General features: G+C 45.5%; 1 protein-coding gene across 2 annotated transcripts; it reads left to right on the top strand.

Moving 5' to 3' along the window:
* The first annotated feature begins 24621 nt into the window (after window positions 1-24621).
* On the top strand, window positions 24622-57982 carry NCBP3 (nuclear cap binding subunit 3). 2 transcript variants are annotated; one of them, XM_040423581.1, is made up of 14 exons: window positions 24622-24910; window positions 35408-35473; window positions 37251-37356; window positions 37761-37886; window positions 39361-39480; window positions 40797-40900; window positions 43098-43145; window positions 45724-45832; window positions 47399-47498; window positions 48523-48620; window positions 49436-49688; window positions 50076-50218; window positions 51466-51636; window positions 57463-57982. In XM_040423581.1, exons 1-14 carry the CDS (start codon window positions 24782-24784, stop codon window positions 57696-57698), a joined length of 1809 nt encoding a protein of 602 aa, XP_040279515.1. In that variant the 5' UTR covers window positions 24622-24781; the 3' UTR covers window positions 57699-57982. The 2 variants fall into 2 exon arrangements, with proteins under 2 accessions (XP_040279515.1, XP_040279514.1); XM_040423580.1 differs by having other exon boundaries at window positions 49418-49688.
* The last annotated feature ends 14107 nt before the right edge of the window (window positions 57983-72089 follow it).

The raw sequence follows: 72089 nt of genomic DNA, 5'->3' as shown, positions 1-72089 counted from the left end.
GGATAGGCATAAGGCCATCCTTCATATAAGATAGGGCCAGGGGCTATTCATAGTATTCAGTATATTAGGCAGACTATTAGGCAGACTACCAAATGGTTCTTATCTGCCGACACATTCTATGTCTCTATGTATCTGACGTATGAGTATTTCCACCTTCAGGAACTGCTCATACTGGCTGGAGTTAGGGAGAGGCCCCTAGGGATTGCTAGGAGGTCACCATCCCTCTTCCTTCATTTTAGAGGCCTAGATTGTTGTCCTTACGTTGTTGTGTGTATTTGGTGTTTTCCCCTCCCCATTACCTGTGACATTATCAACCACCCAAAAAAACGTTATCCTTTGTTTTATCAGTGCAGCTATGGATACTTTTTCTGCACTGATCGATCGTATGCAGGGGCTGTCTTTGGAGGTGGCCGTTGCACAGTTTCAGAGACCACAGGCGGAGGTTTCCGGCAGTGGGAACCAGGCCTGCCCTGAACCGAAGGTTGCTCTCCCAGATAGGTTTTTCAGGAGAAGTGACAGCTTTGTTCGGTTCATGGAGTTGTGCAAATTATATTTCAGGCTACGTCCTAGCTTTTCTGGGGACGAGAATCAGAGAGTAGGGATTATTATTTCGTTGTTGAAAGGTGACGTTCAGTCTTGGGCTTTCTCTTTGCCAACCGTTTCACAAACCCTACGGTCGGTAGATTAATTTGTCAGTGCTCTGTGACTTATCTACGATGACCCAGATCGGGTTTCCCTGGCCGAATTTAAGTTGTGTGGCTTGCGGCAGGGAGAGCCTTCTGCTGAGTCCTATTGCTCTGAATTTAGGAGGTGGGCAACTGATATGATGTGGAATGACCCAGCTCTCCGTAGTCAATTTTGTCAAGGACTGTCTGAAAACCTGGAGGACGCCTTGGCATTTCACGCAAAGCCAGATTAATTGGAGGCAGCCAGGTCTCTTGCGGTGCGTATTGATATACGCCTGAGGGAGACATCTAAAGTTCCTCTCGCTCGGGACATATTATCATACAAGGAAGTTGTCTCTTCTGACACTCTGGGTAAAGAGACATTCAAGCTCGTGTCTAGTGATGAGCCAATGCAATTGGGTCAGGTCACACCTGGACCAGGTGATAAAAACTTTAGGGTTAAGAAAAGACTTTGCTTTTTCTGTGGTAAAGGAGGACATTTTGTTAACGTATGTCCTTATGTTAAATATCAAGGTGAAAAGGAAAAAAAAAATCCTAATGTGTCTAGTCCTCTTCTCACTCTGTGGATGGGGAAGTTGAGAATGTACTTTTGTCTTTTACCGGTAGTACCCGATTTCTCCTGCCTGCCAAGGTGGCGCTAGATTCCAAAACTGTGGAAATAGAAGTATTTATTGACAGTGGGGCAGGGGTTAACCTAGTGGATGGCCAGTTTGTCCGTATGCATGGTTTGACAACAAGCGCATTAGACAAAAATATTTCTGTGTTTGAGATTGATTCCGCCCCTCTCTCTCAAAAGTGTCTGTCTCAAATGGTGCAGGACATTCGCCTAAAGGTGAGAGATTCTCATACTGAATCCATTTCATGTTTTGTTATGGATGGTTTGCCTGCTCCTCTGGTGTTAGGGTTATGTTTGGTTAACCATGGTAACCCTACTATCGATTGGCAAGCGAGAAGGATTCTCGATTGGAGTGATTTATGCCTTGACAACTGTCTTAGCAAGTCGCTTTCTGTTGTAACTACTAAAATGTTACCCCCTTTTCTTTCAGATTTTTCTGATGTATTCTCTAAGGGTGGAGACCAGGAGTTGCCTCCTTATTGGGAGTATGATTGCCAGGTCAATCTTATTCCCGAAGCTAGATAGCCAAAGTCTCAGTTGAATAATCTTTCTGAACCCGAAAGGGTAGCCATGCGAGAGTATATCACCGAGAGTTTGGCTAAAGGTCATATTAGACCATCCAAATCACCAATGGCAGTGGGGTTCTTCTTTGCTAAATAAAAGGAGGGAACTCTTAGGCCATGTTTGGACTTTCGTGAGCTTAATCGCATCACTATCCGTGATCCCTATCTCCTTCCTTTGATCCCAGATTTATTCAATCAGATTGTCGGCGCCAAGGTGTTCTCTAAGTTGGATATGAGGGGGGCATATAATTTGATGAGAAGGGGACGAATGGAAAACGGCCTTTAATACTCCTGAGGGTCGTTTGAGAATCTGGTCATGCCTTTTGGTTTGTCCAATGCTCCTGCGGTTTTTCAACACTTCATAAATTACATCTTTCATCATCTGGTGGGCACTGTTTGTGGTGGTTTATCTGGATGATATTTTAATTTATTTTCCTGATACAGAGTCGCATAAGGATCACGTGATACAGGTCTTACAGATTCTAAAAGAGAATAAATTGTATGATAAAATGGAGAAGTGTGAATTTGCGGTTCCAGAAGTCTAATTCCTGGGGTACCTACTCTCATCTTCGGGTTTTCGTATGGATCCGGAAAAAGTCCATGCTGTGCTGGACTGGGATCGACCCGAAGTTCTGAAGGCACTCATGCGATTTTTGGGGTTCACCAACTACTACCGTAAATTTATCTTGAATTACTCAACTCTTGTTAAACCATTAACTGACATGACTAAGAAAGGCGCGGATTTCTCAGTCTGGTCTGAAGAAGCATTGCATGCTTTTTCAGCAACAAAGGAATGTTTTGCTTCTGCTCCAATTCTGGTGCAACCAGATGTATCACAACCATTTATTGTGGAAGTTAACGCATCAGAGGTAGGGGTTGGAGCAGTCTTGTCGCAGGGTTCTTCTCCTAGCAAATGACGCCCTTGTGCTTTTTTCTCTAAAAAACTCTTTTCTGCCGAAAGAAATTATGATGTAGGTAATAGAGAGTTGTTGGCCATTAAATTGGCTTTTTAAGAGTGGCGTCATTAGTTTGAAGGAGCGATTCATCCCGTTACGGTAATTACTGATCACAAAAATCTGGCCTACCTGCAGTCGGCTAAACGTCTGAACCCAAGACAGGCCAGATGGCCGTTTTTTACTAGATTTAATTTCATTGTCACTTATCGTCCTGGGATTAAAAACGTCAAGGTGGATGCCTTGTCGCGTAGCTTCCCGGAATGGGGGGGAGGTGGTTCGAAGAATCCTGCTCCGATATTGGCTGATGGGGTGGTTGTATCCGCCCTTTATCCTGAACTCTGAATTTGAGGCAGGTGTTGGAGGCCCAGGGAGAGACACCCGATTCCTGTCCTCCAGGGAAGCTGTTTGTCCCTTCGGAACTACGACACAAGGTGTTTAAGGAACATTACGATACTGTTCTTACAGGACACCCTGGGAGCAGATCCACTGTGGATCTCATTTCTCGAAGATTCTGGTGGCCAGGGTTGCGTAAATGTGTTGAGGCTATGTGGCAGCTTGTGAGACTTGTGCGCGCACTAAGGTGGCTCTTACTCAGCCTTCAGGATCTCTACTTCCCTTGTCTATCCCATCCCGACCCTGGACTAATTTGTCCATGGACTTTATCACAGATTTGCTTAATTCTTCTGGGAAAACTGTGATTCTGGTGGTTGTTGACCGCTTCAGCAAGATGGCGCACTTTATACCATTATCAGGTTTACCTAATGCCAAAACTCTCGCTCAAGTGTTTGTCGATAACATGGTGAAACTACACGGCATTTCCTCTGATGTTGTGTCTGATAGAGGGACTCAATTTGTTTCCAGATTCTGGAGGGCGTTCTGTACTCGTCTGGGGGTCCAATTGTCCTTCTCTTCGGCCTTTCATCCTTAGTCGAACGGGTAGACTGAGCGCACCAATCAGAATCTGGAGACTTATTTGAGATGTTTTGTCTCTGAGAATCAAGAGGAGTGGTCTTCCATTTTGTCGTTGGCCGAGTTTTCCATAAATAACCGTAGACAGGAGTACACTGATAAGTCGCAGTTTTTTGGTGCATATGGCTTCCATCCGCAGTTTGGCACATTTTCTGGTACTGAGACGTCTGGTATACCTGAAGAGCAAAGATTCTCCTCTTCGTTGTCATCTATTTGGCGGAAGATTCAAAACAATTTAAATAAAATGGGCAAAAAGTATAAACGTATGGCTGACAAGAGACGTGTGAGTGGTCCGGACCTGAGAGTGGGTGATTATGTGTGGCTGTCTACAAGAAACATTAAAGGGAGTCTGTCACCACTATATGACCATATACAGCACTTACATGGCGCTGTAGCACACCTATACATGATTCTAATGGTACCTTTGTTATTTTCTTTAGACATCCAGAAGCAGGAAAAACTACGTTTATTTCATATCAAATGAGCACTCGCAAGTGCCCAGGGGCGGTGTTCAGTGTGTAAGTGCCCAGGCTGCTCTGCCTTTTTAACCGTTACTCCTCCCCCAGCCTCTTCCTTTGCCCGCCCTCCTATTCCCTTGTATCATCCCTAGGTCCTGCGCACTGCTTCGCCGGGCCGGGGCATGCACACTGCAATGCCCATTTTGGGTACGGCATCAATTCAACTAGTGCGCATGCGCCAGACAGCGAAGCAGTGCGCAGGCGCGCGATCTTGGCCGGACCTAGGGATGATACAAGGGAATAGGAGGGCAGGCAAATGAAGAGGCTGGGCACCTGGATGTCTAAAGAAAATAACAAAGGTACCATTAGAATCATGTATAGGTGTGCTACAGTGCCATGTAAGTGCTGTATATGGTCATATGGTGGTGACAGACTCCCTTTAAGTTGAAGGTACCCTCTTGGAAGTTGGGACCAAGGTTTATTGGGCCATACAAGATCTCTGCCATTATTAATCCGGTTGCTTTTCGTCTTGAGCTTCCACAGGCTTTGAAGATTCATACCGTGTTTCACAAGTCATTGTTGAAAAGATATGTTGAACCTGCTGAATCCTCCTCCCTGCCACCACCTTCTATCATGGTGGATGGTAATCTTGAGTTTTTTAGATTGCCAGGATTATGAACTCACGTATTCTTCGTGGATCTCTTCAGTACCTCATGCACTGGAGGGGTTACAGTCCAGAGGAAAGAATGTGGGTTCCTGCGACCGACGTGAATGCCAGTCGCCTTGTGAGGGCCTTTCACAGGGCGCATCCTGTAGAAGGGGGGGGGTACTGTCACGGTCCCACCTGTGAGAGAGGTGAGAAGATCGGATAGACTTGCTGCACGTGAGGCTATCTGACAGGTCTCTCTGTTTTACTCTATGTATGTTGTTGTTTGACAGGATCTCACCTCTCCTCAGGTGCCGCTCGTTATCAGTGATGAGGCTCTATTTAGGTCCGCCTCACACTGCTAACCATGCGGTTGATACTTTCTGCTTGGACTTGCTAGAGCTTGGTTGTATTGGATCTCCTGCTTCTCCATACTTCTCTAAGCTATGTACTTGTTGCCTTCACTGTTTGTTATTCTCTGTTGTGTGTTGTTTCTAGGCCTCAGGGAGACACGAGTTCCTTCATCTGGGGAGGAACCAGCAGTCTCGTCTCCTGCTCCCTATTCTAGGGATCGTCACAGTTTTAGCAGGGCTTTAGGTATCCGGCATGTGAGTATTTCCACCTTCAGGATCTGCTCATACTGGCAGGAGTTAGGGAGAGGCCTAGGGATTGCTAGGAGGTCACCATCCCTTGTCCTTAGTTTTAGAGGCCTAGATTGTTGTCTGTACGTTTCTGTGTGTATTTGGTGTTTTCCCCTCCCCATTACCCGAGACAGAGCATGAATAGAAATGAATGAAATACAAGTTATACAAAATTTTTCCTCATAAAACTATATTTCAATCTGCTCAGCTCCTCCTGCTCTATAACCTGCTGCCTGCAGCTCAGACACCATCTTCACTGTGACATGTTCCCTTTAATAACCACGTATCACTGTGCTTGATTAACCAGCAAACAAGAGAATGTATGGGGTATTGTGAAGAGGAACATGAGAGACACCAGACCCAACAATGCAGACGAGCTGAAGGCTGTTATCAAAGCAACCCAGGCTTTAATAACACCTCAGCAGTGCCACAGGCTGATCTCCTCCATGCCACACAGCAATGATGCAGTATTTCATGCAGAAAGTGCTCCAATCAAGTACTGAGTGCATATATTGTACATACTTTTCAGTAGGCCAATATTTCTTTATTAAAAATAAATTTTTTAATTGGTCTTATATAATATTCTAATTTTCGAACATACTGACTTTTGGGTTTTCATTAGCTGTAAGCCATATTCATCATCATTAAAATAAATGAACGCATGAAATAGATCGCTGTGTGTAATGAATCTATATAATATTAATATGATATAATTCACTTTTTGAATTGAATTACTGAAATAAATTCCCTTTTTTTTATGATATTCAATTTCTAATTTTTTGAGATACAGCAATACTTGCGCCCTTAGGGTACTTTCACACTTGCAGCAGAGGATTCCGGCAGACAGTTCCGTCAAAACGCATGCAAACTGATGGCATTTGTCCGAGGGATCTGATGGCATTGAAATGCCTGATCCGTCTCTCCGGTGTCATCCAGAAAAACGGATCCGGCATTTATTTTTTTCTAATTTTTTTGCGGTCTGAGCATGCGCAGACCGCAATGCTGGATCCGTTTTGCCAGAACACTCGGGCCGGATCCGACATTAATGCATGTCAATGTGAAAAAATGCCGGCATTCTGGCAAGTGTTCCGGAATTTGGGATGGAGATAAAAACTACTATGCGGTATGGTGTAGATGACTATCTCTCAGCGTCCATGCAAAAAATCGAGTAGTGCTAAGCCTAGATAAATAGCTGAATGTTATCAACAGTAAGTGAAAAAAAGGGAAAACAAGGCGGCACTCACCGAATCTTCGTTAAATCGTGGTTTTATTCGGTCTAAAACATAGCGGGTGCGGGTCACATAAAGCGGAAAGAAAGGCAACAGCCGTTTCGCGCTACAACAGCGCTTTGTCGAGCCAACGCGCTGTTGTAGCGCGAAACGGCTGTTGCCTTTCTTTCTGCTTTATGTGACCTGCGCCCGCTATGTTTTAGACCGAATAAAACCACGATTTAACGAAGATTCGGTGAGTGCCCTCTTGTTTTCCCTTTTTTTCTTCTACCGTTGATGACATGCTGCGGTATTATCTCCGTCCTTAAAAAATGTCAAAAAGACTGAACTGAAGACATCCTGCTGCATCCTGAAAGGATTGCTCTCCATTCAGAATGCATTAGGATAAAACTGATCAGTTATTTTCCTGTATAGAGCCCCAGGACGAAACTCAATGCCAGAAAAGAATAACGCTAGTGTGAAAGTACCCTTACTCTCTCTGCGCTCCCATAAGGTGCCACAGCACCACCTAGTGGACTTCAGAAGTAGGACAATGAGACTTTAAAGGGAATCTGTCACCTACTTTTAGCATTTTAAGCTGTCACCATCGCTATGTTCACTAAAGTACCTTATTTCCAGCAGTCTTCTTTTTACTTGATTTTGTTTTGTCCTTGTGATATAAAAGCGTTTTTTATGATATGCTAAGGAGGGTCCAAGGTGCCCAGAGGGGCGTTTTTTTTCCTCTCCGGTGCCCAGTGACGCCCCCCTGCAGTGCCCAAGAACGCCTCCTGATTCTGAACTAACCTCCCACAGCCCGGCAAACGGTTCCGCCCACTCCCCACGTCATAGTCTACCTTCTAGAAATGCCCTGTCCTTCTTCCTGTTGGCGGCCAGAAAACTTGCGCAGGCGCAGTACCGACTGCGGCCTGCGCGATCATCAACCTCCTCAGGGCATGCCCAGTGAGACTTTTGAGGCTGTTGCCCTCAGGAGGTTGATGATCGCGCAGGCGCAGGCCGCAGGCGGTACTGCGCCTGCGCGAGTTTTCTGGCATCAGAGTAGGTCGACGAAACGTCATCAATGATAGACAGGTGACGCATCTAGTGAACGCCGGAACTGAACGAGGATTGGACCAAAGGTCTATCACACATAGAAACCGCGTTTGATGATTGGAGGAGATAAGCCCACCCACGGGAACCGAAGGCATATAATCTAGGGACTGCCCCCTCACGCCATAACCTGCACGCCATCCCCTGAATATTACGGCGAAACATGTCGGGATGCAGGCATAGCTTTTAGATTCGGACTTAGAGAGGTAGGGCCCCCACAGTGGGAAATGATACACAGCTAAATATACAGTCTGTGTTTAGATACTGGATAGCTGACAATAGACAAGGGGGATTGACCTGAGAAAATATCAGGCACCCCAGAGATCTCAAAGTGTATTCCTTAAAGGGATACACAGGATATTAAACAATATACAGTCTCACCTCTCTAATTCTGAGGAATTTTAATCCTTTGAGTTAGAGTCCCAGTGATTTTAAAGTGAATTAAATAAAAGTATATGTTTTATAAAATAAAAAATAAAAAAACAGTCAGAGAGGTGTATCAAACCATGCTTTGGTCCTAGAGACCTCTGAACCTCACACATGCAGCATAATTTGTCATTATCATTAGGTCTACTTTGCGGTACATATGACTTTTTGATCGCTTTTTATTTTGCTTTTTGGGAAGCAGGGTAAGGATTAGGTACTAATTTTATATAGTCTTTTTTTAGGGTACTTTCACACTTGCGTTAAAGTTTTCCGCTATTGAGTTCCATCACAGGGGCTCAATACCGGAAAAAAACGCTTTAATTTTATCCTAATGTATTCTGAATGGAAAGCATTCCGTTCAGTATGCATCAGGATGTCTTCAGTTCAGTCACTCTTACGGAAATTGGCCTGGGAAAAAACCGCAGCATGCTGCGTTTTTTTATCCGTCGAAAATTCTGGAACACTTGTTGGAATGCCGGATTCGGCATTAATTTCTATTGAAATGTATTAATGCCGGATCCGGTTTCCCGATTTGCGCATGTGTAGACCTTTAAATAACCAGATCCGTTTTTCCGGATGACACCAGAGAGACGGATCCAGTGTTTCAATGTATTTGTCAGCCGCATCCACATCCGGAAACAAATGCTAGCCATTTGCATACGGATTTCTGGATCCGGCAGGCAGTTCCGGCAACGGAACTGCCTGCCGGAATCCAACAACAAAGTACCCTTAGTTTTGTAACTTTCCTACCATAAAAGCATTTTTGAAAAAAAATAATAATAATTCGTGTCGCCAATTTCTGAGAGCCATATTGTTTTTAATTTTTATTATTCTGGTGATGGTCTTGTGTGGGAGCTCATTTTTACGGGACGAGTTGATGTTTTCACTGGTACGATTTTGAGGTACATAAGGCTATGTTAATCGTTTGATATTATGTTTCTTTTGGGAAGTAAGGTGAATAAATGGCTGTTCTGGTTGAAAAAAGAGAGGGGGAGTGAGCACTCACAACACTTGGATCATAGGGTATAAGGATATATTTATTATGATAGGACCTACTACGTCCAATGGATGAATCAAAATACAGTCACTCCCAATTCATAAATCACACAATATAAAATACAATAAAAGATACAATTGGTACCAATATCTAAAAATATATACTGATAACGGGGTGGAAATCCTAATTGCCGCAGTCTTTGAGTTATTGATGTTCAAGAAATCTCTTTTGCGCAACTGATTTATTGCAGCGTGTGGTCTCAATACCGCAAACCGCAAGACAATGAGAGCGTCCTAAAAGTTCCTATGATAAGTCACTTGTGGCAGTGACTTGTCTCCGGTGTATACAGATAGTGGACAGTTCTGATACTGTAATACAAAAGTCACTCCAAAGTTGTCTTACCTCTCCCGGCTGTTTAATGGAGCCGCCCAGGCAAATGAATATTTCAAACACTCCGTATCCAGAATGACAATTCAGGTTCCTACCTGATTACTAATATCACGTCCCGCTGTGTCGAGTCTTACGGTCCTTCCACGAGGCGAGCGGTGCCGGCTGCTTCGGCGTCCCGCGTCGTACGTCTCAGGCCGATGATGTCACAGTATTGCGGGATTCAACAGGCAGGGATAATGCCTTATCGGCGGCGTCCGTTGTTGTACGCTGGATCAATAATTTTTAGCTGGAGGTTTTTATCGCATGGCCATGCAATATTTTAATGGAGGTCCAGTAGGTTAGGTGGGCGCTTTTTCCTTTCTTTCACCAGACGCGTTTTGGGGCGTCTACACCCCTTCCTCAGTGGTCAAAGCGCCAGTCATCCCTCTCCACCTTTTATAGTCCATCTGGTAATCCAGAAATTCTTGATTAATTAATTATAATTCCTTCAGTGCGGTCTGATTGCGGTTTCTTCAACTTTGTTGCGTTTTTTCTAAAAATACACTTAACACATTGCGGGATTATCCCATACTAAATACTTAAGTTAAAAATAACACTTTAATGAGTATAAAAATATAAAATATGTAAAAAATTTATAAAATGTAAAAATCACAATATGCACATACCAAAAATAAAAATGAATAGATAAACATATATCTTTTCCATACTTTCATATCCACCCATTTGAAATTCCTTATAATCCGTAGGCTGAAAAACCTTTATTATGTTAGGGGACACTATTCATATAATTGCAGACTATATGAGGGGGGTCAGGAAGTAAATGGAAATCATGGCAATAGGTCGAGGTTCTGCCAGTGGAATAGATGATAGGGTTCAGAGGTTAGGGGTGGTGGTCCCTACTCCGAGGGGGATTCCCAGTGCCGATAAACGGCCAACTATGGGACCCTCCATCAGAGACGGGACCCACACCCTACAGAAAACCGAAGATCTCCAGATCCGAATTTAGGCCTGCCGGTAATAGACAGCCAAATTCATAAATATTTTTGGATTCAGCTCTGGACATCCTCTTGATATAATCACCCCCTCTCCAGTGTTTATTAATTTTTTCCAAAGCCACTAAAAACAATTTGGATGGATCCCTATTATGCACCTCATCGTAGTGTTTCGAGAGTGAATGTTTTGTATAACCCTTTTTAATATTTAGTGGTAGGTTGTGGTGGCTCACTAGCAAGTAGTTAAGGTATGGTGCTGCAAGCTCATATAGAGGGAATCACCCCACCCTCTTTTAAAGGCAAATGTAGTAATAGAATAATGAGCGAGCACTCATACACTTGGCAACCAGATTGACATATGCAGAAAATATTTATTAAATCCCCATAAAATACAAGTAATAAAATTTATAAGAACAATGTAGCAATAATATACAACATTACAGTCACATATATTGTGGTAGATATGATCGACACTATATTCATATGACCCAATAGTGTCGATAAATTCAATAATATATATCACACCAAAAAACTTCAAGTATATGCTGTTATTTGGGAAAAAGGGGGCGCTATCTTCTAGCGCTCTATCCCAATTTGGGAAACTGAAGGTCACTGAAAATGTTGTAGGTGTATTCACTGGGAGCGCAATATGTTCATAAAGTGTCCACAGGAATCCTGATAATGTGAAAAGTCTCTTATAGCATATCCTTTTAAGCTCGATATGAGCTTTGGATTGAAGAGAACTTTAAATCGATATTTGGCTTACCGTCTAGCGTCTGCTTTCTCCCTATTGCTTCAATGGAGCTTTAAATATTTGCGAGATTTTCTTCTGTATGGCCATACAGTGTTATCGGAGGCTTTTCAATGCAGGTACATCACTTGTTTCACCATACGCGTTACGGGTAGATTCACTCTCCCTTCCTCAGTGGTCTGGGCCACTGAGGAAGGGAGAGTGAATCTACCCGTAACGCGTATGGTGAAACAAGTGATGTACCTGCATTGAAAAGCCTCCGATAATACTGTATGGCCATACAGAAGAAAATCTCTACAGTAAAGGATTAACTATTCTTATCGTTGAAAGCTGCACCAAAGGAAATTGCGGAACAGAGTGGCAACTCCCGCGATCTTTGGAACTCCCGCAAAATTCAAACCAGCTTGCTGTATGGAGCGACTGAATAAGTTGGCAAATATTTAAAGCTCCATTGAAGCAATAGGGAGACAGCAGACGCTAGACGGTAAGCCAAATATTGATTTAAATTTTTCTTCAATCCAAAGCTCATATCGAGCTTAAAGGGGTTGTCCGAGATCCAAATTATTTTTTAAAAACAGTTTACTCACTATTACTAGCCGAGTCAAGGTTCCCCAGATGTATTTAGGTCGTTTTTACACTGCTGCATGGCTCCTACGGTCCCCAACAGATTGTTGACATAGTTGTTTATCTGTGCGATCACTTCCTGCCGCACTGCACTGTGGGTCCCAGCGCAGCACGGCATCTCCCACTTTCTACAGTCTAACATCTCGTCCCTGCACCCGCCCCCCTCATATCGTCCACTCCTCCATCTATCCGCCCCCTATAGAAAGCTGCATGACCGGTGACGTCACCGGACTGGAGGGGCGTGGCTTAGCGCTATGTCGGCCAGCCTTGTTACCGCCCCTTCTTCAACTCTGCATAATTACTTAGGCTGCCGGTGACGTCACCGGACTGGAGGGGCGTGGCTTAGCGCTATGTCGGCCAGCCTTGTTACCGCCCCTTCTTCAACTTTGCATAATTACTTAGGCTGCCGGTGACGTCACCGGACTGGAGGGGCGTGGCTTAGCGCTATGTAGGGCAGCCTTGTTACTGCCCCTTCTTCAACTCTGCATAATTACTTAGGCTGCCGGTGACGTCACCGGGCTCCCTGAGCAGCCAGAAGAAGAGGCTGCGATCGCCTGCAAGGGACCCGGTACGTCACCGGGTCTAACAAAACAATCACTTCCAGCTAATAATTTCATATATGAAAACTGGGCTTCGCAAATATCTGTCAAGGGTAGGACATGCATGTCTGTAATATGTATGTCACTATAGTACTATTGCAACCATGTCCCCAATCCCGGACAACCCCTTTAAAAGGATATGCTATAAGAGACTTTTCACATTATCAGGATTCCTGTGGACACTTTATGAACATATTGCGCTCCCAGTGAATACACCTACAGCATTTTCAGTGACTTTCAGTTTCCCAAATTGGGATAGAGCGCTAGAAGATAGCGCCCCTTTTTTCCCAAATAACAGCATATACTTGAAGTTTTTTGGTGTGATATATATTATTGAATTTATCGACACTATTGAGTCATATGAATATAGTGTCGATCATATCTACCACAATATATGTGACTGTAATGTTGTATATTATTGCTACATTGTTCTTATAAATTTTATTACTTGTATTTTATGGGGATTTAATAAATATTTTCTGCATATGTCAATCTGGTTGCCAAGTGTATGAGTGCTCGCTCATTATTCTATTACTACATTTGCCTTTTTAATATTTGAAACGTGTTCACTGATTCTAGTTTTTAATAATCTTTTTGTTCTGCCAATATATGTCATGGGGTTCCAAAGGTGCACTCGGTCCCCCATTGCCCGCAGACCTGTTGCTTAGCTTTGGGAATGAGGATCTGTGTTTGACCTCATTCCCAGGGCGGCTTTACTAGCTGGGTGGTTCCCTGCTCCTAGTCTGCCTTGAGCGCCGAGCTGATCACTCGGTGCTCGACTGGTTGGTCTGTCCGTCATGTGACGCTAGCCACGTCACATGACCCTCACTCCCCACTATAAATACAGGCAGCCTGCTGGCTACAGGTTGCCTGTTAATTTCTAGGTTCCTGGCTATTTGTTGGACTGCTGAATACTTACCTGATCCTGTTCCCTGACCATCCTTTTGCCTGCTCCTCCTGTACTGCGCATCCGTCCTGGTATTGTGACCCCGGCTCCCACCTGACTACTCTCTTAGGACTCCTCTTGTACTTCTCTGCTCTCCTGGTATTTGACCCCGGCTTCTCCTGACCATTCTTTGCTTAATCCTTTGTACTGCGTAGCTCTCTTGGTTCTGACCCGGTCCGTTCATGGTCCGTATTTTGTCTTGTCTGTCTTCCCTGCACATATCCTAAGTTAGGGACTGTCGTCCAGTTGTCCCCTGTCATCAGGACTCGTGAGGCAAGTAGGCAGGGCCAGGGGTGAGGGTGGAGCGCAGTGGTCACTATCCCTCCCCCTGTGTGTGTGTGGACGTGACCGTTACAGATTAACAGGCAACCTGTAGCCAGCAGGCTGCCTGTATTTATAGTGGGGAGTGAGGGTCATGTGACGTGGCCAGCGTCACATGACCGACAGACCAACCAGTCGAGCACCGAGTGATCAGCTCGGCGCTCAAGGCAGACTAGGAGCAGGGAACCACCCAGGTAGTAAAGCCGCCCTGGGAATGAGGTCAAACACAGATCCTCATTCCCAAAGCTAAGCAACAGGTCTGCGGGCAATGGGGGACCTAGTGCACCTTCGGAACCCCGTGACAATATACTGGCGTTTACACGGACACTGTATCAAATAAATAACTCCAGATGAGTTACATGTAAGGCAATCAGTAATCTCCCAGACAAAGGAATTATGTGCTGAGTGTACTATAGCTGTTTTTCTTTCTTGTAGGCTCACTCTGCACCCCATACATCTCCCACATTTAAAGAACCCTTTTAAATTCATAAAGGACCCTAAATTCGTTGTTGTGGGTCTTTTCTCTTTTACTGACGGGGCTACTTTAAGTTTCAGGCTTGGAGCCTTTGTGTAGACTATCTTAGGTGTATTAGGCAGTTGTGAGCCGATTACCTTGTCACTCAGTACATGATACCAATGTTTGGTTATGATATTCTTGATCTTTTTATGATTACTATTAAAGGGCAAAATTATCTTAATGTCCATCTTGGGGTCTTCAGATGTCTCAATTATTACTCTATCTTCAAAAAAAGACTTTCTTTCCAGTTCTCTCACCCTATTTAAGGATTCATCCAAGATTGTGACTGGGTATTTTTTGTCTAAAAATTTAAGTTTCATTCTGGCTGCCTCTTCCTCAAATTTGTCTGATTCCGTACAATTTCTTTTAATCCTACGGAATTGTCCTAAATGGCTGTTCTGGCATTTTCTTTTTAAAGCATTCACCCGAGGAGGTAGATTATGTTATATTTTTAGGGCGCCTTCACACGCTGCGAATTTTGACTGAAAATCTGTTCCATTCACCTGAATAGGACTTGCGGAAATCCATGCTTTCCACCTCAGTCAAATGAATGGAACTGATTTTGGAGCCGGTCATTGCGGATGTGACGATATCTAACTGTCTATTTTTATAATAATAACGGACTCAAAATGGTTATCCAACCCCTGAAATGCTCCCCCATATGCCCGGGCCCCTCACACACAATGTACTTACCTGGCTCCCCGGCACCCACGTCGCTTCTGAAGCATTTCTCCGTCGCGCGGATGAAAACATTCGGGGGGGGGGGGGGGGGTAGCCAATAGCAGGCAGTGACGGAAACGAGCCTCCCTAGCATAGCGGGAGGGCAATAAGGGCAAAGGGGCATTAAAGTTTTTTTATTGATTTTTTTTCCCCTTTATTTACAGTTGTGTTCAAAATTATTCAACCCCCACTGAAATTGAGTGTTTTGGCCAGTTTGACATTTGATTTTGATCATTTCAGTCATCTTGTTTACAATTAAATCAAAGAGGCACTTGTAAGTCAGACAAATATAACATAACATTTATAATGAAATAACAACAAATGTCTTTTCTGTGCTCACATCATTATCAGTTTTATTCAACCCCCAAGTGACATTCAATCTTAATACTTAGTACAACATCCTTTTCCAGTTATAACAGCTTTTAAACGTGAAGCATAGCTTGACACAAGTGTCTTGCAGCGATCTACGGGTATCTTCGCCCATTCTTCATGGGCAAAAGCCTCCAGTTCAGTCACATTCTTAGGCTTGCGCGCTGCAACTGCTTTCTTTAACCACCTCAGCCCCCAGTGCTTAAACACCCTGAAAGACCAGGCCACTTTTTACACTTCTGACCTACACTACTTTCACCGTTTATTGCTCGGTCATGCAACTTACCACCCAAATGAATTTTACCTCCTTTTCTTCTCACTAATAGAGCTTTCATTTGGTGGTATTTCATTGCTGCTGACATTTTTACTTTTTTTGTTATTAATCAAAATTTAACGATTTTTTTGCAAAAAAATGACATTTTTCACTTTCAGTTGTAAAATTTTGCAAAAAAAACGAGATCCATATATAAATTTTGCTCTAAATTTATTGTTCTACATGTCTTTGATAAAAAAAAATGTTTGGGTAAAAAAAAAATGGTTTGGGTAAAAGTTATAGCGTTTACAAACTATGGTACAAAAATGTGAATTTCCGCTTTTTGAAGCAGCTCTGACTTTCTGAGCACCTGTCATGTTTCCTGAGGTTCTACAATGCCCAGACAGTACAAACACCCCACAAATGACCCCATTTCTGAAAGTAGACACCCTAAGGTATTCGCTGATGGGCATAGTGAGTTCATAGAACTTTTTATTTTTTGTCACAAGTTAGCGGAAAATGATGATTTTTTTTTTTTTTTTTTTTCTTACAAAGTCTCATATTCCACTAACTTGTGACAAAAAATAAAAAGTTCTATGAACTCACTATGCCCATCACGAAATACCTTGGAGTCTCTTCTTTCCAAAATGGGGTCACTTGTGGGGTAGTTATACTGCTCTGGCATTCTAGGGGCCCAAATGTGTGGTAAGGAGTTTGAAATCAAATTCTGTAAAAAATGACGAGTGAAATCCAAAAGGTGCTCTTTGGAATATGGGCCCCTTTGCCCACCTAGGCTACAAAAAAGTGTCACACATCTGGTATCTCCGTATTCAGTAGAAGTTGGGGAATGTGCTTTGGGGTGTCTTTTTACATATACCCATGCTGGGTGAGATAAATATCTTGGTCAAATGCCAACTTTGTATAAAAAAATGGGAAAAGTTGTCTTTTGCCAAGATATTTCTCTCACCCAGCATGGGTATATGTAAAATGACACCCCAAAACACATTCCCCAACTTCTACTGAATACGGAGATACCAGATGTGTGACACTTTTTTGCAGCCTAGGTGGGCAAAGGGGCCCATATTCCAAAGAGCACCTTTCGGATTTCACTCGTCATTATTTACAGAATTTGATTTCAAACTCCTTACCACACATTTGGGCCCCTAGAATGCCAGGGCAGTATAACTACCCCACAAGTGACCCCATTTTGGAAAGAGGAGACCCCAAGGTATTCGCTGATGGGCATAGTGAGTTCATGGAAGTTTTTATTTTTTGTCACAAGTTAGTGGAATATGAGACTTTGTATGAAAAAAAAAAAAAAAAATCATCATTTTCCACTAACTTGTGACAAAAAATAAAAAATTCTAGGAACTCGCCATGCCCCTCACGGAATACCTTGGGGTGTCTTCTTTCCAAAATGGGGTCACTTGTGGGGTAGTTATACTGCCCTGCCATTTTCCAGGGGCCCTAATGTGTGGTAAGTAGGTAAATGACCTGTGAAATCCGAAAGGTGCTCTTTGGAATGTGGGCCCCTTTGCCCACCTAGGCTGCAAAAAAGTGTCACACATGTGGTATCTCCGTATTCAGGAGACGTTGGGGAATGTGTTTTGGGGTGTCATTTTACATATACTCATGCTGGGTGAGAGAAATATCTTGGCAAAAGACAACTTTTCCCATTTTTTTTATACAAAGTTGGCATTTGACCAAGATATTTCTCTCACCCAGCATGGGTATATGTAAAATGACACCCCAAAACACATTCACCAACTTCTCCTGAATACGGAGATACCACATGTGTGACACTTTTTTGCAGCCTAGGTGGGCAAAGGTGCCCAAATTCCTTTTAGGAGGGCATTTTTAGACATTTGGATACCAGACTTCTTCTCACGCTTTGGGGCCCCTAAAATGCCAGGGCAGTATAAATACCCCACATGTGACCCCATTTTGGAAAGAAGACACCCCAAGGTATTCAATGAGGGGCATGGCGAGTTCATAGAAAAAAAAAAAATTTGGCACAAGTTAGCGGAAATTGATTATTTTTTTTTTTTCTCACAAAGTCTCCCTTTCCGCTAACTTGGGACAAAAATTTCAATCTTTCATGGACTCAATATGCCCCTCAGCGAATACCTTGGGGTGTCTTCTTTCCAAATTGGGGTCATTTGTGGGGTGTTTGTACTGCCCTGGCATTTGAGGGTCTCCGCAATCATTACATGTATGCCCAGCATTAGGAGTTTCTGCTATTCTCCTTATATTGAGCATACGGGTAATGAGATTTTTTTTTTCCGTTCAGCCTCTGGGCTGAAAGTAAAAAATGAACGGCACAGATTTTTTCATTCGCATCGATCAATGTGGATGAAAAAATCTCTGCCAAAAAAAGAAAAAGGAGGGGAAAGGCGTCTGCCAGGACATAGGAGCTCCGCCCAACATCCATACCCACTTAGCTCGTATGCCCTGGCAAACCCGATTTCTCCATTCACATCAATCGATGTGGATGAATAAATCATTGCCGGGATTTTTTTTTTTTATATATATACAAAGTGTTTGCCAAAGTATATGAACACCGCCACCTCCTCAGCTCATATGCCTCGGCAAACGTATCTTTTACTGCAGAGGAGAAATCTCGTCTTGCAGCGCCGCATACACCGACTTGCGTGTAATCTGACAGCAGCGCAATGCTTCTGTCCGAATGCACATCAGTGCTGCAGCTAGTCGATCGGTTGGTCCACCTGGAAGGTAAAAAAAACAAAACAAAAAAGAAAAAACCAGGCCGCAATGCAATAACTTTATTAACTTTAGAAACAGAACATATTAACTTTTTTTTAAACTTTTTAAACTTTTTTACTTACCGGTAATTTTTTTTTTGTTTAGTTTTTTTTACCTTTATAGAACAAACCTCTCCTTCCCCATGGGACAATGTGCAAAGCGCAAATCGCCCAAAGATGTGGCGAAGTACGTTATGCACTTTATCCCAGGTGAAAGGAGAGGTTTGCAGCAGCTGTGAGTAAAAGGGCCCTAATAGCCCTGTGTGCCTGTCCTGTGAGATCCAATCCCTATGCTAAGTGTACCTGTGTGTGGTACTTCCGGAAACACTCTCCATAGCATAGGGCAGGGTGGTCAGCACAGTCAGGACAGAAATAGCGGGTGTCACGCCTTATTCCACTCCTGCTACAGACACGACATCTTTTTCGGGGTGACGGTTGGGTTGAGGTACCAGGAACGACACTGGGGAAATGTCGCTCGTGTAGACGGCTAACTACACTGGTGGATGGGGCCACGGAACCTCCTGGGTAAAGGAGGTTCTCGATGATCTCTTCCTGGAATTTGAGGAAGGATCCTGTTCTCCCAGCCTTACTGTAGAGAACAAAACTATTGTACAGCGCCAATTGAATTAAATATACAGACACCTTCTTATACCAGCGTCTGGTTCTGCGGGAAACTAAATACGGAGACAACATCTGGTCATTGAAGTCCACCCCTCCCATGAGCGCATTATAGTCGTGGACACAGAGGGGCTTTTCAATGACACGGGTTGCTCGCTCAATTTGGATTGTCGTGTCTGCGTGAATGGAGGAGAGCATGTAAACGTCACGCTTGTCTCTCCATTTCACCGCGAGCAGTTCTTCGTTACACAAGGCAGCCCTCTCCCCCCTTGCAAGACGGGTGGTTACAAGCCGTTGGGGGAAGCCCACGCGACTAGTTCGCGCGGTGCCACAGGCGCAAATCCGTTCTAGAAACAAATGCCTAAAGAGGGCCACACTTGTGTAGAAATTGTCCACATAAAGATGGTACCCCTTGCCGAATAAGGGTGACACCAAGTCCCAGACTGTCTTCCCACTGCTCCCCAGGTAGTCAGGGCAACCGACCGGCTCCAGGGTCTGATCTTTTCCCTCATAGATCCGAAATTTGTGGGTATAGCCTGTGGCCCTTTCACAGAGCTTATACAATTTGACCCCATACCGGGCACGCTTGCTTGGGATGTATTGTTTGAAGTCAAGGCGCCAGGGAAAAAGTATTAGGGACTCGTCTACGCAGATGTTTTGCTCAGGGGTATACAAATCTGCAAATTTCTGGTTGAAATGGTCTAAGAGGGGCCGAATTTTGTGGAGCCGGTCAAAAGCAGGGTGGCCTCTGGGACGGGAGGTGGTGTTGTCGCTAAAATGCAGAAAACGCAGGATGGTCTCAAATCGTGTTCTGGACATAGCAGCAGAGAACATGGGCATGTGATGAATCGGGTGCGTGGACCAATATGACCGCAATTCATGCTTTTTTGTCAGGCCCATGTTGAGGAGAAGGCCCAGAAAAATTTTAAGTTCGGAAACTTGGACTGGTTTCCACCGGAAAGGCTGCTGGGCATAATAGCTTCCCGGGTTTGCGGTTATAAATTGTGTGGCATACCGGTTTGTCTCTGCCACGACTAAGTCCAAGAGCTCCGCAGTCAAGAACAGCTCAAAAAATCCCAGGGCCGAACCGATTTGAGCCGTCTCAACCCGAACTCCAGACTGGGCGGTGAAAGGGGGAACTACTGGTGGGGCTGAAGTTGGTGACTGCCAATCAGGGTTTGCCAGCACCTCAGGGATTCTAGGGGCTCTACGGACCTGTCTGTGCGGTGGCTGCGACGGGGTAACTATTGCACGTGCCACCGTACCAGCTTCAACTGTCCTTCTGGTGCTCGCTACTTCACCATGTTGTACGGCAGTGCTGGTACTAGGTCCAGGAAGGGCTGCGCTGCTGGTGTATGCCTCACCCCGTGATCCGGCAGCGACAGCCCCACTCTGCTGCTCTTGAAGCGGATCCTGCGCAACCTGTGGTCTAGCGACATGGGGCCGGGTACGCCTGGTGCTGCCAGGGACCTCCACCTCCTCATCCGAACTTTGGGTCAGAGAGCCACTGCTTTCCACAGGTTCATATTCTGACCCGCTAGATTCGTCAGATGAGGGTTCCCACTCCTCATCCAACTGGGTCAGAATCCTGTAGGCCTCTTCAGAAGAATACCCCCTGTTTGACATTTTGGACTACTAAATTTAGGGGTATTCCCTGAGACTACCCAAGAAAAAAAGCAAACCTGTCTTACAAAGGGGAGGCTAGCGAAGTACCGGAGGCCGCTGCGGTTGATAAAAAATACCGCAGTGCGTGTAAAGTGAATGTGCAGTGATCAAAAAAAATATTTTTTTGTCACTGCGGTGGGGCGGGCGTGGGTGAACGCACGTGTGGGCGACCGATCAGGCCTGATCGGGCAAACACTGCGTTTTGAGTGGAGAGCGAGCTAAGGTGACACTAATACTATTATAAATCTGACCGTGATCAGTTTTGATCACTTACAGATACTATAAAAGTACAAATGCTGATTAGCAATACGCTAATCAGCGAATAAAAGTGACTGCGGTGGGGTGGGCGCTAACTGACGCTAACTACCTAACCAAGGGGCCTAAACTATCCCTTAAACCTAACAGCCAATACTAGAGGAAAAAAAAAGTGACAGTTTACACTGATCACTTTTTGTCTTTCACTAAGTGATTGACAGGGGGCGATCAAAGGGGTGATCAAAGGGTTAATTGGGGTGCAGGGGGGTGATCAGGGGCTAAGGTGTAGTGTTTGGTGTACTCACAGTTCAGTCTGCTCCTGTGCTGGATCCAACCGACGAAAAGGACCAGCAGAGGAGCAGAGAAGCCATATAACAGATCATATTTACTAATATGATCTGTTATATGGCCAGTGATTGGATTTTTTAAAAATCGCCAGCCTGCCAGCCAATGATCGTTGCTGGCAGGCTGGTGACGAACTTCTTCTTTAACTTTAGCCGGCCCGCGATGCGCATGCGCGGGCCGGCTTTGAGCGAAATATCGCGTCTCGCGAGATGACGCGTATATGCGTGACTCTGCGCAGTGCTGCCACCTCCGGAACGCGATCCTGCGTTAGGCGGTCCGGAGGTGGTTAAGTCTTCATTACGCAGTGTGCGCCTTATTGTCTGAGCTGAAACTTCAGTACCCACATCTGACAAATCTTTTTTCAGTTCCTCAGCAGTCACACGGGGACTTTTCTCCACTTTGCGCTTCAGGTAGCGCACAGCAGTCGAAGTCAGCATCTTCTTTCTGCCACGACCAGGTATCGTTTCAACAGTGCCCTTTGCCTTGAATTTGCGAATGATGCTTCCTATGGTGTCTCTTGGTATGTTTAACATCTTTGCAATCTTCTTATAGCCTTTGCCCTTCCTGTGAAGAGAAATCACCTCTTCTCTTGTCTTCCTGGACCATTCTCTTGACTTCACCATGTTTGTAAACACACCAGTAAATGTCTAGAAGGAGCTGAGTATCACAGTCCTTTTAAATCTGCCTAATTGGTGCTTATTATGCTTGATTGCTGCTCCTTGACATCCACAGGTGTTTTCAATACCTGATCGAAAACACTTGAATGAACCTCTGTTCTTAAGAGTGGTAGTCTTTAAGGGGTTGAATAATTGTGTCAATGAAGAAATCACAAAAAAAACATTTAATACTGTATTACAAAAACAATTGATGTCATTTTAGTTGCATTTGGTTCTTTGAAAAGTCCTTGTAAGATTTCATTCTAAACACAATTACAAATGTACACTAAATTCCCTAAAACCCTTTACAGCATTGGGGGGTTGAATAATTTTGAACACAACTGTAACAGTTTGTACTCCCAATAAGGACATACAAGACCTCTGGAGTCCATTTACATTATTTTTTTTTTGCTGATTTATCGTGTAACTGGGGCTGATATAGTAACTGGGGCTGACTAGTCCGATAAGACTCAGCCAGCTCTCCAGACCCCCGGTCGTTACATGACTGCTGCAACCAGCATTGCGTTTCCTGATATCTATAGTATCTGCAGTATTAATTCTGGAGGCGCTAATGGGGGAATTAATATTATTGGGGAGCACTAATGGGGGCATTATTACTTCTGAGGGGCACTAATGAAGGCATTAATATTATTGGGAGCCGCAGTATGACAGTGACTTAACGCCCCATGTTAAGCCACACCCCCACAACTACACCACCTTTGGGATGTGGCTTAAAGGGGTTGTCCGAGTAATTATTTGGTTCTTTGTATGTTTCTAACTATGCAAATGAAAGGACTTTACAATTCACTTACTTTATCTCCAGTTGCTGGTTTCTCAGATTTCATTGAGGGTCACATGACCTGTGATGTCAGCTTCTCTCCCTGCTCTGATGATGATTGGTGCACAAGCCTGAAAGAGCAGATGTGTGTCTGTACAGGAGACCTCACTGTGCTGGCCACACTCCCCTTCACTGCCATCTGCTCTCTCCCTGGATTCTTAACCCCTTCAGCAGCACAGACTAAGGGCTGAGAGCTTTACTGAGTAGATGCAGGCAGTGAGGAGACAAATACTGGGCACAGGAGCTGACAGACTAGAGGAGTTCTGCACAAGAACAGGTAGGGGGAAGATCCTGTATCAGCAGTGTCATTGTACAGCTGGGACTTGTAGTCCTACACATGCAACATGCTGCTGAGTCTCCCAGCAGGCAGACATGTCACTCAGGGCAGCACTTTTATTCACTCCCTCATCAGTGTCATTATACAGCTGGGACTTGTAGTCCTACACGTACAACATGCTGCTGAGTCTCCCAGCAGGCAGACATGTCACTCAGGGCAGACTTATTCGCTCCCTTTGCAGAGTAGGGGGAGGGGCAGAGATTGTTATTGTAAGTAAACAAAGGGCCAGAAGAGAACCAGGGAAATGAGGAAATAGATTTTTATTTTTTTACCTAAAACTTGCTTAGCTCAGCTACTGTATATATTGCTGCCCATCAGATTTAGGCTTTTTTCACAGTGGCGTTTTGGCTTTCCGTTTATGAGATCCGCTCTCAGAAGCGGTCCAAAACGGATCAGTTTTACCCTAATGTATTCTGAATGGAAAAGGATCCGCTCAGAATGCATCCGTTTGCCTCCGTTCCGCCTTTTGGTGTCTGACAAAACTGAGCCAAACGGATCCGTTCTCACACTCAATGTAAGTCAATGGGGACAGATCCGTTTTCTCTGACACAATAGAAAACGGATCCGTCCTCCATTGACTTTCAATGGTGTTCAAGATGGATCCGTCTTGGATATGTTAAAGATAATACAAACGGATCTGTTCTGAACGGATGCATGCGGTTGTATTATCTGAACTGATCCGTCTGTGCAGATCCATGACATATCAGCACCAAACGCGAGTGTGAAAGTAGCCTTACAGTGCTATATTTTTTTTTCATAACACGGACAACCTCTTTATCTTGGCCAGTGTTTTTTGGCTGGGAAAGGTGGCAACCCTACTCAGTGCCCATCTTCGTCAGTCACGAGCCGATTTTGTGATTTTTTTTTTTTACTAATGGTTAGGTCATACCCCCACCAATCAGATACTGATGACCTATCCAGAGTAAAAAGAAGTCTCGGAAAACCCTTTTATACACCCTGGGCTGGAACTCTAAAGTCAGATCTATTATTTAGAGACTGTATGGCTGTACCACGTGGGCTCATGGCGGCATTATTTAATACCGTAGATCGGTTGTCTGATGGTCAACGGTAGATATCTTGAAAACCAATTCATAAATATACTGTCGAATGATATAACTTTTCATTAGGTCTCCTTTGCAGGGTGTGTGTTGATGCTGGAATTTTGCCGCGGTTTCTGCACCAAAAATCTGTTGCGTCCCATCTGTTTCGTGGGAGGTGGCACTACCATGTCCAGTGGTGCTAAATAGGGTCAAATCACAAGTGGGTCCTCACATTCATATAGAAAAACCGCAGGCCCTAAATAAACAGCAGCCCGACTCCAAGGGGTTAATAGCCATGACTCCCCTATCTCCTACAGAGCATCACGTAATACGCACGCACGCACCACGTTCTGGCTGCGCTCCACAACCAAGATGGCGGACGCCCCTTCACCTGGGGGTCATGTGCTGTTTCCCGTCTAGCCAAGGCACCTCGCACTCTATGACCACCGGGCGGAGGACTGGGAGGCTGCCTGCAGTTGTCGCTGTCGCCCGAAGTGTCTAGCCGAGGAGATGGCGGCGGTCCGGGGACTGCGGGTGTCGGTCAAATCGGGAGGCGTTAACGAACCGGAACCTATGGAAGTGGAGGAAGGCGAGGTGGAGGCCGCGCCAGACAAGAGTCCTCCTCGGGAGGTGGTTTCGGTACGTTCTGTGGAGGGAGCCGGTACCGGGCCTGCATTCTGTCTGGGCTGTGACCTATTAGGTGGCTGTCCGCCATCGCCATAGAGAGGAGCCGGCTCCTTCTGTGAGCGGCCATTCATAGCTGAGCAGGCCCGGCCTGTGTGTATAGCGCCGCCATAGACTGCTCCTGTCACATGTCGTAGACGGGCTGATTGTGATCATAGAGTGTAACCCAGATCCTCGTCTGGACAAAGTGTCTCTGCAGGACTGGACATCCTATTCGTTTCAGTAGTGTAATGCTGCATTTCTCCTGTGGTGGCGCTGCAGGGTAATGGAGCACTGCTGCTAGGTTCCCATTTATATTGCAGCTGATCGCTGGGGTCTCCATCAGCAGGAAGGGGCGGACTGACCATAGACCCTAGCGGGACATTTCCTGATGGGCCAATGTCCAGGGATTTAATGCTCTCAGCATTAAAGGGGTTATCCAAGACTAAAAAATGTACTGCACATGCCCGTGCCCCTCACACTGAGCCTCCCTAGGGAGGCTCATCCGCGTCTGCCATTGGCTGTCAAACCAGATGTTTTCATCTGCGCGTGGGGAAAAGCAGCGGCTGTGTGGGGAGCCAGGTAAGTACTCAGTGTGAGGGACCCGGGCATATGCGGTCCATTTTTTTTTTTGTCTCGATAACCCCTTTAATTTATGCTAGGAGCATCAGTATGTTTTGCTGCACTGTGGTACAGTTCTGCTGGGGCAGTATATTGTGCTGCACTGTGGTACAGTTCTGCTGGGGCAGTATATTGTGCTGCACTGTGGTATTTGGTATTGCTGGGGCAGTATATTGTGCTGCAGTATAGTACTGTTGGCCCTGCGTACTGCTGCTTGTGTTGCCCCACCTTCTGGCAATCTGGACAACACCTACATGGGGCCACTTTTAGGCTACATTCACACGACCGTATGTGTTTTGCAGTCTGCAAATTGCGGATCCACAAAACACGGATACCGGCCGTGTGAATGTAGCCGACCCTATGATAGAAATGCCTATTCCTGTCCGCAATCGAATAGGCATTTCTATCATAGGGCCGGCTACATTCACACAGCCGGTATCCGTGTTTTGTGGATCCGCAATTTGCGGACAAGAACAGGACATGCTCTATTTTTTTAGCGGGGGCCGCGGAACGGATCTACGGATGCGGACAGCACATTGTGTGCTGTCTGCATCTTTTGTGGCTTCATTGAAATGAATGGGTCTGCACTAGGGGTGCACCGAAATGAAAATTCTGGTCCGAAACCGAAAATTCAGGATGCCCTTGACCGAAAACCGAAACTGCCTTTTTGCCCAAATACTTTTAAAATACATTTTTTTTAAAATGATTTTATTAATAATTCTTTTTCATGAATGAAATTCATCTGTGGGTGGCGCTGTTATGGAGGGGGGGATATGTGCACTGTTATGGGCATAACAGTGCACAGATCCCCCCTCCCCATAACAGTGCACAGATCTCTTTCCCCATAACAGTGCACAGATCCATTTCCCCATAACAGTGCACAGATCCATTTCCCCATAACAGTGCACAGATCCCCCCTCCCCATAACAGTGCACAGATCCCCCCTCCCCATAACAGTGCACAGATCCCCCCTCCCATAACAGTGCACAGATCCCCCCTCCCCATAACAGTGCACAGATCTCTTTCCCCATAACAGTGCACAGATCTCTTTCCCCATAACAGTGCACAGATCTCTTTCCCCATAACAGTGCACAGATCCATTTCCCCATAACAGTGCACAGATCCCCCCTCCCCATAACAGTGCACAGATCCCCCCTCCCCATAACAGTGCACAGATCCCCCCTCCCCATAACAGTGCACAGATCCCCCCTCCCCATAACAGTGCACAGATCTCTTTCCCCATAACAGTGCACAGATCTCTTTCCCCATAACAGTGCACAGATCTCTTTCCCCATAACAGTGCACAGATCTCTTTCCCCATAACAGTGCACAGATCTCTTTCCCCATAACAGTGCACAGATCCATTTCCCCATAACAGTGCACAGATCCCCCCTCCCCATAACAGTGCACAGATCCCCCCTCCCCATAGCAGTGCCATAGACCGATCCCCCTACCCATAACAGCCCCGGCCCTGCTGCTCACAGCAGACTAATCACTCACTGCATCTTTATTTTACCTTACAATCGTGACGCTCCAGTAACAACTCTGCAGGCAGAGCGGAGGGCGGCGTAACGTCACTTACTCACGTGACGCACCTGCTCCGCCCACTTTATGAATGAAGGAGGCAGAGCAGGCGCGTCACGTGAGTAAGTGATGTTACGCCGCCCTCCGCTCTGCCTGCAGAGTTGTTACTGGAGCGTCAAGGTGAAATAAAGATGCAGTGACTTAAAGTAAACCGCCCGCCCGGCGCGGGTGACAAATCCCACAAATCCCAAACCCCATATTTTCTGCCGATATGTACCAATATCGGTTGAAATGGATTAGGCCCATTTTCGGCCAATATTTTGCCGGAATTTCGGTGCACCCCTAGTCTGCACCCGTTCCGCAAATTTGCACAACGGATGCAGAGCCAAAAATACGGTTGTGTGAATGTACCCTTAGTTATCCATGACCTGTCAGCAGGACACTTTATGCTCCGCTTATGACAGGCATTGTGGATCCCGGCGGTAATCACATATCGTACACGGATAGTATTCTGATCATGGCAGATATATACGTTATAAGCCCCTTTAGGCCCCATTCAGACGTCCGCATTTCCGTTCCCGAAAAAAATAGAACATGCCCTATTCTTGTCCGCAATTGCGGACAAGAATAGTCTTATTCTATTAGTGCGCACATTGCCGTATCCGTGTTTTGTGGATCCGCAAAACACGTTACGGACGTGTGAATGGAGCCTTATGGGACGCCGTCCAGACTGAGCATCGTCTGAATGCTGGTTAAATAAATTGCTCTATAACTAGCTATGAATCTGCACTAGACCCTATTAGCAGGCGGCACAGACAGTTGGAGCAGATTTTAGGGCGTGCTGTGAGTGATCATATCCATGTTGGGCACGATCTGAGTGATTACAGCAGAGTCTCTTCTGGAGGTTTCTAGATAATGAATTTATCTCTGATTCCTGAATAATTTGACAGCGCACGCCGGCATAGAAAGATCCATCCGAAAATGAAAGGGGTTTTCCGGGAGATTAAAAAAAACAACAACAAATAGGCTAGAAGATATTAAAGGGTTATTCCCATTTTGGACATTGGTGGAATATCGCTAGGACATGCCCTCAATGTCTGATAGGTGCGGGTCTCCTTAGAACGGAGCCCACAAAGTGTAAGGCTTTATTCAGACGTCTGCAAATGGGTCCGCATCCGTTCCGCAATATCGGGAATGGGTGCGGACCTATTTATTCTCAATGGGGCAGAACGGGATGCGGAGAGCACACTATGTACTCTCCGCATTTCCAGAGCGCGGCCCTCAGAAAATAGAACATGTCCTATTCTTGTCCTCAATTGCGAACAAAAATAGGCAGTTCTATGGGGGGGTGCCGGCCGGGTGTATTGTGGATCCGCAATACACCACAGACGTGTAAATGGACGCTAAGAGGGCACACCCGCGCATGCACGGCCGCCCTCTATTCATTTCTATGGGACTACCGAAAATAGCCGAGCTAATTTCTGTAAGTCCCACAGGAGTGATTGGAGCAGTGGCAGCGCTTGCGCGGTGCACTTCCCAATGATTTCAATAGGACTTTAGAAAATAGCAGAGCACGCCGCTTGGCTATTTTCGGAAAAGAGGGTTTGCTTAGGCGCAAGGACACTGGTGGAGGCGGTCGTGATCATCAAATAAAAATTCCTTCTTTATTTGAGAAAAGCGCATGTGTACATTAAAACGCGTTTCGGGGATAGGTAGTTCCCCCTACATCAGGTTAAATAGGGAGTATTCCAAACATGCAGAAAAGGTGGGTATTTAAAGCATAAAAAATGGCAAAAAGTCACCTGTGGACGGTACCTGATGTTTTTTTTTTTTTTATATAAAAACGAGTGTTTAATTCACAAAGAAAAAGGCTAAAAGAAAATGAGGTACTGGTCACATGTTCATTAGTCATGTGATCACACGGTGTGTACTCATGAATATTCATGTGAAGGAAGGAGGAGGGAGAGCGCTCGTCTCCAGTGCTACTGTGGATGGGGCGCGGTTTCTATTGGGCAGATTCAGTAATGTTGAAAACATATTGTTGGTAGAGGGTCAAATGATCGCTAATTCTGCGGTCATGTGACCTGTCACCAGGGCAACAGGGACTCGCACACTATATCGTTCTTATTCTGGGAGATGTGGGCGTCGGGTTGCACGAGGTGGTAAATAGAAGGGGAGTCCCGTGGGTGCAGGGAGCGCTGCTGTCGGGAAATGCCTCAGGATCAAAAAGGAGAATAAAGAAATAGATATTTGTTTGGCTGCCAGGGATATAGGTAGCCCTGGGCACTAAAGCATTAGAAGGTTATTAAATATAATCGTAGGTAAAAACGCATTGAACGCATAGGAAGGGCTGATTTAAAGGGATTCTGTCATCAGATTTTACCCCTATAACCTAAAGATATCCTCATGTCCGGACTAATAAGAAGAATCCTAAGCTGGCCTTATTAAACCTCACTGAGGCTCTATTTGTCCAAAAAACAGGTTTTTATAACCTGCCAATCACTTACTTAAGGTGCCCAAGGGGAGGTCCGTTAATACAGGGTGCCCGGCCGCACCCCTCGCCGTCCGGTGCCCAGCGCCGCCTTCCGTCTTCATCGCCGCCTCTGCAATCCTCCCGTCCCTCTGCCAGATCCTGCGCACTAAGCTCAGCCAATCTGCAGGTCATATTAGGGTTGAGCGAAGTGCGCATCAGGCCGGCGCATGCGCACCTCGCTCAATGAAGCCGCTGCCAGGAGTCCGCGCGGGCGCATCAGGCCGAGCCTAGTGCGCGGGATCTGGCAAAGGGACGGGAGGATTGCAGAGGCGGCGCTGAAGACAGGGAAGGCGGCGATGAAGACGGAAGGCGGCGCTGGGCACCGGACGGCGAGGGGTGCGGCCGGGCACCCTGTATTAACGGACCTCCCCTTGGGCACCTTAAGTAAGTGATTGGCAGGTTATAAAAACCTGTTTTTTGGACAAATAGAGCCTCAGTGAGGTTTAATAAGGCCAGCTTAGGATTCTTCTTATTAGTCCAGACATGAGGATATCTTTAGGTTATAGGGGTAAAATCTGATGACAGAATCCCTTTAATCTGTTGGTCTATGCATTAAAACTTTAGAAGATTATTAGACATGGCCACAAGTAAATATGAAAATACACATTAAAAAGCCCTGATGGCTATATGGAGGATTGATTTAATTTATTCTGAAGTTGGGGGGATAGGTAATATAAATGACTGAATAGATGAATAGGAAGCGCTATAAAATAATGGTTACAAAATGAAACCTATATTTTGGAGAGGTATAAAAACTGGGAGTGCAACTAAATTCGGTGGGGGAGGGGGAAGAAGTCTGAATTAATTCTATAGGTTGATCTCAAAGGCCTGATGTTGGCTCCCCCCATCAGGGACTGCCCACAGGTGTGTTTTTGGCGGTTTTTATGCTTTAAATACCCACCTTTTCTGCATGTTTGGAATACTCCCCTATTTAACCTGATGAGGGGGAACTACCTATCCCCGAAACGCGTTGTTTTAATGTACACATGCGCTTTTCTCAAAGAAGGAATTTTTATTTGATCACGACCGCCTCCACCAGTGTCTCTTTTCCGCTACAAGTATCTTTCGGGGGACTGGACATCCAATCCAAATGAAGCTCTTCCTGCGGCTGTAGTCCTGGTGAATGGGTCTAATTCACACAAGTCTTCCATAGGGTTGTGCCTATCATTTGCACAAACTTACAAGGGGAGCCCCCTTATTTCTCACTCCATTCTATTACCTGTTTGAACATACTACCCTATTGTGCACCCTTTCTCCTCTCTTTTTTTCTCCCCACCCTCCTGGTGGGAGTGGAATCTAGAAACGTCCGTTTCTGAAAGACTCGGCTATTTTCGGCACTCCCATACAAATGAATGGAGGGCGGCCTCATCCTATGGATAGGTGCACCTATCAGACATTGGGGGCATATGCTAACGATATGCCCCCAATGTCCAAGATGGGACAACCCCTTTTAAGGTCTCATGCACATGACGGTATCCGTATTTCAGTCCAAAAACCACGAATCTGCAAAATACGGATACCTTCCGTGTGTGCTCAGCATTTCTCTCACTCCCATCAATAATAACTATTCTCATCCACAGTGTGGACCGGAGTAGGACGTGTTTTATAACTTGGGGAATGGCCACACCGTTCCACACACAATACGGTTGTGTGAATGACGCCTAAAATTACCAAAGAATCTGTTTCTTCACTGAGCAGTCCCGCTCAGTAAGTCACTCGTTGCAGGGGTCACTTCTAAGGCCCACAATTGGCTGAGTGGGCCTTTCCTAGGGTTTCTGGCATGGTTGTTCAGAACAGGAAGTGCAGAGCAGCAGATATCGGAGCAGCGGTAGGGAATTGGTGATGGTGAGTAAAGAAGGTGATCCTGCGAATGCTCGTTCCTGACAATCTGCACGTGTAAAGTTGCAGCAGATCACCCGATGAACGAGCGAAACGCTCGTTCATTGGGTGAGCCTGTTATTTGTGCAGGCACCTAAATGATTCCTTCTGCTCAGCAGATCGTTCTGCCTAAACAGTGATTTGCTGTCCAGAAACAATGCAGCTGTATGAGGACGAGCAATAGCTATCCCTCGTCCTCATACTGTGGAGGTGATCGCAGCATGTAAATTCAGGTCTTCGCCCCCACTGAGCGAGCAGCCGGCTGTGGGGAAGGAACGCTTCATTCCCGACAATCTGCTGCTCATCGGCCTGTCTAAACCGCTAAAACAAAGAGAAACTGAAGGGTCTCATGCACATGACTGTACTTTGGGTCCGTGTCCGATTTTCACTCTTGCAACAGCACACGGATGTCACCCGTGCACTGTCCTCATCTGTGCAGCCGTTATGCAAATTATAGAATGCAAAACAGACTACAATAAAACATGGACAAGAATCATCAGTTCTATTAGGAAAACATGGCATGCACACAGACGGTATCTGTATTTTCCCCGGCGCCTCCACAACCGCACTTACTGTCCCCGCCTGCAGGACAGGAAACAACACAGAAGCACAAGATTTAAAAGGCCTCCTCCCCTTACCTATTCAGTCATTGTTTCCTATCCTCGGGTATGCACGGAAGCCTCTCCTGGAGTGCCAGGAACATCATCTTATCGCCCAGCCTTATTCCTCAGAGCCACTATGAATATAGTGGCGGTGCATTATTCCCCACGACATGGGAGGACTGGAGCAAGGGAATGAGTACCCCGGGGACGCATGGCCTCCCTAACTTTTTCTCGGAATAAGCCCTGCATGCCTCCCCGGGCGCGTGTGAGAAGAGTCCCAGGTAAGGGGAACGCGCGCGAGATCCGACGTCCCCAGCCGGGATTCTCCTTGGGCAAGAGAATCTCGCGATCATGCGGCACTTCCGGTGACTCGGTGTTCAAGTTATATGTGAGTGAGGAGATTCTGTTTTCTGTCCTCGCTCTCTGCTTGTAACCATGCTTGGCCCGGGAGACGTGGATGCCATTTAGGCTCCTTTCACATCACTGTTTCTCCTTTCCGGCTCCGTTGAGGAACAGGAGAACGGAAAGGACAGATTCTGCAGATAACTGAGACCTAACTGAGTGTAGTGGAGCCTAAAGACCCCATAGACTATAATGGGGTCCGTTCGGTGTCCGCTCAACGGAGCCAGAGAACGGAAAGGAGAAACGGTGATGTGAAAGCAGCCTAAGAAGCCTGGGGATCCTACTGCCTCAGCCCGGTAAGCCTCCTCCCCAAAGGGGGGCCTGTTTCTCCTACTGATTATCTGTATTTAGCTTTTGCCATCTGAATCCACCCCTGGTGTAGGTGTCGGTCTTCTTTCTCTGCTCTATAAAAGTTTTAACTTTGATTTTTCTAGGGCAGATAGACCAGGATGCCTAAGCCAGCAAGTGGAGACTCAGGGCGCAAAAATGCACTATATGCCGAAAGTAATTTTCCTCAAAATCTAAAAAAACCTTTGTGCCGTAAATGCACTGAAAAGGTAGTTACAGAGGAATCGCCTTCCTTCCTTGAGACCATGAGAGCTATCATTAAGGAAGAAGTTAATGCAGTGGTGGACTCTAAGATTATGCCACAATCCCATGGCCCATCCACGCCTCGGATCTCTTGCTTCTGATATAGCATTTGATCTAGATGAAGGGGAAATACTGTCCGATCCAGACTCCTCTTCCTCTGATGACGGGCCTGGAAAACCTTTGTTTCTTCCGGAAAAAACTGATGAAAATACCATAAGAGCCACTATGAATATAGAAGAAGTTAAGGAAACCCACTCCATCCAGGACCAAATGTTTCAGGGGCTGGGTGAAAGAAAGAAAAGATCCTTTCCCACCCATAACCATATTTAAACCATAATATCCAGGGAATGGAGAGATCCGGAAAAAAGGTTGGCCGTAACAAATACCTTTTAAATGAAAATACCCCTTTTTAGAGTCTGACTCTAATCTGTGGGATAAAACACCAAAAGTAGATGCTCCAGTTGCTTGGATAAAAAAAACAAAAACTCACTCATCTCCTGAGAGATCCCATTGACAAAAAAATGTGAAAACGTACTAAAGAAATCATGGGAAACCAATAGAGCCATGTTACGTCCCAGCATTGCATCTACCTGCACTGCCAGAACGTTATCCGTCTGGCTAAATCAATTAGAAGAACACCTGGCAGCAGGTACCCCTAGGGAGGAAATCTTAGCCTCCTTGCCTACTTTAAAGAAAGCATCCAACTTTCTAGATGAAGTGTCTGCTGATTTAGTCATATTCTTGGCTAGGTCTGCCACCTTGTCTAATGCAACCAGAAGAGCCATCTGGCTTCGTACATGGTCTGGGGATGCAAGTTCTGAAAACCGCCTGTGCTCAATCCCATGTAAAGGAGACAGATTATTTGTCTAAACATTGGATGATATTCTTGATAAAGCTTCCGATCAGAAAAAAGGTTTTCCGCTTTCCGTAACTTTTAGAGACTTTCCTTTCAAAACCAGAAAAGATTGAGATTGGACCAGAAGAAAAAAGAGGGATTAAAGGAAGTGGCAGACGTCCAGAGGAAGAGGTTTCCTTTTCAACCCTGAAAATTCCTCCCTTTCCAGACAATGACACCATACACTAGGTGGGGGGCAGACTCAAACATTTTGCTCCCATCTGGAAAAGCATAGGAGCCTCCCCTATGCTTTGTAATGACCTTAAAAGAAGGCCTAAAACTGGAGTTTTTGTCTTATCCCCCAGACCGTTTTTTTTTTTTAAACAAATTCTAGACAACCGCATAGTCCTCAGATGTTGCCCTTCCTTTCTTTCAAAGATGGTTTCCAGATTCCATTACGAACAAGAGGTTTCGTTACCTTCCTTCTGCTCATCTCCATCCTCGGAAAAGGAAAGGATGTAAAGTAGAACTGTCTTAGTTGCCCCTAGCAACCAATCACATTCCACCTTTCATTTTCCAAAGGAGCTGTCAGAAATGAAAGTTGGAATTTGATTGGTTGCTATGGGCAACTAAGCCAGTTCTACTTTACACCAGTTTAATAAATCTCCCCCATGTGCTGGGCAGTTGTTGTGGCGGCTATTAATGGTTGTCATTTATTTATCGAATTCTATACTGACAATTAGTATAGCGGTACTTCATGATTCTTCTGCAGAACATTGGCAGTGTGTAGACCCCCTTCTTCGGATACCTTTAGGACACCTCCACAGGGGCCCCCTGAAATGGATGGAGCAGTAAGTCAAACATGGGCACTACTGCTCCATTCATCTCTATGGGACTGCTGGAAACAGCCGACTACTGTACTTGGCTGTCTCTGGCAGTCCCATAGAGAATGAATAGCATATAGTGAACCAGGACTCTGTTCATTTTAGGGTACATTCACATCAGCGTTTGAAATCCGGCATTATATAGGATTACACAGAAATCCAAGTTCTCACTTTCTTTCCTTTTCTGCAGAATACATATGGATAATGGGAGGATGCTTCATGAGGGGGGCACCCAGATATACATCATAAGCTCTGACTATTCTTTACAGCGGGTTGCTGCACCCATCTATTCACTGCCTCTCTATGGCCCTTCTTGGGTGCCTAGGTAGATACATTTCCTGCTAATGGTCCCTTTTTTATGACACATTTGTTCTAAGGCTACTTTCACACTTGCGTTTCTATTTTCCGGTATTGAGATCCGTCATAGGGTCTCAAATGCCCTTAGATCTGTAGGAAGGCTTCTATGGCAGATCTGTGATGTCTTCGCTGTGTCCTAGTACATTCACAATTTTGTCATATGACTGCATGAGTCATCTCAGCGGCTACTGTGTGTTATAGACTAATCTATAAGAATTACCTTCTTTTTTTTTTTTTTTTCTTTAGGGCAGCACCAGGCGATATGAAAATAAAGCTGGAACCTTTATCACCGGAATTGATGTCACCTCGAAGGTAAATGGTCTCTAATAAATGTACACACAGTGGAAATATCTAACCGGTATTTGCCCTGCAATCCAAAGCAGAAATCCAAGGCTGATCCTTTGATTTCCAGAACTGACTATAGATTAACCTTATTTCAAGGTGTTATCCGTTAATATTGATGACCTACCCTGAGTATAGGTCATCAAAATCAGATCTGGGACCCCCGCTGAAGAGGCCAATGACGCGTCCTCTCCCTAGGCCATGTGATGTCACCATACATCGGTCACATGCCCTAGTTGAACCTCAGCTCCATTTAAGTGAATGGGTCTGAGCTGCAATACCAAGCACAGCCGCTATACAATGTACGGCACTGTTCTTGAAAAGATGCCGGGAGCCGGCTGTGCTTACCAGAGCTCAAGTAAGTGCAATGGCCCCCTGTAAGAGCTGATCAGTGGGGGTGCCAGGACCTGGACCCCTGCGATGTGATAATGATGACCTATCCTTTACTGGATCACCCCTTCGCCATTTCCAGGCAAAGAAAAAAAAAAAAAATCATAAGGTATGGCAATATAAATTCTCATTGAAAACAATAAATGGAGGATTTTGATGTGGCATATGCGCCAAAAGCGGCATGTAAAATCTGCTGTGTGAAAATGCCCTAATGAGGAACTTTGGACCTCTGATATTTTTTGTTTTACTAAGGCAACAAACTGTCCATGTTAACTGCGTCATATCATCATCTATATCCATGTTCAGTCCTGCCTGTGCCAGTTAGGGTTCCAGCCATGGCCCTGGTTCTCTCCCACATCATTTGCCAATCACTTCCCCGTAGAGCTGGTCTTTGATCCCCTCTGTTTGGGAAGATGAAACTGGTCTCTGTCAGTCACTTGCCAGTTTCAGACTGTCAGCTCCAGAGGTACAATTACAGGAGTTGTGCATTGGAAACAATGGATGGGGGATAAGCATCTGACCACTGGCATCCTCACCGATCATGCATGAGAACAGTGATCCCACGTACCCGTAAATGTGAAGTGGGAAGTCGCACATTTGTGCTGCGGCTTCATTCATTCTCTGTGAGATGGCGGAGTACAGCAACCATTGGGACTGGCAGAGTCTTCTAGCAGACGAGACAGATTTCCGTAAGATCAAATGGCCATTTACACACCAATTTGGACTGATCTTAGGATCGTTTTACACTTGCCTAGCCCTATACGATCAGTGACTTATCATATCAGTCGGTGCTCATTAAAAGACCTCTCACACCAATGTATATTGTGTGGATATGAACCAGTTGTCAGTACGATTTTTCACCCCGATTTTATGTCATCAGTGCTCATTCCGTTGATCATCGGCCCATGTAAAAGGGCCCTTATTCTGATTGGGCATAAGTTAGTCATAACCATGTACTGTAAAAGCAACCTAACTCTAAAGGGGCGTAATACTGATCCTTATAATCCTGATCCTTATAATGATGAGGCCACAGCGCTAGTTAAGAGCACAGCGACACTCCTGGCCACCCACTGTGCAGAGAACTGCAACACAGACCCATTGTTGGGGGGTCCAAGGGGTTAGACCCTCGCCGATCATACTGTGGGATGTCCTAGCAACATGCCACAACATGATCAGCTGGGAGCACCCCCTTTAAATACATTGACTTATCTCTAACACACTTTTTTTTATTATCTCTGTATTGTCTTGTCATTGGAAACTGCTTCTGAAGAAAATTTTTGTTGCGTGCAGGCCTACCATAGCTGCTTCACGAGGGTTAATTTCAATATCTTTGTGGTTTCTTCTTTATTTTGGTCAGGAGGCCATTGAAAAAAAGGAGCAGAGAGCAAAGCGTTTCCATTTCCGTGCAGATGTCAACGATAACCAAAGAGATGTTGTACTGGATCGCGAGATGATGAGGAAAGGTGAATACTCTGCCTTTGTGTCTGTAGTAGTGTTTGAGTATTAATCATGCCTTCATCAGTCTACCTAAATATATTGAGGGCTACCAGTAAAATCAGATAGCACTACTTGGGAGCCTATTGCCTTTGTTCTTAGGTTTCCTACCTGCCATTATGTTCATGTGTAAGTGATGTTCACTCACCTGTATGCAAGCGTTTGGGTAACTCAACCCTGAGTAAGTGATCCCTGAGGAAATGATTAAATCTTGTTAGACCGTTGCTAGGCCGGGACCCGGCTGGATACATAATCCCTGTGGTCTCATCTGACATTTTCTTCTTGTTAGGCTCCAAGAGGATTTCTCATTTTCACAGGTTTTAAGTCAGATATTACAGAGAAGAAAAAAGTCTTAATGTTGAATGTTTTTCAGCAATCCCCAAAGTCCGCCTGGAAACCCTTTATGTTAGCGGTGTGGACGATCTGAGCACGGAGGATATATTTGCCTTCTTTAAACAGTATCCGCCCGGGTACATTGAGTGGCTGGATGACACATCATGTAAGTTGATACAAGTCCAAGATGACTGGCATTGTAAAAAAAAAAAAAAAAAAACTGTTTGATTTGACCTTTTGTAAATGTATTAAAAATAGTATTTAAAAACCTGGGAAAGCAGGATCTGAACTGCCGCAGATTTCATCACTCAGCAGTCTCAAACGAATGAACACCAAATCTGCCTAGTTATAAATTGATTTCTCCCGCAGGAGATGTGTCGCTACACAACTAGACAAGTGCACGTTCAGAAGTCACAGCACGAGCATGTATTATTGGCCACCCATTGATTTGAACATGCTCTGTGCGACGCTACATACTATGGACATAATATACAGGCAACAAAAAATTCTATCATAATAGAGAAGGGGAGTTACAGCAGCCAGACCCTTGGTGATCAGGTGTTACTACCCCCACCTTAAGGCCTCATGCACACGACCGTCTCCGTTTTTGCAGACTGCAAATTGCAGATCCGCAAAACATGGATACCGGCTGTGTGCGTTCTACATTTTGCAGATCAGTACATCCTGCCCTCTGTTAGAAATGCCTATTTTTATCTGCAAAACATACAAGAATAGGACATTTTATATTTTTCTTTGCGGGGCTGCAGAACAGACATACAGATGTGAACCGTACATGGTGTGCTGTCTGCATGTTTTGTGGCCCCACTGAAATGAATGGGTCCGCATCCTATCTGCAAAATATGCAGACCGAAACTACAGTCTTGTGCATGAGGCCTAAAGGGGCTGTCTGGTTTGCCATATTCATGAACTATCCTTAGAATAGGTCATCAATATCGGATAGGTGGGGGTCTGACTCCCGACACCCTCACCGATCAGTTTGAAGAGCCTGCACGAGCACTGCCTTCTCTACAGTGTTGACGGCGTGCAAGTAAATAGTGAAGAGAACGCAGCGCTCATATGTAGTCTCTTCAGACAGATGATTGGCGGGAGTCGGACCTCTGCCGATCTAATATTGATGACCTGACCTGAGGATAGGTCATCAATATAGGAAGGTGGACAATTTAATGAGTACTCCTCACTGCGCTGTCATTACATAAGGTGGCCTCCATGCTCAGTTGGCCGATAGCTGTTTCTCCCAACTCCCGCATGGATATTCTGATACATTTTGGTCCGAGTGTGCATGCGCTGTCAATACGGAGATGGGAGTAAGCTGCAGCCAGATGGTGGCTTATTTCCTGCAAGAACAAATGATCAGGCATTTTGAGATTCAACATTCCTGATCCTTCATTACCCCGGGAAGATTCTCATGCCTGCATCTTCTTCCCCCAGCCCCATTCCCCCAGCATGTGCTATTAATTTTACTGCTATTTAGCATAATGAAGCGATAGTCCAGAATCCAGGGAAGGGCCACATTTATGCTGCCAAATAGTCATTGGTGGATGAGTTTGGGTAAGCAAGTATGTAATATAAAATAATGCCCATTTAGTGGTTAATATCAATGTCAAATTTCTTGCTTTCAGGTAATGTGGTTTGGCTTGATGAGGTGACCGCGGCTCGGGCCTTGCTAAATTTGAGCACTATGCCGACAGACGTTAAGAGCAAAAAAGGTCAACAGAGTTTATCTGCAAAGTCCAAAGCCGGTAATCATCTCTTTTGTATCCGTTGGCAGTTTGACTGACTGTTTTTCATCTCTTACCTGAGCTCTATGACACGTTGGCCAGATTATATATGTATGGAGCAGATATTATGTACTGGGTAGCTCTGGAATACTTCAGGCAACTGCCTAGTACAGAGCTTGAATGGGTAGGCACATGGCAGAGAATTTCTCAGGTGTTCCTAGAATCCCTGAATCGGGGGCCACGCTTGCCTTAAAGAGGGGGGTGCCACCAATATAAATGTATCCCACCTAACAGATATCCCCAAATACCACCATTTCTCAAACCTGCCTTATCCTAAACCTATTAGCCTGCCATTGCACACTGTGGAAAATCAGTTTAGATTTTCAGTTTCTGTTGGTTTTATGCTGCATTGGAGCCTTGTAATGTAGGATGCGTCATTGGTAAAACCAAGGAGTGTGGTTACTGTCACATGATCTGCTGATGTCACTGCCCTAAGGCATGATGGGACAGCAGTCACATGACAAACCAGGAAGTAGGATTCAAGCATAGGGGATAAGAGAAAACTGCAAATGAGGTCAATTTGAAAAATTTAGGGAGGAATGGGAGCCAGAGTAATTAAAAAAAACCACTTTAGAGTGAAAAGTAGTTTATCGCACAACCACTTTAAAAGGAATCTGTCACAGAGATCTATTATCTGTAATATGTGAGTAGTACTGCAGATAAGGAGTCCAGATAGCTATTTTTTTTTTTTCCCATTCCCATATGCCAGTGTTGATCCCTTGTGCACTGGAGAGTAACATGCTTTATTAAGAGGCAAATGTCCCTTAATGAATTAGGCATATCTCTGGGACAGTGTGCCGGAAACTCAAATCTGTGCCAGCCAGCCTGCCAACTTGAGCTATAACATACACCATGGCATAGGTTGTGATGGGCTCCTCCCCCTCCTGCTAAGCTCTGCCCTATTCTGTCGAGAATCTCAAAAAGTTGCAAATTATGGCTCAGATACGGTGTGCGTCATAATTTGGGACTTTGTAATGCCACAATAGTGGTATTCACAGATTGATAAATGCTATCAGTTTTGACATAAGACTTTTTTTTATTTTTGGGGGTGTTAAAAAAGTTTCTAGTATTAGTAAGCATTTTTTATATTTTCCTTTTGGGTTGTTCATTATTTATACATCCCTGTTTAAAGATTAAAAAAGGGATGTGAGCAGTGTCCTTTATAGATGTCCTCATTGGGCAACCCCCTATATATTGAGCAGGCCCGCCAATGAATTGCTGATCTCGCATGTTGGCAAGTTCCAGGTTATACAGAGAGAATATTTTTTCTTTCCCAGATAGATACAATGACAGCTCTGGGGATGAGACAGAAGAAGGTGAAGTTGAAGAAGATAATCCGAGTGATGCTGAAGAGGAGCCTGAAAAGAAGGTTTTGAGCACGGTCTGAATTCATACTTTTGATTCCATTCGGGGCTGTTCACATCTAGTATTTGCTTTACATCAAGCGGATATGTCTGTAAACAGTAAAAATGCATTGAAACATATCGCTTGAAATACTGTACTTTTGACACCGTTTATCACTTTCTGTACTTTTTTTTTTTTTTTTTTTGAAGGACAGAATATTGTACTGTACCACACCTCTCTGTCCTGGAAAAAAAAAAAAACCTGATAGAAATGTATACATTTGAGAGAAGGATGGAAACATAAGGCATTACGTATCTATGTCATAAGCTTTTGGATACCAGAGTTTTTTCTTTTTATTTTATTTTTTTTCATTTTTGCGTTTTTCATCTTCCTGGAGCCCTAACTTTTTTATTTTTGTGTTCGCATATCCATATACGGGCTTGTTTTTTGCAGTTTCTCCACCTTTTTACAGGTTTTGTCCCTACAGTGTACCCTTTGCAGCAAAACTGACCTGTGCCCTTCATTCTCTGGATCAGTACAGTTACAATGATACCACATAAGTATAGGTTTTATGTCTAAATAATGTAAACATAAAAAAAAACTTTTTTTTTTTTTTTTTTTTTTTTACATCACTTTATTCTGACACCCATAACTTTTTTTTTATGTGTGTTGAGCTGTGTATGGGTTCATTTTTGGCGGGACGATCTGTAGTTGTTAAATGCTGTAGAGGTAGAGCACCGCACACCGTAATTGCCAGTGCCAGCAAGGACTTGTCAATCGTAGTCAATTTAATAGAAAATTGCGGCACACTGCTTTTTTTTTTTTTTTTTGTATGCAATTTATGGCATTTTATTCTTGTTACAACACATGAGATTTATGATCCAGTTATATCTCAGAAGCAAAATTCATCACATATATTAGATTTGGCGATAGGACGTTTCGACCTGTCAAGGCCTTCCTCGGCGGTCTATTATCTAAGGCAAAACAATATAGATGTCATGAGTTATTGGATGATATAGACCTCCGAGGAAGGCCTCGCCAAATCTACCGGTAATATATGTGATCAATTTTGCTTCTGAGATCTAACTGGATCATAAATCCCGTGTGACGTAACACAAATAAAATGCCATAAATTGCAGACAAAAAAAGCAGTGTGCCGCAATTTTCTATTAGATCTGTAGTTGTTGTTGATACTATTTTGGAGTGTGTGTGACTTTTTCATTGTTTTAAATTTTTTGGGGTAAGAGAAGTGATGAGAAAATGGCTAATTAGCCATTTTGATACTTTTTTCCATTACGCCATTCGCCGTATTGGAATTTTTTTTTTATATTTTAATAGTACGGTCATTTTTTTTTTTAGCGCAGTGATGCCTATGATGTTTATATTTGTTTTTTTGTTTTTTTATTCTAAGAAAGGGGGGTGATTTAAAATCTTTTTTTTTATATATTTATTTATTTTTAAAATGTTTTTGTAGCCAGTCTAAGAGGCTACCATATGCACAATTTTTTTTTAATTTTTTGTTCAATATTAACATACTGCATACAGCAGCATAGTAATATGTGAATTGCTGATTTCTTATGTTGGCCTACCACCTGCTGGCCAACATAAGAATTGCAGCTCTAATACACTGGGTTTCTTCAGACCCAGCCTATTAGAGTGAATTGCCGGCATCCCCATTGGTCGCACGGGGATGCTGGTATTAAGCCGGAAGCGCGCGCTTCTGGGTTTTTCACTCTATAGATGCCTTGATCACACTCTATCACGGCATCTAAAGGCTGTAATGACCGTGATCGGCATTATTACCGGTCGCGGTCATTAGCTGCAGGCATCTGCTATTTAAAACAGCAGAGACCCGCCAGCCATGGTGCCCGCTGCACGTTCGAGTGGGCACCATGTTTACACATTGCTCCAGCGCCATATATGTACTGTGCAGGTAGTGAAAGGGTTAAACGGATTTGTTTGTTTTTTTCTTTTCATATCACACCTTCAGGTCTTCAAATCTTTATTTTAAAAAAAGGTTACAGAAACATATTGAAATGTCTGCACGTATACATTAAAAAAAGAAAGAACTTCGAAATTGTATAAATTTTTTTTTTTTTTTTTTTAGGTACATCTAACGTATATGGTAAACATACACTAAAAGCTAGATGTGAGCAGCCCCTTATGGTGGTTTAACAAACACACTCTTTTTTTAAAATTTATAATAAAAATAAAAACCCATGTTTCTAATGCAGGATTTTGAGCCAGAGCCAAAGCCAGAAGTGGATCCAGTCGGAAGAGAAGTAAAATTCCTTACTTTATAGTTACTATTCTTTTTGTGTCCACTTACATGTAACTTTTTTTCCAGGCATTTGTCTTCCCTGGCAAGGTATTTTTCTTAAGATCCGGTGACATACCGGGCCTAGCAGTGAGCCAGGTGATGTCACCAGCACTAATGGGCAGTCTTTAGCACTGCCCTACCCTGTAAAACAGGCTAGGGCAGTGCTAAAGACCACCCATTAGTGCCGGTGGCCTCACCGGAATCACTGCTAGGCGGAAGCAATGCAGGGCAAGGGGGAGCATCGGAGCATGAAATGCTCAGGTGCTCAACTCTGAGTGGCTGAATGAGGGAAGAAGGGGTTTTGTCCGGGTTCAGAGCTGAACCCTGACAACCCCTTTAAGGCCTCATGCACCTGGCCATAGTATTAGTCTGAGTGCGATCCACATTTATTGCAGAAAGCAAGAGGACCTATTGATTTATAAAAGTCCTAAAAAAATAAAAAAATTAGGACATTTTGCAGACAAGAATAGTCAGTTCTAGTAGAAAAATGCAGCACGCATACCTCTGGTATCTATTTTGCGCATCTGCGGTTTGCACATTGCAAAATGGATACTGTCATGTGCATATGCCTTAACTACAAAGAACTGCATGACAGTGATTGTATATTTTAACTTTAGTAGAACTGGTTGTGTTTTCTTTACTAAGGCCTTATGCTCTTGTCCATTTTAAGTCTGTAAAAAAAAAAAAAAATTTAATTTGTGAACAGTGCAATGCAGCAGTGGTGGCTGCGCTTGTATACTGTAAGTTAAGTGGCCGGGAATCGCGGGAGCGAGCTTGTATAGAGGCCAGCATATGCACATTACCTCCCGACCACCTCGTATCTCTAAGGGCCCTTGCACACGACTGTATGCACTCCAAGACATACGGTCCGTTATTTTATGAGTGCAGGACAATAGTCCCACGGGCGGCCCGACGTGAACAGAATCATTGTAATCTATCGTGCTGTGTGCTCCAGTGCGCACAATCAATGCCGCTCCGGGACATATGTCCCGCTCACGGACCGTATGTCTCGGAGGGCATACGGTCGTGTGCAAGGTCCCTAATTGCCTAAGCTTCCTACCCGGTCGAGCTGGTTCCTCCTATAGAACAGGGCATGCACTTCCGCCTTGGAGCTGTTCTTTAGAACTATTACAACAGAGAAAAAAAAAAACAATCTGCTGAAGGTCCGCTACCCCGAGGCTGCTAATGATTCTACTACACTAGCAACCTTGGGAGTGCGCACTCCCTACTTGCCTGTGCCATCACTAAAAGGAAGTGGCCATGCCCCTGCCAGCTAAGAAACGGTTCTCACAGACCTGCAGCGAAGGGAGCAAAGCAGGAGGTGAGACAACCCCTTTAAATGTCAATCTGTCCTAATTCTATTTCCCGTCCTCTACACAATGACTGGAGCTGTGCTCAGCTGATGGGTGGGGGATGCTGAGTCGGACCCCCAACAGTTTGAGATTGGTGACCTAGCCTAATGTTATGGAAAATCCCTTTGAGGAATTTAGCAATTTCTCATCAGAACGCGATTGATTCTGACTTTATCCTTTGATCATGAAATAATGGAAGAGTAAATTTGTAGATGAGGAGAATGTTTTTGTTTTTTCAGTGGTGCAGTATTATGCTAATGCCATTCATAGGAGCTCTTTGAGACAGATTCTTAAAGGGGTGGTCTCATGCATTGTTAGCGCCTAAGAACTTCATTGAGGGTTCCCTGCTCAGTGTCCTCCATCAGCCAGAATGGAGAGCCACTCTCATCCTGGCAGACTCATGCCATCTAAATGATGGGTCCATTCACACATCCGTGTGTGTTTTGCGGATCCGCAAACACGGGCAACGGCAATGTGCGTTCTGCAATTGCGGACAAGAATAGGACATGTTCTATTTTTTTCGGGAACGGAATTGCGGACCCGGAAGTGCGGGTCCGCAATTCCGGATCCGGGCAGCACATCGTGCGGCCCCTAATAATACAGTTCACTGCAGTGCTGCTTGGCAGTTGTATTCCGGGAGCGGGACCCAAGGCAATGAGTTCCCCAGTGCCTGAATTCTGTAAGGCCCCTTTCACACAAGCGAGTCTTCCGCGCGAGTGCAATGCGTGACTAACGCATAGCACCCGCACTGAATTTTGACCCATTCATTTCAGTGGCTCTGTGTACATGAGCGTTGTTTTTTTTTTTTAACACAGCAGTTCTGCGTTGCGTGAAAAACGCAGCATTTTCTACATTCTGCGTTTTTTCACGCAGCCCTGGCCCAATAGAAGGGAATGGGGCTTCAGTGAAAAACACATTGCATCCGGAAGCAAGTGCGGGTGCGATGTATTTTTCACTGTTGGTTGCTAGGAGATGTTGTTTGTAAACCTTCAGTTTTTTATCAAAATGCATTGCACCCGCGCAGACAAAACTGACTGAACTTGCTTGCAAAAGGGTGCGAGTTTCCCTGAGCGCATCCGGACCTAATCCGTCACGCTCTTGTGAAAGAGGCCTAAGTCTTTTCCTCTGACATGTTATCTTTGTGAGAATAGTATAGACAAGCTGGTACCATTTCTTCTCTTTATACAGATGGACACGCTGTCTCAGGCAGAGCAGGATTCCCTAATGAGAAATGATCAGAGGCTCGCTATTAAACCATTCAAGGGGAACCAACTAGTTATGAGATTTGCCACCAAAGGTAAGAGCCTCTCATTCTTCAAACTACCTCTTCTGTCATTCATGGTTCTTGAGTAATTAGTTTGCCCTGGCATTAAGACATCTTTCTGAGGCATGTTTGGGCAGGATTTTCCATAGCTGGCCTCCTTTATATTATTATTTGTCCTTAGCATTTGTTATCCTTAGGGTCCATTCACACGTCCGCAGAATAGGTCTGCATCCGTTCCACACATTGCAGAACGGGTGCGGACCCATTCATTCTCTGTGGGGCAGGAATGGATGCAGACAGAACACTGCATGCTGTCCGCATCCGCATTTCCGGAATGCGCCCCCGATCTTCCGGTACGCGGCTCCGTAAAAAAATAGAACATGTCCTATTCTTGTCCGCAATTTCGGACAAGAATAGGCAGTTCTATGGGGGTGCCGGCCGGGTGTATTGCAGATCCGCAATACACTACGGATGTGTGATTGGACCCTTAAGAGTGTTGTCCAGGATTGAGGGGTCTCATGTCAGTGGGCAGTGTCTGGTATTGCAATGCATCTTCAGTTAGGTCAGTGAGACTAAGCTGCGATGCCTGATACAACCCATGCACAAGAGTGGTGCATTTTCAAGCAGACCCTTTTTTCTTGTCTTGGACAGCCCCTGTTATGCGTATTTTGTTGGAAAATATGGATGTGATTAGAAGGGATTTCATATCTGAATTAGATGAAAATAAGCAGATTTAGTATTACTTTGTCCATTGTCAGAGTGATGCTTTGCTTTACTGTGGAGCTGTTTTTAACCTGGATCGCTCCATTGTATACACACGTCCAATTCCAAGTCATGTCTCCAGTGCAGGCCACAGGTCTTTTCCAGCCTGCGGCCTGAAACGCCCGTGGCCCTGCACCATTTGTACACTGCCTTAGGCCTCTTGCACACAAACTTTTTTTTTTTTCCCTTTTGCGTTCCGTATACGGAACCATTCATTTCAATGGATCTGCAAAAAAAAAAAAAAAAAAACGGAATGTACTAATACCTTCCGTTTCTGTTTTTCCTTTCCGTTCAAAGATAGAGCATGTCCAATTATTGTCCACATAACTGACAAGGATAGTACTGTTCTATCAGGGGCCAGCTGTTCCGTTCCGAAAAAAACGGAATGCACACGGACGTCATCCGTATTTTTTGCAGAGCCGCGTTTTGCGGACCACAAAATACTGAAAAAGCCATACGGTTGTGTGCAAGAGGCCTTATATAGTGGCCTATAAGGGTGAACAACAGCTCAGGAAGCCATGGGCTCCCATGCACTGCCGCAGTATTCAACTCTGTCACTGTCCTGAGGACAGCAATACAGTTGAATCCAGAAGGGCATCTGCAGCCAGCCGCCAAGTACATGAGTACCTTACGCTTGCAGCATCAAGTACTGCTGAGGGCATTGGATCATATTGTACCCGGCCAGCAGCTGTGAGGAGGCCTTGTGCGGCCCCAGTAGGGTCTGTGGCCAGTCTGCCCCTGGAAGTAACAGACTGGTTTACTGATACATTTCATTTCCCATGATTGTGTTACTGTAGATGCTTTCTACTCCCTAATATGATGTTTTTGGTTTGTTAGATGACAAGAAAGAGATGGGAGCAGCACGAAGAAGCCAATATTACTTGAAGTATGGAAATCCAAACTACGGTGGCATGAAAGGAATCCTCAGCAACTCATGGTACATGGTGTTTAGGAAAATGTGTTGCACAGAGATTGTACTTTTCCCTTGTACAACCTGTCAATGAACCCTTAGAGAATTTGGCTCCAAAAACAGGGACTTTGCTTGGATGAGCGGTTCATTCCAGCAGAGGAACAGATCACTGGAGTTACAGCGTCCGTCATAGCCGGATGCTGCCGCACACCGCCTGATCCACATTGACTATGAGATCTGGCAAGGATCCAGCAGGTTTCCAGCAGAATGCTGGCATTTATTTCGGAAACCCGCTGGATCTCCATCTGATCCCATCATAGTCAATGGGGATCCTGTGGGGTGCGGCAGTGTCTGGTACTGCCGGATAGGTAACTCCAGCAGTCTGCTCCTCTGTCAGAACAGACTACTGGAGTTAAATGCTGGAGATGTGAACCTACTCCTAGAGGAGGATAATGCAGCATTTATACTCATTTTAGAGATCGTTGCCTACAGTACAGACAGTAGCTCTGGTATCTGTGTGTACCATGGTGCCTTGTCCAGGCCTCACATAGATGGGACCAGCGCACATCTGTTAGAAGCTATAGTTTATATATGTTGTATCATATTTTGAGCAGGGTGCCTGGGATAAACAGATGCAGATCTACGGCATAGGAGAAGCTGCTGTGGTTGGCAATAGCCTGGAGGAGATTTAGTGACAACAGCAGATTTTACTGGACTACACAGATTTGCACTTGTCCGAGATTGCATTCGAGGATTATTCCAGTTCCATGAGCCATGGACATGCTGCTTTATTTATTACTTAGACACCCACAAGAGACAGCAATGACCTCAGATATGAGAATTTACATGGCAAGCTGCAGTATTCAAAGTCTCTTGCCTTAATTTCGACTTTAATCCTGTAATGAAGAAAACGTTTAATTGGACATTAATGCTGCACATCACTTGTCGCCCGATCCCGGTGTATTATGTTAGAATTTATGCGATGAGAGATTGACAAATCTATAAAAAAAAAAAAAAATCATAATTAAAAAACTCTTTCTAATATATGTAGGAAAAAAAGATACCATTCACGCCGTGGCCAAAGAGATTTAACTAAAAAGAGGACGTTTATTGGAGATGATGCACCTGCCTACAAGCACCTTCATTCAGGTAACAGAGGATGTTAGCTGGAATACATTGCCACTGATGCAAGCATAGGCGCTCTGGTGATGTTTCTAGCATATATATGTCATTATCCCAGTGCTTGCCAGTGTATCAAATATATTTGCATACATTACCACTGACTTGCATCGTAAAGGGGAAAAAAAAAAGCCTTTGGCCTATGTCGTGCTTTTTATACCCTGTGGACACCTTAAGGGTATATATTGGGAGCTCCTCCTGTAGTATACCCCATACGCAGGGAAAACTGAGGTTTCAACATAGCCTTACACCATATAGTACTGTGTGCTGTTTAGCCATATGGTTGTGGTGTTAGTTTTGCGCCTATTTTTAATAATTTTACCAAAAAAAATATACCGTAATGTCTGGTCTAGAATAATTTTCAGTGTCCTGTATGTTCAGACAAAAATATGTGCATCAGTGTTTAGATATATGTAGCTTTATCTTAACATATACCCCCGATATGTGCTGCACCCAGCATATGCCAAGTATCCTTTTTGGTATATGCGGGGCTTTATATTCATCAGCATTATTATTATACTATTGAAGCCTATGGCAACCTTTACAGTGGAATATGCTTCATCCCTCCATCAGATGCAGAATGAGATGTGTACACAGCCTAATGCTGACATGATGTTATACAGGATAATGTATTTCACTAGCCTGGTCCACCACAACCATTTTAGTATATCCTGTAATGTAAGTGGCAATATTTATAGGAGGGCAGCGATCAAGGCTCTTGAACTCAGTAGCTTGGCTGATAGGTTGAATATTTGCCTGATATATAGGCCTGGTGAATGTTCCAGAGGAGCCTATAGAAGAAGAGGAGGAAGAAGAGGATATGGATGAGGATGACCGTGTTGTTGTAGAGTACAGAGATGAGCTTCAAGCTTTTAAAAGAGAGCGGGAGGGGGCAAGACGTTCTGCAGCTAGCACCTCAGACTCTGACGAAATGGACTATGACCTGGAGCTGAAGATGATCTCCACTCCATCGCCAAAAAAGAGCATGAAGATGACCATGTATGCCGATGAGGTGGAGTCGCAGCTGAAAACCATCAGGTAAGGGCCTGCCTGGCATGTGCCGTGTTCGGGGTGGGGTTAACGAATAAGCAGTTGTAATCAAAAAATATTGCACCTTTCATGAGGAAGTCGCTGTACGATCCAGGTTTCTCCTTGTCACCAAAGATTGAAGCTGAACATTATGAACTGGTGACAAATCGGATGAACTCGTAGTGAAAGAAAACAAGTAGGATTGGAGTTCTCATATGGAATGTATTTCCATGTCTAATTTTATGAAACATAAGTACATTCTCTTTTATAATGTAGTGTGGGTTCAGCAGTAAAGAAGTGAAACCTGTAAAGTTTTTGACTTTAGAATCAGCTGTTCATTTGTAAAGTATCATTGGATATTAAACAGTTAATGTCTTCTACGACTCCCGTATACAGGAACTCGATGAGATCAGAGTCTACTAGCGTGAAAAATCGAATTGGAAATAAAACCTCTTCTGAGAAGCCAAGTGACATCCGGCTCCTGCTGGAGGAGAAGAGACAGAGCGGTACAAGTAGACAGGCCACTGGTGTCAAATCTGGTAGGACTGGCTAGACACGGTTATTGTAGTCCTGTTATAACATGTTCCAAACTGCTGTGACGTTTACCACCGGGTCAGTCATGGTGAATTTGAAAGGTCTTCCAGTTTTTAATCAGTTGATATTGCTGTGTGATGTATTCTATTTTTTGAAGTGTGCTTATTTTTTTGTATAATTTTTCTACACACACAGACTGGCATTTCTTTTTTCTTTTTTGCACAATGCTGCATGATTTATTTTACTCACTTATATAGTGCTGACATATTTTGCAGTTCTTTACAGATATCACTCGCTTTCCCTAGTGGAGCTGACAATCTAAGTTCCCTATCATATTTTAACATAATCCCACCTGTTAAAGGAGTTTTCCCATCTCGGACAATGGGAGCAAATAGTAAACTCAGCCGGCAAAGTGAAGGAGTGCGCACCACGCTTGTGCGGCTGCCCTACATTCTTATGGAAGTGGTGGCCGTGCAAGTGTGGTGCGCTCCTATTCATTTCTATGGGGATTCTGAAAATAGCTGAGCACGCCGCTGTTTTCAGCGGGCCAATAGGAACTATTGGCGGTGGCCGGACCCAGCACTGCCAGCCACATTTTAGAGACGGGACCCGCACCTTTCAGACAATGGAGGCATATTCTAGCGCTATGCTCCCATTGTCTGAGATGGGAATACCCCTTTAACATCCAGCGGTGTGTGTTTACTGCACGGGGTGGGAAAGGGTTAAAATACTTATTTTATACCTTTTTTGGGCCATATTCCCTATTTGTATTTCTGCCATTGTGCTCCGTTATAGGAAAACTCTAAAAAATAACGGAGGCACCGAATCACTCACATGTTACATAAAACATGACACCTGATGGGATCCCCTGGACTATAGTGGGGTCTTTTGGGTTTCGGTCATATGACCCTGCATTTTACCGGACATGCATTTGTACTTTATTTTTAAGGGTGTCTGTGATGGAAGCCCCTAAGAGAGCCTTTGACACAGATGTGAATGTGGCCTTATACCAGTACAATAATCACCTGTCTGCACCGTGGCCCTGGATTGAGTCCTGTGTAATGTATCTTGAGTAGTGTTGGTCACTTGGATAGTCAGTCACGTCACCAATGGCATTCATTTAGCAATCGGATGATATTGGAGACGGGCCTGGTGTGCCATTAACATTATATTCTGGAAAGACACTGTATAATACCATATAAGAACAGTTGTATTATAGAATCTGTTTTTTTTTTTTGGCTCCCCTACACAGATGTGCGGCAGAGGCTTGGGAAAAGACCACATTCGCCTGAACCAAGGAAGGTTTTGAGTAAGGTTCCAGAATCTCGCAGAGAACCCATTTCCGATGTGCATAGCCGGCTCGGTGTACCGAAACAAACTGAAGGGAAGGGGCTGTACTCTGACAGCAAGGAGAAGAAAACAGGTGAGATGTTCAATGCTTGTGCAGGTAACTCCAAATGAAAAATTATTGTTCTATTTGCCTGTTAATGTACAGTGCGTATTACTCTGAATAAGAGCTGTCATGACTCTGGTTACAGCTCCATTATTATTAACCAGTTATGCACGCACAGTGAATGTGTCATTCCATAGTATCACTGCATTTCAGAATCAAAAAACACATGATAAAACCATAACAAAACCACACGTATTACGTGTTTTTTTTTTTTTTTTTTGTTCTAGACCACAATCTGCGTAGAAGCTGTAGGAAAATTTTAATCAAGATCCATTGTCAAGTTGCCTCATTATTTTTATATGCATTGAGAGAATAGTAATATTGCTTGTGAAGATGGACCTAGCCTTTAACCTCTTGGTGAACACTCATACACCTTTTTACAGTGGTCACTGAGGGGCCTTAGGCTGGGCCTTTCCACAGTGGCCCAGTCTAAGCGCTGCACAGGTCTCCCATGCAGCGGAGAGCAGGGGCTTAGGCTACTTTCACATTTGCGGCAGAGAGATCCGGCAAGCAGTTCCATTGCCGGAACTGCCTGCCGGATCAGGCAAAATGTATGCTAACTGATGGCATTAGTAAGACTGATCAGGATCCTGATCAGTCTTAAAAATGCCTGATCAGTCGAAAAAATGCATTGAAATGCCAGATCCGTCTTTCCGGTGTCATCCGGCAAAAACGGATCCGGCATTTATTTTTTCACCTTTTTTTCAGTCTGCGCATGCGCATACCGGAAGGACGGATCCGGCAATCCGGTATTCTGAATGCCGGATCCGGCACTAATACATTCCTATGGGAAAAAATGCCTGATCCGGCATTCAGGCAAGTCTTCAGTTTTTTTAGCCGGAGATAAAACCGTAGCATGCTGCGGTTTTCTCTTTTGCCTGATCAGTCAAAACGACTGAACTGAAGACATCCTGATGCAAACTGAACGGATTACTCTCCATTCAGAATGCATGAGGACATACCTGATCAGTTCTTTTCCGGTATAGAGCCCCTGTGACGGAACTCTATGCCGGAAAAGAACAACGCAAGTGTGAAAGTAGCCTTAGCTCTCGCATAAATGCTGCGCTCCTGGTCTAACAGCCCAGACTGGTAGGAGCGCTGATGCTAGGCTGTCTAACCACTTACTTGACACGGGTATGTAGGAGGTCACAGGGTGCCGATGCCTGTGCTGCAGGCCAGAGCCTAGTGTAGGCCTCAAGCCTACCTCCAGCACTTCATTAAAATGCATTGCACTATTGGACTAGTGCATTGTATGTAAGAAGTGATCAAAAGATCGCTTATTACAATCCCCTTGTGGGACTATTAAATAGTTGTTAAGGCTGGAAAAAGACAAAAGTCTATTAAGTCCAAACTGTAATCCTGCTATATTGATCCACGGAACAGATCCCTGGATCAAATTAAATAAAAAAAAATCCAATAAAAAATGCTTTTAAAAATAAATTAAAAATCCAGAATTGGTGCTTTTTGCTTATTTGCCATTTAAAAAAAAAGAAATAAAAAGTGATCAAAAAGCATTATGTATCCCAAAATTATGCCAATGAAAAGACGTCCCACAAGAATCAAGCCCTCACACAGTTCCTTAAAAAAGTAAAGTTAAAAAGTTATGGGTCTTGGGATGTGGCGATGCAAAAAGATTTTCTTGTTTAAAAAAATCGATTTTATAATACAAAAGTAGTAAAACTATATGTATTTGGTATCGCTGTAATAAAGAGAATAATGTTATCGTGATATTTATGCCGAAAAATGAACACCACAAAATTTATCATTGCTGCTTTTTCTTATCTCCCTCCCAAAATGGCACCATTAAAAACAACAGCTTGTCCCACAAAAAACAATTTGGGGGGGCCCCATATGAATACATAGACGGAAAAATAAAAAAGTTATAGCTCTTGTAAGGCAACGATGAAAAAAAGCGATTTCTGCTACAAATTTTCTGCAGCTTATTACAGTAGAATACACGTTAATGGATTTTTTAAAACTATTTCCCTGATAAAGATATACATACAGTGCCTTGCAAAAGTATTCACCCCCCTTGACTTTTTTTTGTATTTTGGTGCCTCACAACCTGGAATTAACATGGATTGTTTGAGGATTTGCATCATTTAATTTACAGAACATGCCCACAACTATGAAGATGTTGTTGCTTTTTTGGGGGTTTTTTTGTGAAGCAAACAACAAATAGGACAAAATAACAGAAAAGGTCAATGTGCATAACTATTCACCCCCCTGAAGTCAATACTTTGTAGAGCCACCTTTTGTGGCAATCACAGCTCCAAGTCACTTTGGATAAGTCTCTATGAGCTTGCCACATCTTACCACTGGGATTTTTGCCCATTCCTCCTTGTAGAACTGCTCTAGCTCCTTCAAGTTGGATGGTTTCCGCTTGTGAACAGCAATCTTTAAGTCTGACCACAGATTTTCTATTGGATTGAGATCTGGGCTTTGACTAGGCCATTCCAACACATTTACATGTTTCCCCTTAAACCACTCAAGTGTTGCTTTAGCAGTGTGTTTGGGGTCATTGTCCTGCTGAAAGGATAACCTCCATCCTAGCCTCAAATCACTCACAAGAGTGGTACAGGTTTTGCTCAATAATGTCCATGTATTTAGCACCATCCATCTTTCCCTCAACTCTGACCAGTTTCCTAGTCCCGGCTGCTGAAAAACATCCCCACAGCATGATGCTGCCACCACCATGTTTCACTGTGGGTATTGTGTTCTTTGGGTGATGTGATGTGTTAGGTTTACGCCAGATATAGCGTTTTCTTTGATGGCTGAAAAGTTCAATTTTAGTCTCATCAGACCAGAGCACCTTCCTCCATACATTTTGGGAGTCTCCCACATGTCTTTTCGCAAACTCACAACGTGCCTTTTTGTTTTTAGCTGAAAGTAATGGCTTTCTTGCCACTCTGCCATAAAGCCCAACTCTATGGAGCGTACAGCTTATTGTCGTCCTATCTACAGATACTCCAGTTTCTTCTGTGGAACTCTGCAGCTCCTCCAGGGTTACCTTAGGTCTCTGTGCTGCATCTCTGATTAATGCCCTCCTTGCCCTGTCTGTGAGTTCTGGTGGGCGGCCATCTCTTGGCAGGTTTGCTGTTGTGCCATGTTCTTTCCATTTGGTTATGATAGATTTGCTGGTGCTCTTGGGGATCATCAAAGATTTGGATATTTTTTTATAACCTAACCCTGACTTGTACTTCTCAACAACATTGTCCCTTACTTGTTTGGAGAGTTCCTTGGTCTTCATGGCAGTGTTTGGTTAGTGATGCCTCTTGCTTAGGTGTTGCAGCCTCTGGGGCCTTTCAAAAAAGGTGTGTATATGTAATGACAGATCATGTGACACTTAGATTGCACACAGGTGGACATCAGTTCACTAATGATAGTTCACTAATGATGTGACTTCTGAAGGTAATTGGTTGCACCAGAGCTTTTTATGGACTTACTAATAAAGGGGGTGAATACATACGCACATGCCAATTTTCTGTTTTCTAATTCTAAACAATAGTTTTATTTATATATTTTTCTCATTTCACTTCAACTTAGGCTACTTTCACACTGGCGTTTTGGTTTCAGTTTGTGAGATCCATTCAGGGCTCTCACAAGCGGTCCAAAGCGAATCAGTTTTGCCCTTATGAATTCTGAATGGAAAAGGATCCGCTCAGAATGCATCAGTTTGCCTCCGTTCCGTATCCATTCCGCTTTGGAGATGGACACCAAAACGCTGCTTGCAGCATTTTGGTGTCCGTCTGACGAAACTGAGCCAAACTGATCTGTCCTGGAACACAATGTAAGTCAATGGGGACAGATCCATTTTCTATGACACAATCTGGCACAATAGAAAACGGATCCGTCCCCTATTGACTTTCAATGGTGTTCAAGACGGATCAGTTTTGGCAATGTTAAAGGGAATCTGTCACCTGCTTTTAGCATTTTAAGCTTTCAACATTGCCATGTTCAATAAAGTACCTTATTTCCTGCAGTGGTCTTCTTACTTTATTTCGTTTTGTCATTTTGATAAAAAAGCTCTTTTTCTGATATGCTAATGAAGCTCCAAGGTGCCCAGAGGGGCGTTTTTTATTTTTTTTTACCTCTCTGGAGCCCAGTGATGCACCCCTGCAGTGCCCAGCCCGCCTTAATTTGAATCCCAAGAACGCCTCCTGATCCTGAAATAACTTCCCACAGCCCCGGCAAATGGTTCAGCCCCCTCATCTTCTACCTTCAAGAAATTCCCCGTTCTTCTTCCTGTCGGCCGCCAGAAATCTCGCGCAGGCGCAGTACTGCCTGCGCGATCATAAAGCTCCTGAGGGCAACAGCATCAAAAGTCTCACTGGGCATGCGCCGAGCCCAGTTATGTAATCTGAGCGCTGTTGCCTCAGGAGCTTGATGATTGTGCAGGCCGCGGGCGGTACTGCTCCTGCGCAAGATTTCTGGTGGCCGACAGGAAGAACGGGGCATTTCTTGAAGGTAGAAGATGACGTGGCGAGGGGGCGGAACCGTTTGCCTCGGCTGTGGGAGGTTATTTCAGGAACAGGAGGCGTTCTTGGGCTTCAAATTAAGGCGGGCTGGGCACTGCAGGGGGGCTTCACTGAGCTCCAGAGAGGAAAAAAAACGCCCCTCTGGGCACCTTGGAGCTTCATTAGCATATCAGAAAAAGAGCTTTTTTTTCAAAATGACAAAACGAAATAAAGTAAGAAGACCACTGCAGGAAATAAGGTACTTTATTGAACATGGCAATGTTGAAAGCTTGAAATGCTAAAACCAGGTGACAGATTCCCTTTAAAGACCATACAAACAAATCCGTTCTGAACGGATGCATGCGGTTGTATTATCTGAACGAATGCGTTTGTGCAGATCCATGACGGATCCGCACCAAACGCAAGTGTGAAAATAGCCTTAGACTATTGTGTACTGATCCATCACATAAAATTCAGATTAAGAAAACATTGAACTTAAGACTTTAATGTAACAATATACAAAAAAAGTCACGGGGGGTAAATACTTTTGCAAGGCACTGTGTGTGTATGTATATGTGTGTGTAATACTATATATATAATATGATATGTAAACATTTGCACGACTAAAATATACGGACTAGAGCTCAGATATGAAATTAACGGCCAGAATATTAACTTTCAATGATACTAGGATAACCGCTCTAGATTTGTAATATTACGGGCCCCGCACTCGACTGAATACGAGCATCGGAATTAAAAGTACTTACTGGTTCTGTGTCAAAGAAAAAGAGGGGAGGGCGCCAAAAGTGATCGAAGAAAGAAAGCTGATGCTGTCACACAGGACCTTTTCACGTACCCCCTCCCTAAACAAAAAGAGAGGATACATGCTCTGTCACATTGGGTGGGAGATTTCTTCTACTAAAAGTTTTAGGTAGACATTTTTTATCTGGTTTTGGTGATTGTGAAGATATGGACATCCTGAACATTTATTTTTAGGAGGTGTTGTGCATCTGAGAGTCTCAGATTTATGCCTGTTCTCTTCCAGACTTTGGTTTTTCAGGTTTCAAAGGGTGAACTGGGGGGCAGGTTAAAAACCGTCAGAGGCTCCATTTACGGCTCAAAAACTGCTAGTCAGAAATAACGGGGACCTGCATGCACCTTCTCCCTTGACATTATAGTCAATAGGTTATTTTATGCTCCATTCCATTCAGTTATCTGCTGAATCTAACAGTTTAGGTTATTTTTGTTCTTCTGCTTCTGTAATGGAGAAGAGTGGAAATAAATTGCGTTGATGTGAAAGAGGCCTTAGATCAACCTTATATGTTGTCATCCTTTGCAGGAGGCTTGTGGAATCGATTAGGAACAGCACCAAAAGACAAAGTCAAAACTGTGGAGAAAGGACAGAAGGTCAGCACAGCTCCAGAAGAAGATGACTCCGTGTTGCAGCAAGCCTGGGGAGCTTTAATTAAAGAGAAGGAACAGATTCGGCAAAAGAAAAGCCGTTTGGACAACCTGCCTTCCTTACAGATTGAAATCAGCCGGGAGAGCAGTTCTGGCTCTGACACAGACTCATGATCATGATGATAGACTTGCGTTTCTTGGGACAATGGCTTCCTGTAGCATGGCAGCAACTTGAAAATGTGCCGCTCCTGCCTTTCAGACAATTGTTTTATACTGAAGCTGAGACGCCAATAGTGGTAGCTGTGTTCTCAACAAGGCTCTGCAAAATTGATGGCTCAGTCTACCTGGGGATTAAAATGTATTGGTTAATATGCAGTGTTTCCTTTTTATATCTGATGTAAACTTACTGTGAATCAGGATAAAACACCTTTCATTTTAAATAGTTTTTTTTTTCTTTGTGTTTTTTTTTTTTTTTTTACTTGGAGGGGGGTCTGTTTTTAACCTTCTGGACATATATCTCTGACGTGATGTCTGCTATATAACTTTCATTGCCTGTGGGCTGTAATCACTAGTTGTGAATCTGCATCCTGAGTAAATGTGTGGTCCATCTGATGATACTCAATATTTTGTATATCTTTATCTTTTTAGATTCCTTACATGTTGTACCGAGAACTAAAGGTTTCACCAGTTAAAATTTGCTTGTAATTCACAACTAGGATGCACAGGGTGAAATTGACTTTAAAACATACTAAATCGCAGCCCTCTTTGTTTTATGGACCTGCAAATCAGGGGGAAATGTGTTCAACCCTTGTTGGGATCTTTTTTAGGTTAGACTTTATTTGTGGTATTTACAGCTAAGATAGCACCATTCATGCAATAACCATGATCCTTACAGTTGTTCATTTTAAAGGGGTTCTCCGGGAATTAAAAAAATTAAAATACTTAAATATTATTTTCTAATAAATATATTCACAAATGCCTTTCATTAGTTAGAATGGCTTGTTTTGTCTATGGAGCAATCATTAGGAGAAATAAAATGGCCGCCGTCCTATCAGTACACACAACACCTGTCCTAATCGCACAGGAGGACAAGTTACTTCACCACAATGAGCAATAGTGCTGTCTCATCCTCCTCTCTCCTTGTCAGGAATCATGATCCTGAATACAGGTGAATCTCTGTGAGAATGGAGACGACGAGGAGACATGAGAGGAGGTGGGGATGTGGCTAATGAGCAGCAGCACTTGAATGCAGTCTCCATTACCACAGTCTGTCCTGTCCTCCTCTCTGTACTTCATGTCTCCTGATGAACTAAATTCCCCAGAGATTCAGCTAAAGTTCTTATTATCTGTATTCAGGATCAGTAGAGCAGAGAGGAGGATGAGGCAGCTCTTTACCTCAGTGTTGTAAAGTAACTTGTCCTCCTGTGTGATTAAGACAGGTTTTGTGTGAACTAATGGGACAGCGGCCATTTTGTTTCCCCTGATGATTGCTCCCCAGACAAAACGAGCCATTATAAATAATGGAAGGTATTTGAGAATATATTTATAATAAAGTAATATTTAATTATTTTCATTTTCTTAATTCCCAGAGAACCACTTTAATATAACAGTTAACCCCTTAGTAACCACCCATACGCCTTTTTACAGCAGTCACTAAGGGAGGGGTCTTAGGCTGGCCCAGTCTAAGCACTGCACGGGTCCCCCATAGAGGGGACCCGGCTCTCACATGAGAGCTGTCGTCCTGCTCTAACAGCCTGGTCCGACAGGAGTTCTGATCCGGGCTGTTTTTAACACTTTACATGCCACGGGCAATGGTGCCAGCCACATGTAAAGCGCTGAGAGAGGGAGCGGACTTCCTCTGTCTCCCATCGGCACCCTGCAAATGCAATCACGGGATGCCGATGTGTGTGATGCCTGGCTGGGGTCTGATGTAGGCCACAAACCAACCTTGAGTAGTTCCCAGCAGTCTGCGCCTCTCTGACCATGTTCTGGACCCCAGAGTGTTTACATCTGGCACTGCATGGGCATGGTCACATGCTCTTCTGCAGCCAATGACTCACCACTGAAACCAATTATTGGCTACAGCAGAGCATGTGACCATGCCCATGCAGTTCGAGATTTAAAGGGAACCTGTCACCTGGATTTTGGGTATAAAGCTGAGGACATGGGTTGCTAGATGGCCGCTAGCACATCCGCAATACCCAGTCCCCATAGCTCTGTGTGCTTTTATTGTGTAAAAAAAACGATTTTATACATATGCAAATTAACCTGAGATGAGTCAGAGCTTGAAAATATGACTTTTCTCTGGTCACTCAAGTAAGATATGACTGTTAATTTGCATAAAAGGCGGGAAGTACAAAAATGCATAATACTTATTGAATTCGTCTGCAAATGAAATTAAAAGTGTAATTGATATGTTTAGGGTAACACAATGAACATTTAGAAACGCTCAGTGAGGGTAGCATAGTAGAGGTGACAGGTTCCCTTTAAACACTCTGGAGACCAGAACACTGCAGGGATCAGAAAATTGAGACATGTAAGTATGAATTTTCTGTTTTAGGAGGCAGGCTGCAAGCATTGGATAAACAGTAATTACCAGAAAATCCCTTGAAAATGTACAGTGACCTTTACTTTTATGTAATGTTTTTGCATAATTGAGATCTGGTCTTTCTCGCCCATTTTCCTTGGGGGATACAGGAGACCTTGGGTATAGCTCAGCTCCCTAGGAGCCGTGACACTAAGTGAAAACTGTTAAGCCCCTACTCCAGCAGCTATACCCTCAGCCTGGAGAGAGAGACTGCCAGTTTTTGCTTAGTGTCCAAGGAGGCAAGACACTTTATTTAATTTTATTTTTTCTCTGGATTTCTTCTCTCATCCGCACTGCTGCCTCCCCCACAGAAGGCAAGGTGGACCAGGGCAGCCCTGCTCCCCTGCATCCCGCCAGCGCAAGGGTCGCCTGCACGCCAAGTCCCTCTTCCAGCGTCCTGCCACTACGGTGCCAGTAGCTGAAGGGGCGACCCTGCTGGAACGGACCGAGGGTGAAGACGGCTGATGGTGAGAGTGGCTTCTCCAGCCCAACACTCTCACGGGATACGGTGTTAAGTGGATTATTGCACTTAATGCGATGGTATCCATGTGCATGTCCCCCTTCCCTAGGCGAACTTCCTGCATTCCCACTGGATTCAGTGCGGCCATGTGCATGACCCACTTCTGGGCGGAATATGGTATGCCCTACTTCTCTGAAGTCGGTACTGTTTTTGGGCATCACCCCCTTCTTAGGCGGGCCTTTACACTCTTGCCGAATGCAGGTTTGCCCGGTGCATATCCCCCTTTTCTAGGCGGACTGCTTGCGTTCCATCGCATACTGTACTAGTCTTGTGCATGACTCCCTTCCAGGCGGCATATTGCACTTCTGTAGATACTGTGGGGCTCTGTCGATGGCCCCCTTCCCAGAGTGAATATTTACAGTGGGTGAACATTCATGCGCGCTCTGTGCATTGTATGGGCCGTTTATGCCTTCTCCCGTAGGTGGGTTGGCATTCTCACTGCTTACAGGGCTGACAGTACGTATGTCCCCCTTCCTCCCGCGACATACGTGTTTCTCTTGGGATACGATGCTAGCCACACGCCTTACACTCTTCTTCGAAGAAATCCTTCTGCTTCCATCTGGTCCGGACGTGGTCTACTTGCTCTCTGCCTGCACCGAGCTAAGCAGTGCTCATTCTCGGGTTTGGACAGTATTTTGCGGTTCCGCTTGTGGCAGTATCCACCATGCTTGTTGGCCCTTCCACCCGTGGAGGGAGTGTTCATGGCTCCTGGATGCGTACCCATTTCATCCTCCTGCTGCTTTGCTTCCCTGCGCAAGCGGTCTCATGGACGAGAGGGCTGTGTGCAGCGCCCTTCGAATTCTACGTTGGCTCTGGCGGGACTACAGTTCCCTCACCTACTACCATTCCCTTCTCTTTGGATGTGGTGTGGTATGAGTCCTTCCTATGGGCGCCCTCTGCACTTTAGTGCCGCTCTGCTGCCAGGTTCGGGCCGCTCTCCTTTGGAGGGTCACCCAACTTCTCTTGGGTGCTTCGGTTATGCCAGGTCCAGGGGACCTCCACCTTGGGTTTTTCAGGGTGTTCGCCTTCTGCGAGAGGTCCCATAACAGAGATTCAGGCTTCATGTCAGCAGAGAATCAGGCTTCACGTCGCCCACCACTGGAACAGGCCACTGTCACATATTTAGGTCCAGGCACCCAGACAGAGGAGAGAGGTCCCGTAACAGAGAATCTGGCTTCATGTCAGCACAGAATCAGTCTTCATGTCATAGCAGAGAATCGGGCTTCACGTCACCCACCACTGGAACAGGCCACTGTCACATATTTAGGCCCAGGCACCCAGGCAGAGGAGAGAGGTCCCGTAACAGAGAATCTGGCTTCATGTCAGCACAGAATCAGTCTTCATGTCATAGCAGAGAATCAGGCTTCACGTCACCCACCACTGGAACAGGCCACTGTCACACATTTAGGCCCCGGCACCCAGACAGAGGAGAGGTTCATTCAACTTTGGGTTGCCCCGCAATATAATGGTAAAATGAAAATAAAAATAGGATTGAATGAGGAAGTGCCCTGGAGTACAATAATATATTGTTAAGGGGAGGTAGTTAATGTCTAATCTGCACAAGGGATGGACAGGTCCTGTGGGATCCATGCCTGGTTCATTTTTATGAACGTCAGCTTGTCCACATTGGCTGTAGACAGGCGGCTGCGTTTGTCTGTAATGACGCCCCCTGCCGTGCTGAATACACGTTCAGACAAAACACTGGCCGCCGGGCAGGCCAGCACCTCCAAGGCATAAAAGGCTAGCTCTGGCCACGTGGACAATTTGGAGACCCAGAAGTTGAATGGGGCCGAACCATCAGTCAGTACGTGGAGGGGTGTGCACAGGTACTCTTCCACCATGTTAGTGAAATGTTGCCTCCTGCTAACACGTTCCGTAGCAGGTGGTGGTGCAGTTAGCTGTGGCGTGGTGACAAAACTTTTCCACATCTCTGCCATGCTAACCCTGCCCTCAGAGGAGCTGGGCGTGACACAGCTGCGTTGGCGACCTCTTGCTCCTCCTCTGCCTTCGCCTTGGGCTTCCACTGGTTTCCCTGTGACATTTGGGAATGCTCTCAGTAGCGCGTCTACCAACGTGCGCTTGTACTCGCGCATCTTCCTATCACGCTCCAGTGTAGGAAGTAAGGTGGGCACATTGTCTTTGTACCGGGAATCCAGCAGGGTGGCAACCCAGGAGTCCGCACACATTAAAATGTGGGCAACTCTGCTGTCGTTGTGCAGGCACTGCAGCATGTAGTCGCTCATGTGTGCCAGGCTGCCCAGAGGTAAGGACAAGCTGTCCTCTGTGGGAGGCGTATCGTCATCGTCCTGTGTTTCCCCCCAGCCACGCACCAGTGATGGGCCCGAGCTGCTTTGGGTGCCACCCCGCTGTGAACATGCTTCATCCTCATCCTCCTCCACCTCATCCTCGTCCTCCAGTAGTGGGCCCTGTCTGGCCACATTTGTACCTGGCCTCTGGTGTTGCAAAAAACCTCCCTCTGAGTCACTTCGAAGAGACTGGCCTGAAAGTGCTAAAAATGACCCCTCTTCCTCCTGGGCCACCTCCTCTTCCATCATCGCCCTAAGTGTTTTCTCAAGGAGACATAGAAGTGGTATTGTAACGCTGATAACGGCGTCATCGCCACTGGCCATGTTGGTGGAGTACTCGAAACAGCGCAACAGGGCACACAGGTCTCGCATGGAGGCCCAGTCATTGGTGGTGAAGTGGTGCTGTTCCGCAGTGCGACTGACCCGTGCGTGCTGCAGCTGAAACTCCACTATGGCCTGCTGCTGCTCGCACAGTCTGTCCAGCATGTGCAAGGTGGAGTTCCACCTGGTGGGCACATCGCATATGAGGCGGTGAGCGGGAAGGCCGAAGTTACGCTGTAGCGCAGACAGGCGTGCAGCAGCAGGGTGTGAACGCCGGAAGCGCGAACAGACGGCCCGCACTTTATGCAGCAGCTCTGACATGTCGGGGTAGTTGCGAATGAACTTCTGCACCACCAAATTCAGCACATGCGCCAGGCAAGGGATGTGCGTCAAACCGGCTAGTCCCAGAGCTGCAACGAGATTTCGCCCATTATCGCACACCACCAGGCCGGGCTTGAGGCTCACCGGCAGCAACCACTTGTCGGTCTGTTGTTCTATACCCCGCCACAACTCCTGTGCGGTGTGGGGCCTGTCCCCCAAACATATGAGTTTCAGAACGGCCTGCTGACGTTTACCCCGGGCTGTGCTGAAGTTGGTGGTGAAGGTGTGTGGCTGATTGGATGAGCAGGTGGAAGAAGAGGAGGAGGAAGCTGAGTAGGAGGAGACAGGAGGCAAAGAATGTTGCCCTGCGATCCTTGGCGGCGGAAGGACGTGCGCCAAACAGCTCTCCGCCTGGGGCCCAGCCGCCACTACATTTACCCAGTGTGCAGTTAGGGAGATATAGCGTCCCTGGCCGTGCTTACTGGTCCACGTATCTGTGGTTAGGTGGACCTTGCCACAGATGGCGTTGCGCAGTGCACACTTGATTTTATCGGACACTTGGTTGTGCAGGGAAGGCACGGCTCTCTTGGAGAAGTAGTGCCGGCTGGGAACAACATACTGTGGGACAGCAAGCGACATGAGCTGTTTGAAGCTGTCTGTGTCCACCAGCCTAAATGACAGCATTTCATAGGCCAGTAGTTTAGAAATGCTGGCATTCAGGGCCAGGGATCGAGGGTGGCTAGGTGGGAATTTACGCTTTCTCTCAAATGTTTGTGAGATGGAGAGCTGAACGCTGCCGTGTGACATGGTTGAGATGCTTGGTGACGCAGGTGGTGGTGTTGGTGGTACATCCCATGTTTGCTGGGCGGCAGGTGCCAACGTTCCTCCAGAGGCGGAGGAAGAGGCCGAGGCGGCGGCAGCAGCAGAAGAGGCCGAGGCGGCAGCAGCAGAAGAGGTAGCAGGGGGAGCCTGAGTGACTTCTTTGTTTTTAAGGTGTTTACTCCACTGCAGTTCATTCTTTGCATGCAGGTGCCTGGTCATGCAGGTTGTGCTAAGGTTCAGAATGTTAATGCCTCGCTTCAGGCTCTGATGGCACAGCGTGCAAACCACTCGGGTCTTGTCATCAGCACATTGTTTGAAGAAGTGCCATGCCAGGGGACTCCTTGAAGCTGCCTTTGGGGTGCTCGGTCCCAGATGGCGGCGGTCAGTAGCAGGCGGAGTCTCTTGGCGGCGGGTGTTCTGATTTTGCCCACTGCTCCCTCTTTGTCTTTTGCTACGCTGTTGGCTCGGTCTCACCACTGCCTCTTCCTCCGAACTGTGAAAGTCAGTGGCACGACCTTCATTCCATGTGGGGTCTAGGACCTCATCGTCCCCTGCATCGTCTTCCACCCAGTCTTGATCCCTGACCTCCTGTTCAGTCTGCACACTGCAGAAAGACGCAGCAGTTGGCACCTGTGTTTCGTCATCATCAGAGACGTGCTGAGGTGGTATTCCCATGTCCTCATCATCAGGAAACATAAGTGGTTGTGCGTTAGTGCATTCTATCTCTTCCACCCCTGGGGAAGGGCTAGGTGGATGCCCTTGGGAAACCCTGGCAGCAGAGTCTTCAAACAGCATAAGAGACTGCTGCATACCTTGAGGCTCAGACAGTTTCCCTGATATGCATGGGGGTGATGTGACAGACTGATGGGCTTGGTTTTCATGCGCCATCTGTGCGCTTTCTGCAGAAGACTGGGTGGGAGATAATGTGAACGTGCTGGATGCACTGTCGGCCACCCAATTGACTAATGCCTGTACCTGCTCAGGCCTTACCATCCTTAGAACGGCATTGGGCCCCACCAAATATCCCTGTAAATTCTGGCGGCTACTGGGACCTGAGGTAGTTGGTACACTAGGACGTGTGGCTGTGGCAGAACGGCCACGTCCTCTTTCAGCACCAGAGGGTCCACTAACACCACCACGACCATGTCCACGTCCGCGTCCCTTACTAGTTGTTTTCCTCATTGTTACCGTTCACCACAATAAGAAAAATATTATTCTGGCCAATGTATTGAATTAAAATTCAGGCCTTTTTTTTACAGACACCTAACACTGTCTGGCTATCTATTTAGGTACCGTATTACGCTAATACAGGCACACAAGTAATGACAGATTTGGTTGAATATAAATGTCAGGCCTATTTTTTACGCGCTGTGTGACAGATATACCTTTAATCACAGAATTAGACTTGTATCTGCACTGTAGCGTGTGTGTTAAGGTTTTCAGAATGACACTATCAGCACCTTGAATCTAAGATATCCTTTTTGGGATAGATTTAAAGTAGGCCTGATATAGCAGAAACTACTAATTTTGAGAATGGCAAATTTGGGAATAGTTTTTCAACCCAGAACAAAAACTGTGCTTTTACGGTCACTACAAATAATTTGACCAGCTAAAACAGTACAGATTTGGTTGAATATAAATGTGAGGCCTATTTTTTACGCGCTGTGTGACAGATATACCTTTAATCACAGAATTAGACTTGTATCTGCACTGTAGCGTGTGTGTTAAGGTTTTCAGAATGACACTATCAGCACCTTGAATCTAAGATATCCTTTTTGGGATAGATTTAAAGTAGGCCTGATATAGCAGAAACTACTAATTTTGAGAATGGCAAATTTGGGAATAGTTTTTCAACCCAGAACAAAAACTGTGCTTTTACGGTCACTAAATATAACTTGACCAGCTAAAACTGTACTGATTTGGAGGAATAGAAATGTCAGGCCTATTTTTTAGGCGCTGGGTGACAGGCTCAACTTGCCCCTGATGTAGTATATGGCCAAAAAATAACCACACTATTGATGGTTAAATGCACTTGATGAAAGCTTGACCCTGATGTAGGATATAGCAAAAAATAACCACACTATTGATGGTTAAATGCACTTGGGTGACACAGGCTCAGCCTGCACCTGATGTAGTATATGGCCAAAAAATAACCACACTATTGATGGTTAAATGCACTTGATGAAAGCTTGACCCTGATGTAGGATATAGCAAAAAATAACCACACTATTGATGGTTATATGCACTTGGGTGACACAGGCTCAGCCTGCACCTGATGTAGGATATAGCAAAAAATAACCACACTATTGATGGTTAAATGCACTTGGTGGTAGCTTGTGCTGGCGCACCACAAGCCACAAAATGGCCGCAGATCACCCCAGAAAAAAGTGATATAAAAACGCTCTGGGCAGCCTAAAAAAAGTGAGCAATTCAATATCAGCACTTCAATGATCCACAGCTGGAGATCGATCACTGAATTAAGTCTTTTGGAGGAGTTAATCTGCCTAATCTCTCCCTAACGTCGCAGCAGCAACCTCTCCCTACGCTTGTATCAGCAGAGTGACGTGCAGCGCTACGTGACCCAAGCTTATATAGAGGCTGGGTCACATGCTGCACTGGCCAATCACAGCCATGCCAATAGTAGGCAAGGCTGTGATGGCCTCTTGGGGCAAGTAGTAAGACGCTTGTTGATTGGCTGCTTTGCAGCCTTTCAAAAAGCGCCAAGAAAGCGCCGAACACCGAACCCGGACTTTTACGAAAATGTTCGGGTCCGTGTCACGGACACCCCAAAATTCGGTACGAACCCGAACTATACAGTTTGGGTTTGCTCATCCCTAGTTGTAAGTAAATGCCAGGAAAAGAGAAAAGATAAGACCGGCATCACAAAATCAGGAGACGAGGAACGAGCCCCTGAAAACAAAATATCGCTGAGAAGCGCAAGACCGGAGAAACTCTGGCCAAACGAAGTATCAGGGAAAAAGGGGACCAGATGCAGGCCCCGGAAATCTCAGCAGGGACACACTGGAGTGAGAGAAGCCATAGCAAGGCTCACAATGAAGTGAGCAGGTCTCCCCCCACCGCAAAGCAGGTGATGAAGTTAAGCGCCCTATTGAAAGGTGAAAACCCCAAAGGCGCCAAGGGAAACCGCCAACCCTTTGGAAAGGGAGGGGGTTGCAAGTAAAGGCCAGGAAAAAAGATAAGATAAGACCTGCATCCCAAAACCAGGAGACGAGGAACGAGCCTCTGAAAACAAAATATCGCTGAAAAGCGCAAGACCGGAGAAACTCCGGCCAAATGAAGTATCAGGGAGATGCAGGGCCAGGAAATCTCACCAGGGACACACTGGACTGAGAGACATGGGAGGAGAAGGAGAGTACTCCCAACAATCTAAGGAGGAAGATTCTACAAACAGGAGGAAGTCCCTCCTGAAGGAGACCATAAGGTGGAAATGCAAAGCGTAGCACAAAACCACTCAATACCAGATACTTGACGTGGGAGGATGGGAAGATCGACACGAATCCCAAGAGGTCCACAAGGCTATTGGAACCCACAAGGGGAACAATCAACCCAGGTCCCCCACAACAAACAACGATTATCATACAGAATCTGCGTGGTCCATGAACGGGGACAGGGACTCCAGAAAGGAGTACCCGGTATGGGCTCACAAGGAACCAGGAACTGAACCACCAGAGGACAACGAAAGGCAGAATATCCAAGAAAAAATGAAAAGAACCGCCATATGGGAAGGGATTGGTCATGGACAACTAGCCATTCTAAGAATAGTGGCTAGCAATCTGTATACATTGTCCCGGGGAGGGCAAGTACAGCGGCTTGGGTTGTACCACAAAATCGACAAACACCCATACTCATAAGGAATGGCGAAGTCACAATAAAGAGACTGGGAGTGACTACACGAAATGTAGAAACCAGCTGCGACCGACACACAGAAGACTCCCAGGGGGAGAAAGTACCAGACAGGCGCAGACAATAGCAAGGTCCAAGGGAACTGCCCTCTGTCATATAGTACAACTAAGCAGAGAATATAAGGGAACACCCGGACCCAGAAGGAACTACGGAACCCTGTCTGATGCCAGAGCAATCAGCAGAAAATTCACCTACCAGGCAGGTGTGTGGCGCTCAGTGTTTCCGTCCCTGACCATCAGGAAGGACTTCCAACGAGGAAAAAACGCTGACCCCAGAAGGATTCCGTGTGGTGGAGGACATCCAGTGATGGCCGAAAACCGCTGCAGCGGCCGGTGCTCACCAAGCTACGTACCCCAACTAGGAAAAAGATCCAGTGGAGATCATGTACTCCACCAGGAGTGGTCCGCCCTGTAACAGAAAAAAGCGGGTAATCCTTTATAATATGGGGTAACGCTGAGTGCCGCAGACAGAAGTACTTTATAGGGATGGCAAGAGCAACCCTAGCTCGAAAGCCAACAACCACCTGGCCATGGTGTAGGGAGCGCGGTTGTATGTGGACCACCCAACAGATCAGCCATATACTGGGTACACCAGAAGTAGCAGTAGACCGACGAGGTGGGGGTTGGGCTGGCCCACCCCTGCCAGATATGGTTACCATGTACATGCTGAACCAGGATGGCCTGTTGTAGACAGTGCCTTGAGAAAGTACAGGAAAACCATAGAGTGCGACAGTAACGGAGTGGCAGATGTATGGAAGAACCAAAAAAGAAGAGCAGTAACCATGTCTGGAGCATAGAATAAAGTCCGGGGAAGGAAGCACCCCGTAATACAGAAACTGTATGGGCCACAGATTGCACCATAGGGCCCAGCACGTGGGCTAAAAATACACGCCTAAAACCGAGCTAAAGTGGCAGCATGTTGCACACTAAGGAGAGTGGAAACAAAGCCACAGCATCCGGAAATGCAACCGCATTTGGAGGGTACAGGTCCACAACCTGTTAAAGTAGCAATACGGCTGTGTAGTGCGGAGATACGACCAGACAGGTGCAATGGGTACAGCATCTGGAGATGGTAGAGGTACTAGATTTAAGATTAGAGCAATGTGGCCGCATGGTGCACCCTAGGAACAGAGAAGTCTAGTGGCTACCGCGTTAGCAATGCTACCTATATTCCGCTCGGGAGGGGGAAAATAGGGCCACACGGTACCACAAAGAACGCCAGGTGCACGCCACAATTAAGTAAGTGCAATGGCAACTGAAGGAGGCCCTCTATTTTACCAGAGGGAAACAGGGCCGCATAGTACTCCATAGAGCCAGACAGGTGTAACGATTGCAGGTTGGAGACAGTGCAGGAATCTACCTAAGAAGAGAGTAAGATGGCTGTTTGGTGCACACTATGATGAGGTAGGTGCAATGGCCACGGCAATTGGAGGAGGCCTCAATATCTCATCCGGTAAGGGAGAGAAAATGCCACATGGAACACCATAAAGCCAGACAGGAGTAACGGCTACAGCATCTGGAGATGGTGCCGGTACTCTACCTATGAAGGGATCAAGGTGGCAACTTGGTGCCCACTAGAACCAGAGAGGGGCTATTCTATGGCAATTGAAAGTGGCCTCTATATCTCGCCCGTAGGGAGAAATGTTGCCGCATGGAACACAATAGAGCCCGCCAGGGGTATTGGCTACAGCATCTGGAGATGGTGTAGGAACTCTACCTATAAAGGGAGCAAGGTGGCTGGAAACAGACAGGGGCAATTGCTATGGCAATTGAAGGCGGCCTGTATATCTCACCCGGCAGGGGGAAATAGTGCCACGTGGAACACCATCGAGCCAACCAGGGGTAATGGCTACAGCATCTGGAGTAAGTGTAGGAACTAATCGCCACGGCAAAAAAAGCCGGCCTGTATTCTCTGATACAGGCTACTACAAAAGAACCTTTAGAGGCCGAGGAGGGTTACCAACCATACAAGAGGCGTTTGCCTGAATTATCAGCTTGCCTGGAACATAGCCCCTGGATAGGGGAACCAGGAAGGTCTGTCGTGTACAGCCTACGAGGGCGTACGTATCAGAGACAACGCGTAGGTGTCCCAGTTGCTAAGCACGGAGACGGCTGCCTTACCAGTGCGGTAATTACCTGTGCAGGCAGGAGAGCGCCATCCGAAAGTCGACTAGAGGGGCACCGAAACCTGGGTAGGGTAGGTTCCTCCGTGCACGTTTGTCTTGACCTCACAGAGGGATTCTGTATGGTGGAAGACCGCCTGATGCTCTGTTCCGAGGGAATCGGTGCAGAGGTGTCCCCAGAGGCAACTGACAGAGAAGGCTTCGTCACCAGCCTCAGGCCTGTCCTGGGACGACCCAAGGATGCCGAGGAGGGGGTGGAAGCTAGTTAAGACCACCAGAGTTTGGTCCGTGGGCTACTCCTTGCGTGACCCTGTATCTGAGCGTGAGCCGGGGGGGGGGGGGGAGGGGCGCTCCAGCGACTCCGCGGAGAGAAGGCTCCGCTCCACGTGACCTGCGGCCTAGTCGTCCGAAAAGCCGGGGCCTAGATTAGGAAAGTACAGCCGGAAACGGACGCCCGCGATCGCGGAGGCGTCCGGAAGCAACTGCGGAGCGGGAGGAACACAGGGCCGAGGGGAATTGAGGAAGCCCTCTCAGGAAAACACCCAAAAATGACCCCCATTAATGCGGGAATGCTGCGACTTCCGTGGAAGTGCCGGACCCAGAGGAGACATGGGCCTCCCTGCAGGTATCCTGGCCCTAAAATAACCCCCTTCATGGGGATAGGGGAGATAAAGTGGGTGGACCACCCAGCAAAGTGCCTCAGACCCTAAGAGGCCATGGGAGGGAGTTGGGGAGGGGGAAGGAGGGAGGGAGAAGGGGACTACAGGGCCCCCACAATGGATCCAGATCCCTACCTACCTTCCGATGTCTTCAGGCGCAGCAATGACCACCCCCTCGGCGGACTCAACACGGGAGCCGTGGGTCTACCGGAATTCCACTGCGGAAGCAGTTACAAGTGGGGATTGGGTGTCTGCCAGGTACCTGAGTACGCGCCCGCAGGGGGGCAACTAAAGTGGAACACGATGGAGCCACCCCTGCCGCAGGCCGAAACCTGCAGAGAAAGAAAAAATTATTGAAGTAGAAATAAAATAATAAAGTAGCAGGATGACCTGCACAAAAAAAGCAGGTCAGGTCTACCTCCTATGGACACTAGAACAACACTAGAACAAGACTGAGCTGCCTAAAACTTTTTATGTCTAGTGTCGCCTCCTAGTGGTAGTTGGACATATACCCATGGTGCTGTGTCCCCATGGTGCTGTGTCCCCCAATGCCATGCACGAGAAAATTCCTTTTCCATGTCAGTGTTACCCAGTGTGTTACCCAGTGTTTTACCATTTAGGCCTATTGCACACGACCGTATGGCTTTTTCAGTGTTTTGCGGTCCGTTTTTCACGGATCCGTTGTTCCGTTTTTTGTTTCTGTTCAGTTTTTCCGTATGGCATATACAGTATACAGTAGTTACATAGATAAAATTGGGCTGGGCATAACATTTTCAATAGATGGTTCAGCAAAAAACGGAACGGAAACGGAAGACATACGGATGCATTTCCGTATGTGTTCCGTTTTTTTTGCGGACCCATTGACTTGAATAGAGCCACGGAACGTGATTTGCGGGCAATAATAGGACATGTTCTATGTTAGAACGGAACGGAAAAATGGAAATACGGAAACTGAATGCATACGGAGTACATTCCGTTTTTTT

The sequence above is a fragment of the Bufo bufo genome, chromosome 3 (genome assembly GCF_905171765.1).
Source record: "Bufo bufo chromosome 3, aBufBuf1.1, whole genome shotgun sequence".
Classification (NCBI taxonomy): domain Eukaryota; kingdom Metazoa; phylum Chordata; class Amphibia; order Anura; family Bufonidae; genus Bufo; species Bufo bufo.
Note: the sequence above shows the minus strand (reverse complement) of the source record. Positions and strands in the feature narration are given on the sequence as shown.

Bases quoted from the DNA above. Each gene is read 5' to 3' on its own strand.
- NCBP3 (XM_040423580.1), top strand. From the start codon at position 24,782: ATGGCGGCGGTCCGGGGACTGCGGGTGTCGGTCAAATCGGGAGGCGTT. The intron at 37,357-37,760 runs GTGAATACTCTG...AATGTTTTTCAG, and splicing joins TCGCGAGATGATGAGGAAAG to CAATCCCCAAAGTCCGCCTG. The intron at 40,901-43,097 runs GTCTGAATTCAT...TTTCTAATGCAG, and splicing joins AAAAGAAGGTTTTGAGCACG to GATTTTGAGCCAGAGCCAAA.